At 42.2% G+C, this 71,733-nt stretch overlaps 1 protein-coding gene, 2 long non-coding RNA genes and 4 gene segments (V, D, J or C); 6 read left to right on the forward strand and 1 right to left on the reverse strand.

Moving 5' to 3' along the window:
• Positions 1–263: 263 nt before the first annotated feature.
• Positions 264–930, forward strand: LOC119778439. The segment is given in 2 exon segments: positions 264–407; positions 569–930. Coding segments are annotated over 2 exon segments (390 nt in total).
• A 3,001-nt stretch (positions 931–3,931) lies between these two features.
• LOC119778441 lies at positions 3,932–4,486 on the forward strand. Its single transcript, XR_005280061.1, has 2 exons — positions 3,932–4,334; positions 4,403–4,486. It is a non-coding gene; the product is annotated as an uncharacterized LOC119778441 (long non-coding RNA).
• A 9,989-nt stretch (positions 4,487–14,475) lies between these two features.
• Positions 14,476–14,739, forward strand: LOC119778440. Its single transcript, XR_005280060.1, has 2 exons — positions 14,476–14,587; positions 14,656–14,739. It is a non-coding gene; the product is annotated as an uncharacterized LOC119778440 (long non-coding RNA).
• Positions 14,740–28,245: 13,506 nt separating this feature from the next.
• LOC119778443 lies at positions 28,246–29,095 on the forward strand. The segment is given in 2 exon segments: positions 28,246–28,413; positions 28,698–29,095. Coding segments are annotated over 2 exon segments (441 nt in total).
• Positions 29,096–33,159: 4,064 nt separating this feature from the next.
• Positions 33,160–34,038, forward strand: LOC119778435. The segment is given in 2 exon segments: positions 33,160–33,279; positions 33,379–34,038. Coding segments are annotated over 2 exon segments (519 nt in total).
• Positions 34,039–48,413: 14,375 nt separating this feature from the next.
• Positions 48,414–50,025, forward strand: LOC119778444. The segment is given in 3 exon segments: positions 48,414–48,557; positions 48,842–49,277; positions 50,019–50,025. Coding segments are annotated over 3 exon segments (486 nt in total).
• Positions 50,026–50,490: 465 nt separating this feature from the next.
• Positions 50,491–54,813, reverse strand: LOC119778432 (E3 ubiquitin-protein ligase TRIM21-like). 2 transcript variants are annotated; one of them, XM_038277653.1, is made up of 3 exons: positions 54,717–54,813; positions 53,794–53,955; positions 50,491–52,908 (listed from the first exon to the last, which is right to left on the reverse strand). In XM_038277653.1, exon 3 carries the CDS (start codon positions 52,897–52,899, stop codon positions 51,250–51,252), a length of 1,650 nt encoding a protein of 549 aa, XP_038133581.1. In that variant the 5' UTR covers positions 52,900–52,908; positions 53,794–53,955; positions 54,717–54,813; the 3' UTR covers positions 50,491–51,249. The 2 variants fall into 2 exon arrangements, with proteins under 2 accessions (XP_038133581.1, XP_038133582.1); XM_038277654.1 differs by lacking the exon at positions 53,794–53,955 and having other exon boundaries at positions 54,717–54,808.
• Positions 54,814–71,733: the final 16,920 nt, after the last annotated feature.

A 71,733-nucleotide genomic window follows, 5' to 3' on the forward strand; every position in this document is an offset into this window, starting at 1 on the left:
TCAGAGGAATTCAAGAACCAAAGCAGACAGAACAGATGTTGTGAGGAAGATGATGTCACTGCATCTCTGTGACACGTTTCCTCTGTTTGTCATCACTCTAAAATGGAGCTGAAAGCAGGAAGAATGAAGGACTTTGAAAAATGTGTTTGATCCACTAACAAGCTGCTGGAAGCCTTTTGCTCTATTGTTCATTGACACCTTCTATCTCCACCAGAGGGCGCCATCATCCAGTGGGCGGAGCTCTCCTTGTGCTCTGTGTTCCAGCATTGTGTCAATAATAAGTGTTGCTGTGAAGAGAACAATAGTCAGACTGAATGTTGAACATCAGCTAGTTTCTCCTGCTGATTTAAACCTTGTTGGACAGATGGAACATTGGCTGTGGATTATTCTAGCTGCTCTTTTCTTTGGTAAGATAGAAAGCTCGACATGTTTCCTCTTCAAACACTTGAACAATGATCAATGAAAAATTATACCTACTTTACACTGAATAGAAATCTTTATTTTGTTTCATTTAATCAATCATCTTTATTGATTCATCTCTTCCTCTGCATGTTCTGTTCTTCCTCAGAGTGTAAAGGAGACTCAGTGACGCAGACAGAAGGACATGTTGCTGCTGCTGAAGGAGAATCTGTGACACTGGGATGTATTTTTGAAACCAGTGGTACTCAAAGATTATTCTGGTATAAACAAGAAGAAAACAGCTTCCCAAAGTTCATGCTGAAACAAATTGCATCAACAAAAGAAAAAGCTCCAGAGTTTAACAAGGAGAGATTTGAAGCTGACATCAACGGTGACAAGAAATCTTTTAATCTGACGATCCAGGATCTCCGTCTGTCAGACTCTGCTGTGTACTACTGTGCTCTGAGGCCCACAGTGACAGGAAACACCAGAACTCTGTACAAGAACCTGAAATAATTCAACACATCCTCCAGATGGCGCTTGTAAAGTTATTTTCTGTAAAAGTTAGTCATGTTACGAAAAATATATAATTATAATTAAAGACTCTGAAGTCAAATATGTACAATTTTGAAGACAGATTTAATGTTCACTATTATACATTTCATGCTTATTCTATAGCAACCTGGTTAATTGCTTTTCCCGAACTGCCTGCCAATAAGTTGAACCTATTGGCAGTGCATGGGCTTTCCTCTGTCATTATTTCATAGACACGATTTTGAGATGCAGCAAAGGGCTTGAGGGGCTCAGGTTAGGGGACCAGCAGGTTTTGTCTCTGCTTCTGCAGATCATGTGGTCTTCTGCTGGCTCCCTCCTGCCTTGCCATCAGCATGCAGTGGGTTAATGTACCCAGGATGGCAAAGCAGTTGGAATGAATATCAGCTTTCTTGGCCGGCCTGGGAGCACCTTGGGATTCCCCCAGAGGACCTGGCCCAAGTGGCTGGAGAGAGGGACATCCCAGCCTCCCTACTGAAGCTGCTAACCCAGTGACCCGAACCCAGATAAGCAGAAGAAGATGGATGGATGGATGGATGGATGGATGGATGGATGGATGGATGGATGGATGGATGGATGGATGGATGGATGGATGGATGGATGGATGGATGGATGGATGGATGGATGGATGGATGGATGGATGGAGTTTTGTCTTAAATCCTGCTGAAAACCGGTTATTTTTCCTGCTGAGAACTCTGCTCTCCATCACTCTGGGTCATGATTCCATTTGATTAATAAACACGTTGCTTATCATTTTAATAATTAATTAATCCATCTAATGGTTTCAGTCAAATGTATCTTCATTAGAACAAGCAGCAGTCATGGATGAATGAATGAGAGGTTTTCCTCAAAAAGGTTTTCTGTTTGGGCTGCAATGAATTCTAAGAAACTAAACATCTCATTTCTGTTAGAAAGACAGTTAGCAGTGCACAGCTGGAAAGGTCTGTGTTCTCTCACTAAAAGGAGTGAAACTGTGAAGACGGAATCAACACACCTTTAGTGACACTAAACTGCGTTTCCATTAAAGTTGGAGAGTATTTACCAATTGGCCCCATCATGGCCCAGGTTCCTACAGGCCCCTGGATGTTTGAACCCCTCTACATGGAGCTGGTGTCATTGTTCCCACAGGGCTCTCTTCCTTTTACTGTTCTAGAGTTTTATGTGTGGATAATCCTTTATCATCAGACTCTGACTCTCATCCCATGAGCAGACGGTCCCTCTTGTTCTCTGAAGGCTCCTGCTTTATTTCATTTTCGGGGGCCTGGAGTGCTGCTTCCCTGTCCATCATCTCACACAGTTTTTCCGCAGAGGATCAAACAGCAACATTTTCTCTTTACGAATCAGGAGAGAAAAACTCTGAGCTGAGAGCTGTGAAATCAGCATGGTCCTGTCTAAGTCCAAAGCTATAGCCAGTTTCCTCTAGGAACCAAATTACAGAGAGAAACCCATCCAGAGTCCAGTTCTGCTTCATTTGCTCATAGCAGCCATGATATGGTTCCATCTTCAGGAACCTTCACGTCAGCAGCAGTACCAGATTAAAGACTCAGTAATGTCTGGACCACCAAAACATCAGAACCATTCTGACAAACATGTGACCAAAATGTTCTGGATCAAGAGGAAGTTCTTCCATCAGAAGCAGAGAAGCTGTGAGTCTGTTCAGCAGGAGGAAGAGGAGCTGAGAGCTTCAGGGAGGAGCTGAGCTGTTACTGAACTATAGAAGAGACACAAACTTCCACATTCAACACAGTTCAAACATTAACTCTGATCATCATGGACTATTATGGACTTTCTCTGCTGGTCGCCTCACTGCTAACAGGTCAGATTCTAGATGTTTCAAATGTTTTTGTTCTGAAATGTCAGAAATGTTTCTGAATCAAAAACTAAAACTCCTTTTTCTTCAGGAATCCGCTGTGAAGGACTGACTGCGGTTAAAACAGAGATCTCCAGCTTAGAGGGCAGCTCTGTCACTCTGTCCTATAATTATCCCAACCTGCAAACTGGAGATTATTTCTTCTGGTACCGTCAGTATCCAGGAGAACCTCCAGAGCTTCTGATCTCTCATGGTCATAAAGGATCAGTTCTAGCAAAGGTGATTTCCAAACTCCAGATTCACATAGAAAACAAACGCCTGGACCTGCTGATCTCCTCTGCTGCAGTGACTGACTCTGCTGTGTACTACTGTGCTGTGCAGCCCATATTCCACTAGAGGTCCTCAAACACTGATGACTGATGACAGAAACAACCAGAGAAACAATGGCTCTCTTCGAATTCAAAGGGCTGCGTCCTCCAAGGATGCGGTCTACATCGACTGGATCTTTGGAAGTCCGTGAAAATAAGAAGACCGGAAGAGTTTTACCGCCATAGGCAATGTTGCTTAGCAACCGTGAAAGTTGACACACAAAGCAAGAAAAGAATAAAAACCAAAGTTTTCAAAACTGTTTGTTTATTTATTTATTTTTTACTGTAAAGTGAAAAAAGACTCACAAGAATCCAGAGTGGAATAAAGGTTCCAACCACCGGGAGCAGGAACAAATAAAATCAAATGTAATGATAGAAACCTTAGTCAGTTAAATAACCTGCTGCTGTCATTCTGCACATCTCTGATGTTGCTGCTATTTTCAAATTACGTTAAAAATGTCCATAGATGCATATTGGTTATCAATTCTCCAGTTTTATATTGTTAAAACACTTTACAGTATTTTATTGTTTATATTTTAACTCTTCCCTATTATGTTATTCTTATACATTTTTCTAAGGTCCACATTTGTGTGACCATTTTCAATAATCTTTCTGCTGCTGTAAATTTGCCCATTGTGGAACAATAAAGAGATTTTCTATTCTATAAAAGGGTTAGAAAGATATAAGTAAATCTAAACAATGTATTTATAAAAAATGTTGGGAGCTGGAGAAGTTCCACCTTCCTCCAGCAGAGTTCGCCGTGGATCCTCCTGAGCTGAGCTGCCTGCACACCTGTGACTGATCATCTCATCAGGAGGACCACAGTACTTAAGCTGTCTTCAGACCTTGCCTCGACGCCGCAGTGTTTAATCAGTTTGGTTAGCACCTAAGCCTAGAACCTCCTGAGAACTTTGCTATCTCTGAGTCCAGTTTGGATTCTAACCTTTTTGTCTCTGCTTCCAGGTTACCTGTTTTTCTCCTGTGAATCTCTGGAAGAGCTTAACCTGCCGAGCCTGCCCTCTGAGCCAAACCTGAAGACTATCTTCTGGATTTCCAAGCAGCTCTGGATTTAGAGCTGGGAACTCAAACCTAGGTCAACACCCTCACTAGAAGTAAGACGCTGAAACAGTTATCGGACTCTGCTGAACCAAACCATCTCCGGACCCAACAGTTCCTCTCCCAAAGTCTCTTCTACGCATCTCAAGGTACAAACCAGAATCTCTCAAGATCAATTCCAACCAAGCCAACGCTAACTGAACTGTCTCCCTCACAGACTCCAGTGAACCAGTCCCCAGGCCTGAACCAGCAAACTGTACATTTACTACGTGCTTGTGTAACAATAAACTTGTTAACTTTTCCCCTGAGTCTGTTGTGTTCTGCATCTTGGGCCTCTCAGTAAACCCATCATGACAGAACACTGCGGCCAAACACAAGGCCCAGCAGATCACCTCCGCCGTCGTTTGGAGGAGCAATATGCCCAAATCCAGGGACAAACTCAAACCCTCCGTGAGTTGTATCGTTTGGTTGATACTCATAATCATATGCTCCAGAGTTACGCTAACTATATGAACAGTGCTAACGCCACGCCAGCAGCTCAACCATTTCCGGGTCCAGTTCCACCTCCGAGGTCACCGGCAGTGACGTCATCCGAGTTCCGTCCAAGTCTACCTGAGAAATTCTCCGGTAATGTAAAAGACTGCAAGGGATTTTTATTTCAATGCCGTCTAATTTTTCAGAACTCTCCTGGCAGTTTTCCCACGGACTACAAGAAAATAACTTTCATTTTATCTCAATTGACAGGAAGAGCCCTGGCATGGGCTCAAGCCAGGTTTGCCTCTGATGAAAGCCTAAATTGTCGTTACTCGGACTTTATCTTTGAGTTTTCTCAAGTTTTCAACCAGGAGACCGATCAAACCCTTGACTCTCGTGCTCTTTTTCATCTCAAACAGGGGAATTCTTCAGTGGCGGAGTTCTCTATTAACTTCCGGGTTAAGGCTGCAGCTTCCGGATGGAACCAAAGTGCTCTAAAGGGCGCCTATTTTGAGGCATTAAATGAAAATATAAAGGATGAACTGGCTACCCTCGATGAACCTGCTACTCTCAAGGAACTTATCCATTTGACAATTAAGCTGGATAACCGGATCCGAGCTAGAAACAGCCTCAAATACAGGAATCAGGGGTTGTCTTCCTATGCCCCCGCCTCAAATAATGTGACTGTTGTTTCTGCTCCTACAGAACAGTTATCCAGACCGAAGCCTAAGATCCAGCCTCTCCCTTTGCCTGTTCAGGCTACACATATTGGAGAAACGGAGATCGAACCCATGCAGGTTGGACACACTAGGCTGACCCCTGAAGAAAGGCAAAGACGATTTTTGGGCAAACTTTGCATCTATTGCGGTGATAGTGGTCATTTCATCGCTTCATGCCCAGCGAAATCAAAAGCCGGGGCCCGTCAGAGGTTCTGAGGAGTTTGGCGGGCCATGATAACTCTGAGAAATCTCCTCGCCTTATGCTTCCAGCCACTTTATTTTTCTCGGACCAGAGCCTCTCATTCTCTGCTTTCATTGATTCTGGTTGTGAGCGAAATTTAATTGATTCCAATCTTGTCCAACAGCTGCAAATTGAAACAGTTCCTTTAACCCAGCCTCTTAGTGTCTCAGCAATCGATGGGAAGAGACTTCACCAAGTAACCCATCAAACCCAACCCCTTGAGCTTCTGATCTCAGGTAATCATCGAGAAACCATAACTTTCTTTGTTTTTCCCTCCGCATGTTCCCCTCTGGTGCTGGGTTTCGAATGGCTGAAGAAACATAATCCCCATATTAACTGGACTGATCGTCATGTGGAGTCCTGGTCCACTCGATGTCATGAAACATGCCTCCGTTCGGCAGCTCCCGCTGTGGGGTCCCCTAGAGGTGGGGGGGAGATGGACGTCCCTGACCTTTCTTCAGTACCTCCCGACTACCATGATCTGGCTCCTGTTTTTAGTAAGGTCAGTGCTACGTCCCTTCCACCACACAGACCATGCGACTTTGCTATCGAGCTATTACCCGGAGCCCCGCTGCCCAGCAGTAGACTTTACAACATCTCCAAACCAGAAAGAGAAACCATGGAGAAATACATAAATGAGTCCTTAGCTGCTGGAATAATTCGCACCTCTTCGTCTCCTTTGGGCGCGGGTTTCTTTTTCGTTGGAAAGAAGGATGGTACACTAAGACCCTGTATCGATTATAGAGGCTTGAACCCGATAACAATCAAAAATAAGTACCCTCTCCCATTGCTCGCTTCTGCTTTTGAACCTGTCCAAGAGGCAACTGTTTTCACCAAGCTAGATCTGAGGAATGCCTATCACCTCCTCAGAATACGAGAGGGGGATGAGTGGAAAACAGCATTTAAGACTCCCTTGGGCCAGTTTGAATACTTGATGATGCCCTTTGGACTAACTAATGCCCCTGCATGCTTTCAGGCCTTAGTGAATGATGTTCTCAGAGACTTCCTAAATGTGTTTGTGTTTGTCTACGTAGATGACATTCTAATCTATTCCAAGGATCTTTCAGAGCATAAGAGACATGTCCGCCTGGTTCTTCAGAGACTGCTGGAAAACAAACTGTTCGTCAAAGCCGAGAAATGTGAGTTTCATCAGTCTTCAGTAATTTTTTGGGGGTTTGTGCTCGAGGGCGGGCAGGTTAAGCCTTCAGAAGAGAAAATAAAAGCAGTTTTGGAGTGGCCGGTTCCAGAGAACCGTAAACAATTCAATTTCAATTCAGTTTATTTATATAGCGCCAAATTCACAACACATGTCATCTCAAGGCACTTTACAGTTCAACCAGATCATACAGTCAAATTGATACAAAGTTTTCTATCTAAGGAAAACCAGTTGATTGCATTGACTCATTGACTCAAATACAATCCCCCACACTAAGCATGCTTGTAGCGACAGTGGAGAGGAAAAACTCCCTTTTAACAGGAAGAAACCTCCAGCAGAACCAGGCTCAGTGTGAGCGGCCATCTGCCGAGGCCGACTGGGGTTCAAGGAGACAGAAGCAGAGATACAAAAAGCAGCTGTAAAAGGCGGCCCCGTCCAGGAAACACACAGCCAGGCAGACGAGCTCCAAGGCAGCTCCCATGCCAGAGGACGAAGAGAGCACATCCACTCAGTCACGGTCAGAGAAACAGGACCACACTGGAAAACCGGCCGATCTCCAACATCTATTAACAAGGGTGTTGATAGAAGCAGCACAGCTGATGTTTTTTTCCAGGATGACGTCACAGCCAAACAGGAACAGACGAGGCAAAGCTACTCTGAGGAAAAGCAGAGAGAGCAGAAGGTTAGAGATTGAACTAACAGATTCTGCAGAATAGGAGAACAGAGAGAGAATGAAGCAGAATGATGAAATGGGGGTCCCTATGTCCTCCAAAAGTCTAAGCCTATAGCAGCATAACTATAGAGATAGCTCAGGATAACCTGAGCCACCCTAACTATAAGCTTTATCAAAAATGAAAGTTTTAAGCCTAGCCTTAAAAGTAGACAGGGTGTCTGCCTCACGGACTAAAACTGGTAGTTGGTTCCACAGGAGAGGAGCCTGATAACTAAAAGATCTGCCTCCCATTCTACTTTTAGAAATTCTAGGAACCACTAGTAAACCTGCAGATTGAGAGCGAAGTGCTCTGTTAGGAACATAAGGAACAATCAGATCTCTGATATAAGATGGAGCTTGGCCATTTAAGGCTTTATATGTGAGAAGGAGGATTTTAAATTCTATTCTTGATTTAACAGGAAGCCAATGAAGAGAAGCAAGGATAGGAGAGATATGATCTCTCTTTTTCATTTTCATTAGAACTCTGGCTGCAGCATTTTGGATCAGCTGAAGGCTTTTAACTACAGTTTGTGGACTTCCTGATAGTAAAGAATTACAATAGTCCAGCCTTGAAGTAACAAATGCATGGACTAGTTTCTCAGCATCACCCCTGGACAGGATATTTCTAATTTTTGCAATGTTCCTCAGATGAAAAAAGGGAAAATTTTCTGGGAAACCCTTTTTAAATATGGGATTTAAATGACAGGTCTGATCAAAAATTTAACACCAAGATTTTTTCTTTATTATCTGAAAAGTTTACCCCACCCAAAATTTAAGTAAACGGGGAAAATTCGTTTTTTTTTCCCCGGAGACTTGGTCCGGGGGACTATAATTTCTTTTTTGTTGCATTCAGAAGCAAAAAATTTAAAGGGTCATCCAGTTTTTATGTCTTAAAAAAAATTTGCCTGTAATCTTTTGAAAAGGGGGTTGTTTTTTTGGGGAAATTTTTTAGCAGATATGGAGGGGAAATCTTTCGCATACAGTGGTTTTTTAATTTCCCTGCTTTTAAATTTAATTTTTCCAATTGGGAGAATGTATAAAGAAAAGGGGGAAAATTTGGGTTTCCTTTGCATGATCCCGTGGTACTCCCAGGTAACCTTTGAGGTGTTAAAGAAATCTTTTTTTTTAACTTAAACAAAATGAATTGATCAGATAGATAAGTTTTAAAACCCAGCCCTAGTGCTGTTTTTTTTAAATTTCCAAAAAAAAAAAAAAAAAAAAAAAAATATTCAATTTTTTTTTCAAAAAGGAATTTTAAAGGGTAAAACGGGTACCCAAATCCCGGCACTAAAAATTCCAACAGGACGAGCACAAAATACAAGTCCATTATTGGGGCCCATGAAAAATATATTAGTGATTTTCCCCCCCAGAGTTTGTTTATTTGCTTTGATGAGCTCTAAAGCCAGACTGAAACTCTTTAAAAAAATTCATTATGGGGGAAGGGGATCGAAAACTTTTTTTGGCAACTACTTTCTAAGAAATTTTTGGGTAAGAAAGGGAAAATTGGATATAGGTTTAATTGCCATGTATCTGGGCAAGAGCGGTTTTTTTAAGGAGGTTTAATTACAGCAAATTTTAAAGCTTTAAAATACAAAACCCTTTTAAAGAATAAGTTAAACCATCTAAAAATGGGGGAGGAGTTTAAAGGGGGGTTTTTTCTTAAAACCCGGTTGGGCGGGATTAAATTCAAAGGGTTTTAAGGGTTAGATGAAGCCCAAAAATTTTGCTAATTTAAGAAATTCAACTGGTTTAAAGCGTCTAAACCCGGGGTTCGATTCCTGAAATTCCCCAGGTTCAACGGGTTTTGGGAGTGTTATGATCTTTTTTTAATAAGTCATTTTATTTTAAAAAAGAAACCCATAAAATTTAAATTTCTGCTAAGGGGGCAGGTGGAAGGGCCCGGGTTTACGGCTTGGGTTGGGTGAGTTTGGCCTGGGGTTTTTTAAAAAAATTCCTGGTTAATTTTATTTCCCTTTTAGGGAATTGTTCTCTTGCTTTTTAAAAAAAGGGGCCTTTTACAGCATAAACCCATTTTTCCAAGAATTTGGAAGGGCTTACGCTGTTGGAAGCGAATTTTTTTCCCAGTTTCCAATTTTGGGCCCAAATTTTGCAGCTTTGCTTTTTTAAAAAAAGGGGCGTTTATATTTTTAACGGTTTTCATTTTTAAAGGGCTGGGTTGTCAAGGAAATTTACGCAGAGGGCTTGAAAAAAAAATCATTTTTTCCGTGAAGGGGTTTTTTCTTTTGCTTTTGCCCAAAATTTCAGCACTGCTCGTGGCAACAGAGAGAAAAGAAAGTTTTTGGGTTAAAGGCCCCATGTTGGTTTTGAGGTTCCGTTAAAAATATATATTGTCCGCCTTTTTTTTGTAACCCCTTTGGAAGGGGGGAGTTTTATTGGGTTTTTAATATATAATCCTGATTGGAGTTATTTAGGGTTTTAGTGGTCCCAAAAACCAGGAAGGTTTTTTGTTAAGGGAAAAGTTAATTTTTTAACCCTTTCAAAAGCCCCCTTTTTGAAAATACCTTGTTCTTGATGGGGAAAATTTTGAGAACCCCTCCCAAAATTTGTTTGGGTAATCCCCCCCTTCCAAGCAACATGTTTTTTTATGTTAAAAGCCCCTTAAATTATGAGAGAGAGTTTTAACCCCACAGATAAGCCGAAGTTGGCCCCCGTGAATTGGTTCCCCCCGGGGTAAAAATCCCCCCCTTCCCCCCCAACTAGGGGTCCCCCCCCGGGGCCCATTACCCTTTTTTTTCCTTTTCCGGCCCCAAAAAGGAAATCCCCCCGTTTTTTTTACCCCATCATTTAAATGTTTAAACCCTTTTGGTCAAATGGGGGGTGGTGTTAAAAATTACATTTTTTGGGGATTTTTTTGGTTGTTTTTAAAAAAGGGGGGGGGGAATGGGGCGGTTTGGGGGTTTTTCGGTTTGGTAAGGGGGAAAAAAGGGGTTTTTTAAAAGTTCGGGGGGGTAGGTTAATTGGGGTTTTTGGGGGGTTCACGTAAGTCGAAAGAAGGATTGGGCAATCCCCTCCCCGCAACCGTTTCGGGGGGGTGTGAAAAAATTTTTTTTTGCTTGAAAAAGGGTTGCCTCTTTATGCCCACAAAAATCCCCTTGTGCAGCCAGGTTTCTGTTAAAGGGAAAACAAGTTTAATGTGGGTTATTTTAAAAATTTAAAATCATTAACAGTTTGAAATTTTAGAGGAAAGCGAATTTTTATGGTTTTAAAAACCCCCCCCCATTTTAAATTTTTTTAATTTTTTCCCCAAAATTTGGGGGTTTTTTTGATTTTTAAATTTGATTATCATGATTTACTCCTTTGGGAATCCCTTTGCTAATTTTTTAGGGTTTTGGTCGGGGGCAAGGGCACTGTCATGGAAGGTTTGAGTGGGTAACCCGTAGAGAAACTGCGAAAATTTTGTGGTTTAAATTTCAAAATCTTTTCTTCCCGGTTGCACCCCGGGGGGTCGGGTTTTTGGGGGGGACTAAAAAAATGTGGCCAGGGTTTCCCAGAAAGAAAAACTGCACCCTCCAAAAAGGGGAAAGGATGCCGTCTCTCGAAACGACCAGGCTTTCCCCCAAAAAAGGGGTTGAAAAATTAAAGTATTTGCCCCCCGTTGTTTTTTGGGCACCCCCTAGACAACCCCGCGATTGGGGGGAAGCATGGGCTTAAAAAATGTCATCCCCTGGTAGTCAGGGGGGGGACCAAGGGAAAAATTTCGGGGGTCCGACATTTTTTTTGGCCCAAACCCTTTCCCCACCGGGGAAGCCCAAAATAAATTTTTTGTGCCTCCCATCCCCGTAACGGGTTGTTTATTACCACCAGCGTGAAATAACAATCTTCCCGTATTTTTCCTTTTCCTTAGCCCGTAGTTTCAGGTAGGATTTGAGTTTGCCCGTTCTGGGCCCCCGGGAAACATTTTTTACTTTGGGCCCTGGTTTTCTCTAATGCCACGTTTTGACTATGGAGCTGCCCAAACACCCGGGGGCCCCTTTTAGGGGGGTGTGTCACTGGGGTGGGGAAAAAACCCCGGGTTGAAACGGGGGAAGGGTTGGTGGTTTACCCCGTGGGCCGAGATCCCCCGATTACGCTTTTGCGTACCAGGGGACCCAATCGCCTGGCTGTCAGGCACTTTTGGGGACGCTACGTGGGGGGCCTACTTCAACAGCCTGAAGCCTGGATTCTAACTCTGACACCCTCGCCTCCAAAGCTACAAAAATACTACACTTATTACACATCCCATTATCACTAAAGGAGGCAGAGGAATAACTGAACATCTGACACAGAGAGCAGGAGAGAGGAGAGGAAGAAGGAAGAGTTGGAAAAGAGTCAAGGGAGGGAGAGAGAGAAGCCATAGCAATGCTAAGCTAGCGCTAGCCTAGGCTAGCTACTTCTTGCTGTCAGAAATAAAACCGTGTGAAACTGACAAGTGCTCAGTAGAAAAGTGCAGCAGAAGGTGCTATGTTTTAAAGTAGTCAGTTAGAGTTACTTAGATACAGAGATATCACAGAGAAAATAACTTAACTTCAGATGGAGATCCTCTGAACAGCTGCACACTCAGTTGCACACAACTGCAGAGATTTTTGGGTTTTGCTAATTTCTACCGACGATTCATCAGAAACTACAGCCAAACCGCTCTCCCACTAACCTCCTTAACATCATCCAAGAGAACCTTCCAATGGACCCCCGAGGCTCAATCTGCATTTGATAAACTTAAAACTTTGTTTTCCAGAGCTCCAGTGCTGATCCAACCCGATCCGTCCAAACAATTCATCCTGGAGGTTGACGCTTCAGATTCAGGCGTGGGGGCAGTCCTATCCCAAAGACTCGACACGGATCAACGAATTCATCCATGTGCATTCTTCTCCCGTAGACTTTCTCCCGCAGAGCAGAACTACGACGTTGGAGACCGAGAGCTCTTGGCCATCAAATTAGCCTTGGACGAATGGAGACACTGGCTGGAGGGAGCAAAGCACCCAGTTCTTGTATGGAAAGATCACAACAATCTCGCCTACATCCAGTCCGCAAAACAAGCCAATCCTCGTCAGTCAAGGTGGTCCATATTCTTCTCTCGATTCAACCTCATTATCTCTTACAGACCTGGATCAAAGAACGTCAAGCCCGATTCTCTCTCTCGTCTATACGCCGTGGATCAATCCGAGTCACCTCAACCTGTCCTCCCTGCTTCTTGTACTGTAGGAGTTGTCACCTGGGAAATCACCGATTTAATCAACTCTGCCCTGGCCTCGGAACCTGACCCAGGTAATGGTCCTCCTAACCGAACCTATGTCCCCTCGTCTGTCAGATCTCGCCTGATACAATGGATGCATTCTGCCAAATTTTCCGCTCATCCGGGGGTGAGCAGGACCGTCTCTCTGATTTCAAGACGTTTTTGGTGGCCTACTCTTCACAGGGATGTTAAAGAGTATGTGTTGGCTTGCTCTACTTGTGCCAGAAATAAGGCTTCACACCAACCACCCTCAGGTTTGCTACAGCCTCTCCCAGTGCCCACGCGCCCATGGTCCCACATCGCAATCGATTTTGTCACTGGTCTCCCAATCTCTCAAGGTATGTCTACAATATTCACCATAGTTGATCGATTTTCCAAGTCCTGTCACCTGATCCCTCTCAGAAAACTTCCTACGGCCTTTCAAACTGCTCAGCTTTTGATCAAACACGTTTTTCGTCTCCATGGAATCCCACAGGAAATTCTCTCTGATCGTGGACCCCAATTCATTTCCCAGGTTTGGAAGGCATTCTGTTCCGCATTAAACTGTAAGTCATCACTAACCTCTGGCTATCACCCGCAGTCCAACGGCCAAACCGAGAGGATGAACCAACACCTCGAGTTAACCCTCAGATGCCTAACTTCCAATAACCCCACCGATTGGAGTCAGTACATCACCTGGATCGAATACGCCCATAACTTTCTTAAGTCAGCTTCCACCGGTCAATCGCCTTTTCAGGTCAGTCTGGGCTATCAACCTGCTCTTTTCCCCGCAGACGAGAGAGAGATATCGGTCCAATCCGTCAATCAGCACATCCGCCGTTGCCAGCGCATCTGGAGGGATACCATCACCTCTCTCAATTGTTCCTCTGAGACGACCAAACGATTCGCCGACACCAAGAGACGTCCTGCCCCTGAGTACTCGGTCGGACAGGAGGTATGGCTGTCCACACGGGACATTCCCCTCAAGGGGATGTCTCGTAAACTCTCGCCCAAGTTCATCGGTCCATACAAGATTGTCCAGGTAATCAATCCATCTGCCATACGTTTACAACTTCCTCCAACCCTACGCATCCATCCCACGTTCCACGTCTCCCAAGTAAAACCTGTCATCTCGAGTCCTCTTTGCCCTTCATCCGACTCCCCTCCACCCGCCCTGGAAGTCGATGGACATCCTGCCTTCACCGTCCGCCGGATCGTGGACTCCCGTCGGCGAGGTCGCGGATGGCAGTACCTCGTCGATTGGGAGGGCTACGGTCCGGAGGACCGCCAGTGGGTTCCTGGTTCCTACATCCTCGACCCTTCCTTGATCGAGGAGTACGAGCGCTCCCTCCCGTCTACCTCTTCCGCACCGCCAAGAGGCGGTCGTTGAGGGGGGGGTACTGTTGGGAGCTGGAGAAGTTCCACCTTCCTCCAGCAGAGTCCGCCGTGGATCCTCCTGAGCTGAGCTGCCTGCACACCTGTGACTGATCATCTCATCAGGAGGACCACAGTACTTAAGCTGTCTTCAGACCTTGCCTCGACGCCGCAGTGTTTAATCAGTTTGGTTAGCACCTAAGCCTAGAACCTCCTGAGAACTTTGCTATCTCTGAGTCCAGTTTGGATTCTAACCTTTTTGTCTCTGCTTCCAGGTTACCTGTTTTTCTCCTGTGAATCTCTGGAAGAGCTTAACCTGCCGAGCCTTCCCTCTGAGCCAAACCTGAAGACTATCTTCTGGATTTCCAAGCAGCTCTGGATTTAGAGCTGGGAACTCAAACCTAGGTCAACACCCTCACTAGAAGTAAGACATTGAAACAGTTATCGGACTCTGCTGAACCAAACCATCTCCGGACCCAACAGTTCCTCTCCCAAAGTCTCTTCTACGCATCTCAAGGTACAAACCAGAATCTCTCAAGATCAATTCCAACCAAGCCAACGCTAACTGAACTGTCTCCCTCACAGACTCCAGTGAACCAGTCCCCAGGCCTGAACCAGCAAACTGTACATTTACTACGTGCTTGTGTAACAATAAACTTGTTAACTTTTCCCCTGAGTCCGTTGTGTTCTGCATCTTGGGCCTCTCAGTAAACCCATCATGACAAAAAATATATCTGCAAAATCTCTAATATTCAACAACAAAAAATACTTAGTTAAGCATATTGTGCAAAACAGCAATAAGAAAATTAAACTCCTATCAGATTTATAGTCCACACACTGCAGATATATTAGAATCTGTCCTTAAATTACAGCCAAACCCATTTACACAGTAACAGATAAAAACCTTTAGATAAATCAAACATTACCGCCACATATCTGACTCTATAACCATTAAAACAACTATTTTTTTTTTTTTATCTCAGACGGAACTATTCACTGGCTTGTATTATATTAAACTTGTGGTGGTTTTCAATGATAGAAAATCAAAAATCAGGACACCTTCAGTTGATCATCTGATTGCCCCAGGACGGGAGAAGAAGCGTTTATTTCAAAGATCAAATTGACATGCTGTCCTCAGTACACGTAACACAGCGCTGAACATTTCAACAGAACACATCTGGCTTTTTCTCAACTCCCATTCAAATCTGGGCGTTTATATAGTTTCAACATTGCACTGTGTGGATGTATGTGCACAACTGGACGCCCTGATAACATTTCCTGGAAGTTCTTTGCTCGTGACCGGATTGCGTGCGAGTGGGCCTAATGATTTTGTTTTTCAAGGCTTGTACTCGGCTTATCGCCTGCGAACACATGTTTCCTGCCATTGTTATTGCCAAAATGTGTACCTGGCTCCAAAACTGCTTGCTCTGTGTTCTCTATTATTGTGAGCTTAAGGTCACGATGACCTGAGGCAACACAATTCGCTTCTACATTCCCTCCTGTAGTTCATTGAAAATGAAGTACTAATGAGAATTTGCATAGTGATGGTAATATTACGCAGCTAAGTGCACTTACGTGCATGTGAATTTCAAATGAAACGGTATCTAAGTGTTACCGACGCAGCCCAGTATGGATGCAAGTTGAGAAAAACAAATTAAATGTCATGATTAATAACAAAACTAAAGTAAATAACAAAACAAAGTGAATACTATTGAACCTTCAAAGAAAGATCATCATTTTCCACATGGCCATGATTCGATTAGTATGGGATCGAAAACCCCTTTTTCGTCCTGTGGGCATCTTACTCTTTCATTTCAAACTCATGTAAGAGGAAACTATCCCATCGACCCATGCTTCCCCCAAACATCTATCCTTCCTCCGGCGTCGGCCGTAGCACAAATCGCATCCTGACCATGCTACTCATGATGATCTGTGAAACTAACACTGTTTGAACCATTCAACCCAATCTTGATATTACTTAATATGTGAAGGATAACTATTCAAAACATTTCAAATAACTCGAACTTAGTTATAGTGTATTGTAGTATATAAGGCTAGGTAAATGAAAGAAAAAGAAAAATTAAGTAGGTCAGTCGGTCAGTAGTCTGAGTCCCCAGTCCTCTAAACAGCCGCCCATGTATATCTCACCATGTAAAATAATAAGACAGTAATACAGATTGTAATGCAGAATAATAAGGCATAATACAGAGTATAATGCAGGATAATGGAACGTTACATCATCAAGATTATTTTACTGAATACAAAATGTTTAATGCTGGTAATTTCTTCTTATCTGTGAAAAATCAAAAATATAGTTCTTTCACTGCAGGGACTTGTCCCTGGCCTTCAAAGAATGAACACAGGAGCATGCGTTCACGCCTTCAGCATTCTTGCAGCGGCTGTTAGTTGGTTCATAGTTGGGCAGTCCCTGGTCCCGGGTCGGTCGTCATCCATTTGTAAACCGTCATCGTTATCCATCTCCTCATAACAGGCAAGATGCAACACACAAGCAGAAAAAACACAATCAGTGTAATTGTCACAATTACCCCAGTCTTAACTGCAAATGTTCCCCATTCTCCTAAAATTTGCTCCAGGCTCTTTAAGGACAAACCACTATGGCCAGCATTTTGTTGCATTTCTATTTTTAGCTTGTTTAGTTTAGTCAATACAGTGTGAAAGGTTCCTGTTGGTGCAGTATTCAAAGGTATGTAAGTACAGCATTCGGTACCAATAAGATGACAAACTCCTCCCATTTTGGCCAAAATATAATCTAAAGCTTGTCTATTTGGAATTGCCATTCTACTGGTCTCATGTAATTGGTCACCTATTGCCATAAATCCTTCCACTGTGAAGTTAACCATTCTTTGTTGATTATAGTAAACATAGTTTATCCATTCAACGTTTTTATTAATTGCAACCCAAGGCACAATGGATTCCAGTCCTGCAATGACCTCATGTCGCGCTTTAAATTCATTTGGGATACCTCTAGGCTGTCCAATTAAATCCAAATAAACCTCTTCATTAAGTCCGTAATTCTGTATGCTTCTGCGAGATCTTGTTTTGTTGCTTTCTAACCCAATTAAGTCTCTAACTCCTTCATACACTAGGGTAATGGGTACCTTCATTCTAACTAAGGCACAGAGTCCAACCCACTTAAGGGGTAAGGTGTTTACCAAAATATCTTCACCGCACATCCAGTAACTGTCTGCTACTGGGTATGTCTGATCTCCTAAGAAAAACAAAGTTGGGATCGTCATAGTTATGTTTTCACATTGTTGTTCCGCAAAGTCAAAATTTTCATACCATATGGGTTTTTCTACAAAAACAGGAGTTACATTTGCATGTTTAAACCATGACACCACCCATGTTGTATTGCATTTCACTGTAGTATTACCTACATTGATTCCTCCATTGTCTGCAAAACCTCCACTGGCGAAACATTCGTATTCTGCACTATAATCAATTTCATAATTAGTAGGTGGGGCACTTTGTGTGGTGCTGAGGTTAAATTCAGCACATAAAGACTCAAATCTGTGTCCCTCCCAGTTTTCCAAGTATTGATGAGAATTTCGTGAACCATACAATAGTCTAAAATTTTTATCCCGCACAAGAAAATTTAAAGAATGACAAACATCATTTCCGGGAGTAAACTACCTTTTTGACATTTATTCTTTGCACCTCTGCACATTTACAGAATTTTTTTTTTCTGGAATAACTTTGGGGGCTCCCCGGACACCGGAACAGATTAAACAATCTTTTTGGCTGTTAATTCTTTAGCCGTATACCAAAACCCAATTATACCACGTGTTCTGAATGCTCTTTGCCATAGAGACGCCTTTTGGGGAAAACCCATACCACTAATTCAGTTTATTCAAGATCTTGGGTGCAACATTTGTAGGCGTCATTAAAAAATGTATCAAGGCTCCCCGATAATCGCGACAGCCCTATTTCAGAACAACCAAACTTGTTAAACCCCCCAAACCCTTTTTGGGTTTGTTTCTTCCCTTCTACAGGTGGCAGTGTCAAATTTTTAATGGTAATTGGTCATCTCATTTTTTGGTTGGTTAATTTTGGGGATTTTTTTTGGCATGCCTCCTTCCGTTTACATCATCGCTGAAAATGCGTGTTGATTGATGATCTACTTTGTTGTTTATCTATTTTATCATTAGCACCTTTCTACCTTATTTGGGGAAGCGTTGTTTTAAAGGTTGTGTGGTCGCGCTAGTTGGGGTAGTGTCTCTCGTGTGGGTGGAGGGTCATCTATTTTAGTGGAATTCGGGGTGAGGGGGGCCTTTATATGCATTTCACAGAAATCGGACTGTTCTAAATTTGGAAGGTGGGGCATTTAACGTTTACTTATCTCCTGTCCTGGTTTTGGCCCATAGAAATGTCGCCTCGGGGGGGAAATTTTGGGAAAAACATGCATCTCCTTCGGAAAGAGTTCATTTTCCCGGGGGTTTTCCCCAAGAAGACTGGACTCTATTCTCTCACCACTGTTGATTTTTCTCTTAACTAAATTTTTCCCCCCCCCTAAAGGAAACTATTGCATTGCTTCAACAAAAAACCCACAATTCGTCTTTTCTAACCCTAGGTTAAAATTTTATGCCTTTTTTTTTCCATCCTGTACTTTTCACCGGGGGAATGCAAATGAACCACAATTTGGCGTCTGTTAAACGCCAGGCAACAAGCTGAAAATTATAAGCTTCTTTTTGATAGGTCTTAGTTGCACTTTACTGCAACCTTTACCTTATTCTTCCTGCTCCCCTTATTTACTACCCCGCTAAATCAGTTATCCTTATGCGAGTTAGCTCACCTTTCCTTGACCTTTTGCGTTTGTATTAGGTTATCATTAACATTTTTATAAGTTAAGTGTCGTCATATGAAAACTAGGTTCAATTTTTACTACTTACAAATCCAATGCCCGTTATATAAAACGTGATTTTAAAAGGGACCTCCATAGAAGTAAGGACCACTGTCCTCCCCTCTATGTCTTTCCCTGCGTCTTCCACACAATACTCTCACCATGTTTAACTTTGCTGCAAAAAAGTGTTGAGTCGAGGACAGCCTCAGTATAAACCACCCCATTTTCCATACCCTTTTTTTAAAAATTCTGCTTTTTAATCATGCATTTTTTATGGATAAGTTTGGACTGTTTGACCTTTGCAAAACAGTATTTTTCTATTTTGGCTGGCGAATAGTGCATTGCTTGTCGGGATTGTCATTGCTGTGTTGTACTTATCTAATTTTTTGGGAATGGATCCCTCCTGTGATTGTCATCCCCCGTGTCTGGCGAGTCCCTCTTGGTCTTTGGCCCCTTTGTCGGGTCTCGGGATCGGGATTTCTTGTCGTTCAGTCGAGAGGGGCGGGTTCCCCGTGGGTGTCTGTTGCACCCTGGACGCCCCCTCGGCTCCCTGTCACCGGGTTTCAGCATTTCTCCCAACCCCATAGTTGAACAAGTGTCAGTAACATCCTCATCGTCACCACCTGTTTTTTTCCACAAAACTTCACTTTCATTTTTCTTCCTTTTTCTTTTCGTATAAACTTTAGTCAGGTGACTGAGGGGGTCCAAACGTTACTCCCCTTATTTGAAATTGCGGTTGGGTTTTCTGCGTGACCACATTTTGGGACCGTCCCATCTCACGCACTCCCTTGCGCCGGAACCCGCTTAAACAAAGACCTGGTCCCCGGGTCCACGGGTTTTTTACCACAGTCTCTGGAGTGGATTGTTGGCCTTCTCCTGCAAATAGATAGTCTATGGATGGCGTTATTTTGTTCAACATAACTTTTCTCTCGTTTGCATTTGTTAAAGGGCAAGCCCTCAAACGCAGCCTGCATTGGGCACAGGCATTGGTCTCCAGTAAGATTTCATGGGGGGTTAAATGTGTAGTTCTATAAACTTCTGCGGTAGCTATGTGCTAGTGGCAAAGCATAAACCCAGTTAAGTTAGTGGAAGCCAAATTTTCATTAATTTGCTTAAAATTGCGTTATCGTTCCACAATCCCCTTGGCTTTGGGGTGGTAAACCGCACCCGTCGCTGCTTGATCTGAAACTTTTTCAAAACCCTTTTTAAATGTTTTCTGAAATAAAACCGGACCGTTGTCAAACTTATTTCAGGGGGTTCCCCCAAAACCTTGGAATCCCCTATTTCCCAAAAAACTTTGATTGTGTCTCTGTCCCTTGTTTTGATGGAACAGCCTCAACCCAAACGGCTGAATCGATAAATAACAAAAGCATGTACCCCTTTTCCATTGACCGATTTTATCATTCAACATGCCCATCCCCAGGTTTTTAAAAGGGTCCTTCGGGAAAACTGGTATTGACCTTTTTGTATTTAATGTTTTTTTTCGAACATTATGTTTTGGCACAAAATTTCAAATTGGCTCAAAGTTTCGTCAACCCAAATGCTCCATGTATGGGCCCAAAAACCTTTTCTTCAACTTGTTCAACACCTTTCCTTATCACAATGATCGGCCCATGTGTTCTGAGTTTAAAACACTGAAAAAGTGCCACGGGGTGCCACCAAATGGCCAGTCTGTGCCTCCACAAACCTTTGTCACTTTCGTAAAACCCTTTTTTTCGCCCAAAGAGCCCGTTAGCTGACTCGCTTCCTGTTGCATCAGAATTAAGTTTCAGGGGCCCACAAAGGTTCTAAAGATGTGACTGATGCTATAACAGCAGTCGGCCCCTGGATGCCTTTTTAAAAGCCCCTCGTCTGCTGCATTTTTTCCCCTTCACTGTCAACTCATGCCCTCATATCGCCTTACACTTCACTATTCCCAGTTTAGAAGGAAGCATCATTGCAGGATCAGTTCTGTCAGTTGTGTTTTATGGTGTACGGAGTACCGCTGCTCCCCGAAACCTCTCGTTTTCCCCATACAGCACGAACAGGTAACAGAAACTGTGTAAGCTAAAATCTGTATAAATGTTTGTATTTTTTCCTTTTTGCTAACTTACATGCTTCGTCAGAGCTTTAAGCTCTCCCAAAAGACTGAGCAAGGTTGCTCGCACATTTCAGCTTTAACTGTCACAAAGTCATTACCTTTCTGTTCAACCACTGCAAATCCTGCATGGTTCCCCAAAGTGTCCCGAAACAGGAACCATAAAAAAGTAGTAACTTCACATTCATTAGCGGGCTCGACCCCAAAGTCTGGTTTTTAGTCTGGTATACTTCATTTTTTTCTGCTACACATCATGAGGTTCCCCCTCAATGGGAGAGGGATATGTTGGCAGGGTTTGTAGTGGACTTTTTTGGAGGGTTTTTATTCGGGATATGTCAGAATGGATATACTGTAACACTTGCTTGTGTTTTAAAACTTACCATGGTTTATCAATTCAGCGATTTGTGGTGTGTCAAGATCGTCACGGGGATAACCCTAGTGAGGGTTGGCAGCTTTCCTAACATGATAGACTGCTGCTATCCCGAACATGGGGCCATCCTTGTGCCACTTGCCCAGTTTATGCTATGTGGCAATAGCCTGTTTTCGACGCCCTCACAGTTTTCCCTGCTTAGTACTCTGAAAATACATGTTTTGTCTGTTACCACATACAGGTAAAATGGTTTTTCTAGTTGGCATTGCCAGTTTTTTGGTGCAGTCTGCATGTCTTTTTTCAGGATTCAAAAGCTAATTTTTGCTTCTGTGTCCATTTCAGTAGGTTTTTTAGTGACTGGGCCTGACTCCTTATGAGTTCTCAAAGTGGCGCTGTTTTTTTTCCGAAATTCCATCTATCCATCTGCATTGAAACCTTCATTCCCAAACGTCATCATTTCCCCGACTGTTCTTGGGCAGGGGGCTTTACTCACACCTTCCAGCTGAGAAGGCGAGATAGCAATACCCCTTGCGAAATTTTCACCAAGTATCAATTTGGGGTTTGACTTTTATTTTTGTTTGTGAAACCTTGTCCCTCCTTCAGCCAATCGCTGAAGTATTTTTAAGGAGTTTTGGGGTGACAGTCCCCCAAATGTTGGTGCACATTTTAAATAAGTTTTCTACAACTGTAAAAAGGGTGTTTTTTTATTTCAAGCCCTTCTAAGTCTTGTTTTAGGTTTTGGGTTAAACACATGGGACTTGTTTAAAACCCTTGGGGTAAGCGCTTGAAAACTGTATTTTTTTCCTCTGTAGGTAAATGCGAACAAAAACCTTGATTTCTTACCAAGGGGATGCTAAAGAAGGCTGAGCACGGGGCAATTTACAGTGAAAAATTTAGTTCGGGTGGCACCGCGCTTAACAACGGGTGGGGGTTTTGGGTCCCTCTGAGGTGATCTGTCACTATTTGGTTAATGGAGCGCAGGTCATGAAAAAGCCGGTATCTGATTTATCTGCTTTTGGACTGGAAAGTTGGGTATTACACTGACTTGTTTTTTTCCATCAAACTCCAGCTTTTAACCCCCTTCAAGGGTTTTTCCCTGATCCCTTCCTCCGCCTCTCTTTTTTAATGGGTACTGTGGACGGAATGGAAGGTCACATAGGTTTTGTTAAAACCTAAAAACGGAGTGGCAGATTTTAAAGCCCCCCAAAAACCGTTTGCTTGGACCAAAATGATTGGTATTTTTGTTAACTTTTCATTTAACTTGATTTCCACTAAAGGTTTGTCTTTTGTTTTTGATTGGTGGTTCTTTTCGACAGGCCCTTTTTATTACCTGTGGTTTCGCTGTCATCGTTTTGTCGCAAAGGATCTTTATTTGAGAAAGCGTTTGAAAATTAGTGGGTTTTTGTTCTTCCCCTTTTTTTTTTTTCCCTTTTGCCTCTTTTTTTTGGTTTTTTTTTAAAAGGGGTGTTTTTGGCTACCCCAATTTTTTAAAAAAATTTGGGGGGAGTTTTTCCCTTGGTACCCATTTGGTGGTTTTTGGTCCATTTTTAAAAAATACCCTTTTTGTAAAATTAAAAAATCCGTTTTTTTTTTGTTTTCAAAATGGTTTTTCCCCCCCCTTTTGGCCTTTTGGGTGTTTTGGGTTTTTTTCCCTTTTTTTAAAATTCAAATGTTTTAAATTTTAAAATTTTTTATTTTTTGATTTTTTTTTTGGGGTTTTTTTTAAAGGGGGTTTTAAAATTTTTTGGCCCAAAGGGTTTTGGGGGTTTTTTTGGGAAAATTTTTGGCCCTTTTTTTTCATTTTTTATTGTTCCCCCAATGGTTGGGAAAAGGGGGTTTCCCCCTAAAGGTTTTGGGGGGGGCCCAAGCCAAACTTGGTTTTTGGGGGGGATGTCTTTGGGGGTTTTTGGGGGGGGGGGGCCCCCGGTTCATAATTAACCTTAGGGGGGCACAGTTCTTTTTTTTTTCAAATGGTCTTTCCCCCGACTTTTTTTGGGGGTTTTTTTAAAAGTTTTTTTTTTTGGGGCTTTTTTTTTTTTTTGGGGGGGGGAATTGGGGGGGTTAAAAAATTTTTTTTTTTTTTTTTCCCCCCGGGGGAATTTTTTTGGGGGGGTTTTTTGGGGGGCTGGGTTAAAGAAGGAGTTTTAAATTTTTTTGGGACCGTTTTAAAAAAAAGTGATCCCTTTTATCGAAACCCCCGGGCGGGTTTTTTTGTTTTTTCCAAAAATTTTTAATTTTGCAAATTTTTTTTTCATTTTTTTTCCCCATTTTTTTTTCCCTTTTCCCCCTGGGCTTTCCCATTTTCCCCCAATTTTTGGTTTCTTGGGGGACCCCCTAAAAACCCCCCCAATTTTGGTTTTATGGTTTTGGGAAGGACCCCCCCCCCCCCCCCCCCCCCCCCCCCCCTGGAAAAAAGGGGGGGGGGGGGGCCCCCCCCCCCCCCAAAGGGAACCCCCCCCCGGGCCCCCCCCCCCCCGGAAATTTTTGGGGGGGGGCCCCCCCCCCTTTAAAAAAAATTTATCCCCCCCCTTTTCCCCCCCTTTTTGGGGGGCCCCCCCCCGAAACCCCGGCGTTTTGTTTTTTTTCCAGGTTCCCATTTTTTTTATGTCCGCCAAAAGGGGACCTATTTCCCCCCTGTTTAAAACCCCCCCCCGTTTTCTCGATTTTTCCCCTGGGGGTATTTCCTGGTTTGAGGGTAAATTTTAATATTTCCTTGGGGGGGGGGGGGGGGGTTATTTGAAAAGGCTTTGGGGGCCAATGGCTGCGGAACTTCCCCTTTGGACAGTCCCTTTTTTTTTCTTTTTCTTTGGGGTTCCCAATTTAAATTGGGGCCTTCCCCGGGGCCTTTTTTTTCCTTAGTTTCTATTTCTGTATTTTTCCCCTGAAAACAACCGAACCCCTGTTCTTTTTTATCCCAAACTCCCCGAGTTTTATTTTTATCTTTAACAATGGATTCAAAAGGGGGGGGGTTTTGGGGTTATTTTTCTGCCTTGACCCCTTTTTTTTTGTTTTAAAAATTTGAGGGTTTTTCCTTTTTCACGTCCCCTTTTTTAAATTTTTTAATTTTTTTATCTGTCTTTAACTTCCAAGGGTTAAAAGGTTTTAAATTTTAAAGTATTGTATCACTTAAGCTAGCTGTTTTCAAAAATTTTTTTAGTGGCCCCGGGCCCAAAAGGTTTAAGTTCCCTAAAAATTTTTTGGGTTTTTTTTTAAATGATCCCCTTTTTCCCCATTAAGCACAACGCTGAAGCCCCAGGGACCAAAAAAAAAAGGAAAAAAAGTGGGCCCCTTTTTAATTTTTAAAAAGGGCATCAAATTTTAAACACATCTTTAAGTAGGGGGAAAAAAACCCCCTCCCCCTTTAAAAGGAGGGATGAGGGGAGGTGGGACGTCCCCCCTGGGGGGAGTTAAAAAGGTTTTGGGGGAAAGGGGGTTTTTTTTTTTTTTTAAAGGAAAGTTTTTTCCTACCCAAAATTAAAAAATTTTAAAGCCCTTTTTTTTTTCCCCCTAGAAAAAATTTTTAATCCTTTTTGGCTTCCCCAAACCCTTTTAAGGGGGGAAGCTTTTTGACCTCGGGGTTATTTTTAAATTTTGGGGGTTAAATTTTGGGGAAAAAGGGTTTTGGAAAACCCCCTGACTTTTCCGCGCACACATGGTTAAATTCCCCCCTTTGGGGGGGATTTTTAAAAAAACGTGAACCCTTTAAAAAAATTTTTTTTTTTTTTCTTTGTTAACTAACCAATTTTAATTTTGAAAAAACCTTTTGCCCCCTTTTTGGGGGAATTAAAATTTTTTTTTAAGCCCTCCAAATTTTTTCCCCCGTAGCTATTACCCGAAAATTTTAGCTTTTTTTTGCCCATTCTTTTTACCATATTTTTCCAATTACCCCTTTTTGTTTTTCCTATTCCCGAAGGAAATTTAAATCTTGGCCAATTCTTTTTTCTTTTTTTCCCCGATTTACTTTTTCCTTTTCAAACTTTTTCCATTTCTCCAAAAAATCAAAAGCAGTTTTGGCCGGGGGGGAAATTTTTCGAATTCCACTTCAAAAAACTTTTTTTTTGACCAATTTTTTCCCAAAACCGTAATTTTACATTTGTTTTTTTTAAATATTTTTTTTTCTTCTATTTTTTTTTAAAAAGGGGAAATTATAAATTTTAATTTTTATTTAAAACTAGCCTTTTTTAAATCTAGGGTTTGGGCATTTTAGGTTTCTAACCCTTTTGAAAAAAAACCGATTTTTTTTTTAAATAATTTTAAATTCAATAAAAAAAATCCAAAAATCTGAACCCAAAACCCGGGCCGAAAAAGTTTCTTAAATCCAAAAAAAAATGATCTTTTCGCACTTTTAATTAACCAGGGGTTTTTCAAAAAAATTTTTCCCAAAATACTTATGGTTAAAAAAAAAAAAAAAGCGAAAAGCCCCCCTTTAGAAAGGGGGGGTTTTTCGGGCCAAATAGGGGGGGGGTCAATGTTTAATGGAAAAAAAAGGATGGTGAAAGGGGGGGGAAAAAAGGGGGGAAAGAGGGATTAAAAAAAAAATTGGGAGGGGGGGAAAGGGAAAAGGTGGAAAACAACGGGAAAAAGGGGGGGGTTAACCAACGGGGTTGATTTAAAAAAAAAAAAAGGAAAAATTTTAATTTTTTGCCGAAATTAAAAAACCCTTTTTTATACCCATTTTGAAAAATTCCTTTTTTTTTTTGAAAATTTTCCCCCGGCTAAAATTGTTTAAGGCTTTGTTGGAAAGGCAAAAAATTTTTTTCCGCATCGGAATGCAAAAAAACGCGCAAAATGGTGGCGGTTTTTTTTGAAATTTAACTGATCACCCTTTTTTTTTTACAAATTTTTTTTTTTTTTTTTTTTCCAATCTTTCTCTGAACTTTATTTTTTTTTTTGGCTCGAATAAAATTTTCCCCGGGAACGTTTTTGCCGAAAATTACATTGGGAAACCCCTTAAGAGAAGAGGTTTAAAAAAAAATTTTTATCGCCCCTTAGTTCTTTCCCCCAAACCCTTTAAAAGCACCTCAAAATTTTCCCCTTACCTCGGCTCTTTTTACCATTAACCCCCTTAATTTGGGGGGAAAAATTCTTTAACCTGACCCCAAAAACCCCCAATTTTTTTAAAAATTTCCCCTTTTTCCCCTTTTTAAAAAATTTTTAAAAAAATCCCCGAGAGAACTCCCCGAAAACTTTTTTCCCAAAAAAAAAATTTTTCCCTAAAACTAAACCTCTTTCCCCCGGGCCCCCTCAAAAAAAAAACCCTTTCCCGGCTCTGAACTAAGGCAATGTTTGGAATTTCCTCCCAGAAGAAATCATTTAATTCCCTTCAAAAATCTCCCTTTTTGTACCCCTTTTAAAATTTTTAAAATTCAAAATTGCCCGCTATTTTTATTTCACCAAAAACAAAATCCAGCCTTCTGCCTATAAAATTAAATGAAATTTTTCTAAAAACATAAAAAACCTCGCCTATATGTTAATTGGGGGTTAAAACTTTAAAATTTTTTTCCCCTTAAAAAAAAGCAAGGTTTGGAAACCTCAATTCTCCAATTTCAGTTCCCCAAACACTACCCCCCAAACCCCCGGGGTTTATGGTTTGGGCCCCGCTCGGCCAAAAAAAAGGGGGGGTTTTTTTTTGAAAAAAAAAAAATCAGGCAAACCCCATTTTTAACCCGATTCCCCCCAAAAAACTTTTATTTAAAAAAAATTTTCATCGTCCCAAAAAGAACACAGGGGTGAAACAAAGAAAAAGCTTTTTTCACTCCCCCCAAAAATTGGGGGTTTTTTTTAAAAACAACAATTTAAGTGGGGATGATGTCCACTGCCTCTTAAAATTTCCTGGAAATTTTTTCCCCTGACCGGATTTTGGGGGAGGGGTAAGATTTTTTTTTTAAGGCACCGCTTACGCCTTTCCTTTTTTCCCGCCTTTTATTCCAAAAAGTGCCTGTCCAAAACGCTTCCTGTGTTTTTAAAATTTTTTTAAAGTGCCTGAGGAACAAATCGTTCTAAAATGAACTTTCCAATTTTTCCCCTGCCGGGAAAACCTTTTTGAAATTTTGGGAAAAGGTTGGTTTTCCCCTTTTTGGGTAAAGGGGAAGGCTAAAAATGGGCCCTCCTTAAATGGAAAAAAAGGGGGCCCTTTTTTGGCCCAAAACAGGCTCTTGGGAAAACCCATAGTTCCAGTCTTTTCTCAAGTCTTTACATCATTTGACTTTATAACATCAGTGAAGATGATTTATTCATATTTTAACAAAAAATATATTTCTGCTTTTACTATTGTGACATTTCAGGGTGGGATGTGAAATAAAAAAAATACTTTTTTTATTTTTTTCCCGCTTCAAAAAAAGGTAGGCAGCAGCCTGACAAAACCATGATGGCATTTATTTTACATCCAAGTATTATATAGTTCTTCATATATACACATACACATCAATTTCAAACAGATGGTATCGATATTAGCAAATACTGCACAGCCGGGTCTCGGGGCCGAGAAATGGCATCGGCGCAACACTAATATTTAACAAACTGGATATTGTCATTTTCAAAAAAATCTTTCTTGAATGATAAGAATGTTTCCTCACAGATCTAAGAGGAAAAACAGTCTGAGATCAGAGCAGAGAAAGACTCTCACTGACAGGGAATTTGCAATAACCAAAGCAGACAGAACAGATGAAGTGAGGAAGATGATGTCACTGCATCTCTGTGACACGTTTCCTCTGTTTGTCATCACTCTAAAATGGAGCTGAAAGCAGGAAGAATGAAGGACTTTGAAAAATGGGTTTGATCCACTAACAAGCTGCTGGAAGCCTTTTGCTCTATTGTTCATTGACACCTTCTATCTCCACCAGAGGGCGCCATCATCCAGTAGGCGGAGCTCTCCTTGTGCTCTGTGTTCCAGCATTGTGTCAATAATAAGTGTTGCTGTGAAGAGAACAATAGTCAGACTGAATGTTGAACATCAGCTAGTTTCTCCTGCTGATTTAAACCTTGTTGGACAGATGGAACATTGGCTGTGGATTATTCTAGCTGCTCTTTTCTTTGGTAAGATAGAAAGCTCAACATGTTTCCTCTTCAAACACTTGAACACATTACTGAGCTCTACATGAAGAGCTTTAATGTTCATTCTACAGAAAATCAGAGCAGATCATTTCTGCTGCCATTTGTTACCTTGTAGAAACACCTGATATGGTTCAAAGTGACAATGATCAGAGAAAATGACATCTATTCTACATGGAATAGAAGTCTTTAAAGCTGCTGATTGTTCTCCTTTAATCAATCATCTTTATTGATTCATCTCTTCCTCTGCATGTTCTGTTCTTCCTCAGAGTGTAAAGGAGACTCGGTGACGCAGACAGAAGGACATGTTGCTGCTGCTCAAGGAGAATCTGTGACTCTGGGATGTATTTATCAGACCAGTACTACAACACCTACCCTGTTCTGGTATAAACAAGAAGAAAACAGTTTCCCAAAGTACATGCTGAATCAATACTATCAAACAAAAGATAAAGCTCCTGATTTCAACTACAACCGATTTGATGCTGACATCAACAATGAGGGGAAATCCTTTAATTTGACGATCCAGGATCTCCGTCTGTCAGACTCTGCTGTGTACTACTGTGCTCTGAGGCCCACAGTGACAGGAAACACCAGAACTCTGTACAAGAACCTGCAGAGAAATAATGACAATACTCCACATCATCGACCAGAGGGGCTTCGTACATGAACTTCAAATAAAGCTCAGCTCTCAGGGAGATTTTACAGACTTATGTTCATTTTTCAATATTTCTTCTTCATTTCACATTGTGGAAATCCTTGTGATACCAATGTTTACACAATCCACAGTAGTAAAAATATTTATTAGAATATAAAAAAAATTATATGCACCAAAAATGGATCATTTATGTTTATATAAAGACAGATTTATATAAAAAAGATTAATAATTATAGGTATGCCTAAAATGAATAACAATACAGTGAACCCTCGTTTATCGCGGGGGTTATGTCCCAAAAAGAATGTTCACTGTACTGCAGGTGTAATCTGGCTATCTACTCAGAGTCACTTACTTTTATATTGCAGTGAACCAGAAAGCCTTGTATAATTCATTGAGCATGTTTGTTAAAGAGTCTGATTGCAGAGGGAAACAAGGTGCTTTGAAAAATGTTCAGGCCTATAATGTGGGAGTTACAGCCTGCTGCTAAGGAGCTTTTCAGAGCTCCAGCAGTCTTATGGAATGGATGACCGAACCAAGGGATGGTTTGTTCCTATGATTCTCCCTAAAGGATGTCAACTTTACCAACATCCTCTTCAATGAGGTCCAGAGGATGGTCCAGAACAGAGCTTGCTGTCCTTATCAGCTTATTAAGCCTCTGTCTGTTGTTAAAACCCAGAACGTTGGACCAAGATCCATCCATCCATCCATCCATCCATCCATCCATCCATCCATCCATCCATCCATCCATTCATCCATCCATCCATCCATCATCTAACACGCTTAATCCTAAGTGGGGTCTCGAGAGGTGCTGGTGCCTATATTCAGCTGTCCCTTGGACCAAGATTTCAGGTATATTTATAAAAAAGTGTTAATTAACTGCTCAAGCATCTCTGGCTCGTCAGCTTGGACTAAATGACTGGAATCTCTGTAGCTGTAGAAACACGGGTTAGTGACCACGTAACTCTGACAGGGGACAATAGCTAGCATGTGAGTCACTAACCTGGTTATTCAGTCCGAGCCCAGAGGAAGGAATGGAATCTAGCCTTATGATTTTATCACAGTATGCGGCTGAAGCTGCCTAGAGAGTTCCAGGTCTTGAAACCAAAGGTGCTGCAGAGAAGGCCAATGAGCAGAATCCAAAGCTGTGTCAATGAAGAAGCAGAAGTCCAGGCCAGAAGGTCAGAGATCTGATGAGGTACCATGGGGAAATCCGAGCCGGGGCAAGGATATGGATCCAAGGTCGTTAGCAGGCAGAATCCAATGGAAGTCCGAAAACTGGTCAGGCAAACAGATCTGAACAGGGGCAGGCAAACTCAGAGGTTCAAGGGCAGAAACTAGGAAGGATCAGGTAATCAGAATAACACACTGAGTACTGTTTTTGTCCTCTCTGCTTCTAGGAAGAACCTGTTTGAAACCTGAAACTTTGGAAGAGTTCCTCTGTCTGAAACCAGTCTGCCTGATTACTGAAGGACCCTGGAGATCAGAAACTCAGGAAGAGTTTCTCTGTTTCAAACCAGTCTGTCTGATCAGAGGCGATTCTAGAGTCTGTGGGGGCCCCAAGCAAAAAATCCTAGGGGGCCCTACTGACCAGTGTTCATCACCATTATGTTAGGCTATAAATAATCTGACACCAAAGAAAAATGTATTAAATAAAACTTTTTTTATTCCAAATTTTCTAAACATGAACAACCTTGTTATTTTGGAAAATATAAAAGAATAAAAGTAAAGAATAAACTAATAAATTAAAATAAATGTATAATAAAATAAAATAAACAGTAAATTACTTTAAAAACCCAATATAAACTTTGTACAAAATATAAAGTATAGTAAGTGTAGTGAAATTATTGGGGTCCTATACTGCTTCCAGAATTGCTGCTTACGGGCCTTGGCTTGTGCAAATGCAGACACTGAGGCCCCGTCCACACGAAGCCAAACCCTGGCCTAAACGCACAAATTTTTCACCAAACCAGCCTCTCATCCACATGAAGCCGGCGTTTCGGGGGTCTGTAAACGATCTTTTTTTTATTCAGCCTTCAGAGTGGGAAGATTTTGAAACGGCGTTTTCGCGTTTCCATCTTTAAGCTCTAACTGCATTTTTTTTTTACACGCATGCGTCATAGCGTCGCCTCTAAACAAGCATGCGCGACACAGTATCACAGCAACAATGGCGCCGTATTGTGTTGAATGCTTGCTGCTAATGCTACTCACCCTGCTGTCGGGCTTACAACAGAATCTTCTTCTTCTGGAATATCTCCAGGAAGAACAGAGCAATATCGACCACATAGTTCAGCACCTGAATTTGACTGAACCACGAAAATGGACCCGCAGGGCAACCATGCATAAATATTACTGTACTGCGCATGCCCAACATTTCGTCACCTATTTTTGCTTTGGCACCACAGCGCCACTTACAGGCCTGGCATACATTTTGCAGCGTTTTCATGCATTCGTGTGGACGATCACATTTATTTTACGTCTCCGCCTTTACGACAAACGTTCTGGAAAATATTAGCGTTTTGTGTTTGTTTTGACTTCGTGTGGACGGGGCCTAAGTCCTCCAGATCCAAAGACCTTCGCACACTATACTCTATAGAAATAAGCGCCAGTCCTGAAAGTCTCTCTTGAGACATGGAAAATGAATCATTTTCCTTCAGCTTAGTTACATTATTGCTTTCCAATTTACTGAACGATAGGCCTACAACGTCACCCATTTGCTAGGCTACGTTCATTTTCATTAAGGGATGTCATCCACCTGGGCTGGGCTGGGCTGGATTTTGACTGGGCAAAGCCAATGTCAATCAACATTCCATCCAATCGGAATTTTTAAATGCAGTTGTGCATCTCCTCAGTCACTATAGCGTTGCCACTTCATGCTTGCCTGTTGCTGTTTATCTACCGGGTGTACAGTAGCTGGCTCTCGGGGGCCCCCCAGCGGCTCGGGGCTCCAAGCAGTTGCTTGGTTTGCCTGTTGACAAGGTGCGCCTCTGTGTCTGATCACGGAGGAACCCTGGAGAATCAAACCTGTCAGCCTTCAGCCTGCCGTCAGCCTCCGGACCCTCCAGGTTTCCCCCTCTGCTCAAATCTCTGAACAGGTACAAACCTGCGCTCAATCTACCAGCAAGATTACCCGGCTTCTGCTAACCATTCTGTCCCCCTTTGCAGTGAGCATCAGTCGTGACAAGTCCTGGACCAGATAATCCCCTGAACCAGTTCTGTATTCAAACCTGTGTTTCTAAATAAACCTTTGAACTTTTTCTCCAGTCTCAGAGTGTGTTCTGCATGTGGGCTAGTAACCTGATACCCATCATGACAGGATTACTATTTTTTCTGTTTCCTTTCAAGTGAAAATGAAATCTGGTTTTGCTTAGTCTTCTCACAAACCTCTTTATGGTTTGGCATCCCTGTGGAAAAAAATGTAGGTGGGTTTATTCATTCAGATCTATTGATAAACAGCAAATCATTGACCATTAAAAACTGAAATCAAAGTGAAACATAGGCAAAAAGAATATTACATTTATCTACTTGTTTTTACATAAGCAGAGGCGGTCATAGGTTCAGGAAAGAAACCTCCACCCAGAAACACTGCAGTTCATCCTCTAACAGTGGAGCAGATCTTTAAACTCACATGGAAACTGAGAGGCATCATTGAGCTTTAGTCTGCATGAAGACAATCATTTCTGTTGTTTATATGGACTCAGCATATGATAATCAACACACTTTGATCAATGACAGGTTAAAACTGAAACATTTCAAATCCAGGCTTTGAAAATTGAAAAGAAGTCCAGCAGGAAATCGATATTCCAGAAAAAAAAGCTACAACTAAAATATCTGGTTGTTCTTCTCACAGACCTGTTAGGAGATGAAAGGTATATCAAATTAAGACATCAATTCCTTTGATATATTTTCATAGGACAATTTCTTTGATCAGGATTTCATCAAGGGATTCAGTAAGAAGCTGAATCAGATGAGACTGAAATGATTTTAGAGTCAATAAAATCCTTCAGATCTTCTCTTCAACCAGAGAAGCTGTGTGTCTTAAGCAGTAGGAGGAGGAGCTTGTTTTTGTTCAGAGCTTCAGGGAGAAGCTGAGTTGTTGAAGAGACACAAACTTCCACATTCAACACAGTTCAAACATTAACTCTGATCATCATGGACTATTGTGGACTTTCTCTACTTGTTGTCTCACTTCTAACAGGTCAGAATGAATCTAGATGTTTGCTATGTTTTATCCAAAGTGCTGTTAAACATGGTCCACTCTAAAACATTTGTTGATAACAGATTTGTCCTCCAACAGGCGTCCAATCTGATCTTCTGGTCCCAGTAAAGAATGAAGAGTTCAGCCTAGAAAGCAGCTCTGTAACTCTGTCCTATAATTTATCTAGAGAAGTTCTCAGCAATGATTATTTCTTCTGGTACCGTCAGTATCCAGGAGAACCTCCAGAGATTCTGGTCTCTCACTCTCCTTCAGGGGTTGAAGGAATTAAAAATGTTCCTGAACTGAAGATTGAAGTGAGCAAAACCCAGATGGACCTGCTGATCTCCTCTGCTGCAGTGACTGACTCTGCTGTGTACTACTGTGCTGTGAAGCCCACAGTGACAGGAAACACCAGAACTCTGCACAAGAACCTGCAATACTCCACAGCATCCACTAGAGGGCCTCACACACTGTTCCTCCTCTATGGTTTGTTAGGATTCAGTCTGATTGTTTGTGCAGCTGAGAATAAAGCAGACATCAGAGTGTTTGCTGCATCATTGAACTCTTTATGATGAGAAGGTTTGGATCATAAAGGAGGGATGATGGAGGCTCCAGGATGGAGGTGCAGCCTCTGCAGGACATCAGCACCATGGACAGAGTGCTGTTCCACCATCTAGATGTGTTTCAATCAAGTTTTGTCCTGCTGTCAGACCACTGATCTTCTACACAGAGATTTATGTCCACAGGCTAAAACCTTGTGATGCATTGAAGTACACTAATTGATGCATTCAGGTACATATTATCCCCAAAGAATGATACAGTGGGACACTTCTATTAATGTTTTAGAAACATATTTTCACTGTTATGGATTCTTATAGCTTTTCTATTTCTTTTTATGTTGTTAAATAATCAAATAGACCATACTGTTACAAAAACACTTTAAACGAATACGTCTAAATTGTTGTTTTTTTAATAAAAGTAATAACTAATTCACACTTAACTGAGAATATTTTTCTGCACCATCTTTGAATAATTAATAATTCAGCTTATAATGGCCCAAACTGACTGACCAGCACCATGGAGAGCAGCAACAGAGAGTCCAGGTGGATATAAGAGTGGAAAGCTGCTGATGTTCAATGTTCAGCAAGACTGTAGATGGGTGATTCTCTGAATACGGTGCACTTTGTGTCCCCAAAGGTTTACCTCAAAGATTTTCATATAAGGTAAACAACAAAGAGAATTTAAAAAGAACAAATGGAAAGATCCATGTGTCTCTGCTTTATAACACACATCTATATCCTAAAATTTACATTTTTAAAGATTTTATGGGCTGCAGAAGATCAGATGTAAGTGAGATGAGCATGTCCCCTCGCACCTAAAGTACTTTTTCACTGAATGTAAAAGAAATAAAATAGCTAGAAAAATCTAATTTTTTTTCTGCTAAAATTATTATTTGCATGTTTACTCAAAGCTGAATGAAAGAAATATGAGAAAAATAAACAAATTATTGACAAAATAGCACTATTTGATCATGTCCCTCAGTTTTTGTTCAACCCCGTAACGGCATACCAATGTCCCCTTTTTTAAAATATTGATTCAGTCCAACTTCAATTACACACAGGAAGTGACATCACTCAACTCTTTTCCCTCTCAAACTGTGAAGAGAGGTAAGTGTAAGCTTACTTTCTCACCTACATTTCATCGTTTTTATCAATAAATTAGCATCGTCAACCTCAACCTTTCAACACTGTTACATGTATAAATGATATTTAATATTGTTTGGGAGAAATAAAACAATTATCTTTGAAAAATACTTGAATTTCTTGTTTTCCACATGCCATAAGCTACACCATACTGCTAGCTAATGTGGACTTATAACTACTTTTAGCTTTAATCTTCAACCCTGTAACATTCAACCCCATAACAAAAAACACTGTTACGGGGTTGAATTATTGTTACGGGGTTAAAGTTTGTTCTGTTGTTAAGCAAGTCAGTCCCTTTTCTCTAAATGTTATTTCATACATTATTTTCAGATATCTGATGGCTCAATCAAATGCAGAGAGGCAAAGAGAATACAGGGTGAGAAGAAATGCAGATTCACAGAGAAGAGAAGAATACCTCAGGAAAGAGCGTGAGCAATGGAAAAAAGATAGAGAAGCATGGGAAAAGAAATCAATCAGTGACCTGAGTAAGAGAGCTTGAAGACGTAAGCAGAGGGAGTGGCGGAAAGCTAAAGAGCGACAGAAAAGGAAGGCTGAGATTGAAAATGTTGGGTCTGCCTCTCTAACCCCTCCACATACTCATGAATGTGACATTCAAAATTAAGTCCAAGCCAGACCAGGGTCCTCACGGTGAGGGAAATATAGTTTGAATTATAGTTGACTTTAATGATGATAGTTTTAGAAACACTACTTTTTACTCTGCTTTATACATGACTAATATGTTTGTTGTAGTAGTTCCTAAGAAATGAACATTTGTAACATGGAAGCTATGGTTTATTGCTTTTAGAACACACGCACACCCTCACACACACATATACATATATATATATATATATATATATATATATATATATATATATATATATATATATATATATATATATATATATATATATATATATATATATATATATATATATATATAAATAAACACACACATATATAGTAAGCCTTGTGGTCAGTCATTGCACCATAATTGCTATGTCTCTAGTCATCAGGCTTCAGACATAATTGAGGTGTCCGCTCCGGAATCAATTTTAAATGACACTGGCGTATCTGCTACATCTAGAGTGGTGCGCCATGGTGGCTCATCCTCTGCTAGTGGTGCATCCGTTTGTTTTAGCTCCACTGAGCCCAGGAACACTGTCTCATCATCACCAGCTTCGGTAACCTCTTGTACAGTTTTTGAGTAACACGCAGCTGCAAAGTGCCCAATTTTATTACACTTCATGCACTTTTTGCCTTTTGCACTGCACTGCTTGGCCTCCATATGATAACGCCCGCATCTCGTGCATGCTCCTCGCTTTGTCTTTTTGTTTCCCTTCGGCATGTTGTGGAATTTCTTATATTCGGTTTTCCTCACTGATTTTACATTGTCCACGTGCTCTGCGCCGTGCCCCCTGTCTGTATTCTGTAACTTAATCAACTCACAATGCCTGGCTGTTTCAATGGCAGTCTTCAGTGTTAAATCACTTTTCATTTGCAGTCTTTGTGACACTTGTTTATCCCGAATTCCAATCACAATGCGGTCCCGCATTTGTTCCTCTTTTAGTGCTCCAAAGTCACAGTTTTCAGCTAGCTCATACAGTTGCCTTACGAATGCTTCCACGCTCTCGCCTGGTTGTTGAGCTCTTGAGTGGAACTTGGCGCGTTCATAAATCACGTTTCGTTTCGGGATGAAATGTTCTTCGAATTTAGCCATTACAACGTCGTAAACTTCGGCATCTGCTGCATTAGTAAACGTGAAAGCCTTGAATATGTGCTCTGCCTCCGCTCCCATGGAATAGATCAATGCATTTACCTGCACATTTTCCTCCTCCTCCGCGAGCAGTGAAGCTATGCGGTACCTGCTGAATCGTAGCTTCCAGTCAGGCCACGCTTCGGGCTTAGAGAAGTCGAACTGCTCCGGTGGGTTAAACTTTGCCATGGCGATACACACTTCGTTTTTTTTTTTTTTCTTTTTCACGTCCGACGTTACACAGCTCCAATCCAGTTCTCTTCTGACACCATGTGGCGTTTACGTCTCAAGTAACGCTCGCTGGACGACAGTATTTCTAGCGAAAATAGTTTATTGAACACAGACACGACCGACTGATGACGTAGCACGTACAGACTGCTTCAGTGACTGACGTACATCACGCGCTGCGTGCATAGAACTCAAAGCTGCGTCACATATGCGCAGTATGCAATATTGTGCACTTAAACTTAGACTCTACATGACAGCCTCTAACTGTTTTTACCGTTTCCTGGACAGTTTAAGGGAAACCTAAATCCCTTTTCTTTTTTTAAATTCAGATTATAAAAATAAAAATAAGAGTTTTATTGTCATTCCACAATTACATAAATAAGTTCCATTCATGTTATGCAGCATAAAAAAAATTCCTTGAATAACTAATTGTGAACATTTATTTAATTGTTATATTCCGTTTTCCAACACGCTTCTCTCTGCTAGGCTCGCGGGGGGTGCTGATGCCTATCTACACCCTGAACAGATCCTCAGACCTCTTGTGAGACCATATGCTGGAGTTTATCCAGCATCCCTGGAAGATGAAGGCATTGAAGCTATGGAATGGCCAACCGTTTCTCCAGACCTGAATCTAATTGAGCACATTTGGGACTTCATGTCTTGATCCATCCACCAAGGTCATGTTGCACCACAGATTGTCCAGGAGTTGGAGGATGTTTTAGTCCAGGTCATGGAGGAGAACATCTGCCACCTCATCAGGAGTCATATAGGCACATAGAGGCCACAAACAATAATTAACCTAATTTTGACCTGTTTTAAAAACATTATATTAAACTTAAATCAGCCTGTAGTGTTTTTCCACCTTTATTTTGTGTGTGACATCAAATACAGGCCTCCATCACTTAAGAAAATAGATGACCATTGATGATTTTTGGTTAACTGTATTATCAGCCTGCTAAACTTTGTAAAAAACAAAATATTCAATGATAATATTTCATTCTTACAAATCCATGATTTTTTCGAGCGTTCCCTTTGATTTTTTTAAAACAGTTTTTCTAACAATCTAGATATTGTCATTTACCAAAAGTCTTGTTATGAGTAAATAGAATTATTCCTCACAGATCTGAGAGGAGAAACAGTCTGAGTTCAGAGCAGAGAAAGACCCCCACTGTCAGAGGAATTCAAGAACCAAAGCAGACAGAACAGATGAAGTGATGAAGATGATGTCACTACATCTCTGTGACACGTTTCCTCTGTTTGTCATCACTCTAAAATGGAGCTGAAAGCAGGAAGAAGGAAGGACTTTGAAAAATATGTTTGATCCACTAACAAGCTGCTGGAAGCCTTTTGCTCTATTGTTCATTGATACCTTCTAGCTCCACTAGAGGGCGCCATCATCCAGTAGGCGGAGCTCTCCTTGTGCTCTGTGTTCCAGCATTGTGTCAATAATAAGTGTTGCTGTGAAGAGAACAATAGTCAGACTGAATGTTGAACATCAGCTAGTTTCTCCTGCTGATTTAAACCTTGTTGGACAGATGGAACATTGGCTGTGGATTATTCTAGCTGCTCTTTTCTTTGGTAAGATAGAAAGCTCAACATGTTTCCTCTTCAAACACTTGAACACATTACTGAGCTCTACATGAAGAGCTTTAATGTTCATTCTACAGAAAATCAGAGCAGATCATTTCTGCTGCCATTTGTTACCTTGTAGAAACACCTGATATGGTTCAAAGTGACAATGATCAGAGAAAATGACATCTATTCTACATGGAATAGAAGTCTTTAAAGCTGCTGATTGTTCTCCTTTAATCAATCATCTTTATTGATTCATCTCTTCCTCTGCATGTTCTGTTCTTCCTCAGAGTGTAAAGGAGACTCAGTGATGCAGACAGAAGGACATGTTGCTGCTGCTCAAGGAGAATCTGTGACTCTGGGATGTATTTTTGAAACAAGTTCTACCTATTCATATCTTTTCTGGTACCAGCAAAAGGAAGGCAGTTCTCCAACCTACATGCTAAAACGTTACCATGGAACTGCAGAGAACGATCCAAAGTTCAGCATAGACAGATTTAATGCTGATCTTAACACAGAGACACAAAAGAAATCAGTAAATCTGACGATCCAGGATCTCCATCTGTCAGACTCTGCTGTGTACTACTGTGCTCTGCAGCCCACAGTGACAGGAAACACCAGAACTCTGTACAAAAACATGTAATACTCCCAAACATCCACTAGAGAGCCTCACACACTGTTCTGCCTCTGTGGTCCATCATCAAGATGTGTCTCAGTTGAGTTCTCTCTAGAAATCTCTGTCTACACAGAGATTTATGTCAATTCAATTCAGTTTATTTATATAGCGCCAATTCACAATATATCTTAAGGTCATTTACACTTCAACAGATCATCCAGTCAAATTGATTCAAAGTTTTCTATCTAAGGAAAACCAGCTGATTGCATCGACTCATTGACTCAAATACAATCCCTCACACTAAGCATGCTTGTAGCGACAGTGGAGAGGAAAAACTCCCTTTAAACAGGAAGAAACCTCCAGCAGAACCAGGCTCAGTGTGAGCGGCCATCTGCTGAGGCCCACTGGGATTCAAGGAGACAGAAGCAGACAGAGATACAAAAAGCAGCTGTAAAAGGCGGCCCCGTCCAGGAAACACACAGCCAGGCAGACGAGCTCCATGTCAGAGGATGAAGAGAGCACATCCAGTTAGTCACAGTCAGAGAAACAGGACTACACTGGAAAACAGGCCAAGCTCCAACATCTAGAAACAAAAGGTGTTGATGGCAGCAGCACAGCTGATATTTCTCTCCAGGATGGAGTCACAGCCAAACAGGAACAGACCAGATGAAGCTACTATGAGAAAAAGCAGAGAGAGCAGAATGTTAGAGATTGAACTAACAGATTCTGCAGAGTGGGAGAATAGAGATAGAATGAAGCAGAGTGATGAAATGGGGTCCCTATGTCCTCCAGAAGTCTAAGCCTATAGCAGCATAACTTTAGAGATAGCTCAGGATAACCTGAGTGTTAGAGTAATTGTACATAAATGCATCTGTATAATGTTATAATGCATAGAGCTGTGTGCTGTGTGTATGCAGTTATAATCACCTTTTATCTGTAAGCTTACTTTTAAGGAAGTTGTCGATGACTTACTGGCAGCATTGAACCTTCTGACCTCTGATGTCCAACACAGCAGCTGCTACAGCTTAACCTTGACTAAAGTCTGATGTCTAACAGAAATGAATTGTTACTTTTATATTATCTGAGAGCTGTAGCCTTCTTTCTCCCTCCCTTAGTGCAGCTCTGAGATATGTAACTACGGAATGCCTGATTCTAATAAATTCTGAGTAGAGTTTTGAGGCTGGCAGAGTGGTTTACAAGATTGTAACTGTACAGTCTCTTACTACTCCCCTTGGGAGTAAAAATAATTCTTACTCTGTGCCTTTCTTTCCTTGTCTTACAGTGTTAAAGGTGTTTTAACCTGAAACTTAGCCAATTATTAGCTTTATCAAAAAGGAAAGTTTTAAGCCTACCCTTAACACTAGGAGTCCCAGATTTCTGATCCTACTAAAACTCCCAGTGGCCATCAATTTGACGCTGACATTTTTCCCGATGGAATGCATGAATAATGATGATGTCATCAACTGAAATGGTTCTAGTGTGTGATATAAACTAATTGTGGATATGTAGACCTTATATCAGGTCTAAAATATATATTTTAAAGGCTGTATTGTATGCTATTATTATCTGTGGTCTAAATTTTTATAAAAAATAAATCAGTGAAATAAATGTCTTTTTTTTACAACACAGGTTCAAAGTTTAAAATTACAATTTTATTTACAGAAATATATATTATATCATGTTTGGTTTAAGGTTTCTAAGCCACATGCAGAACACACGGACACAAGGGAAAAAGTTCAAAGGTTTATTGAAACAACACTATGAATAAAGAACTGATCCAAGGGGTTATCAGATCCAGGACTGGTCACGACTGGGTTCACTGCAGAGGGGGACAGAGTGGTTAGCTGAAGTCCAGGTAATTTGCAGAGTTAGAGAGTGCAGGTCTGTCCCTGATCTGGAGTTTGAGCAGAGAGGGGGAACCAGGAGGGTCCAGAGGCTGTCGGCAGGCTGAGGGCTTGGCGGAGGCAGAGCTTGGTTTGAGAGTTTTCAGGCAACAGGTTTGAGTTTCCCTTTCAGATTCTTCAGAGAGTGGGCAGGCAGGTCTTTGACAGGTTTGATTCTCCAGGGTTCTTCAGCGATCAGACTGACAGATCTCCAGCAGAGAAACTCTTCCAGGTTTCAGGCAGGTTCAACCTGGGAAGCAGAGAGGACAAAACAGATTAGGTTCAGGTTCAGGTTTTCTGGGAGTCAGAGATTCAGACAGGCAGGTTGGCTCAGGCTTGCTAACCATAACTGGCAAAAACTCTGGCGCTGGAGTGATGTCCTCTGCCTCCTTATATACTGGTCTCCTGATGAGCAAACGAGCCACAGGTGGTGAAGTCAGCTCCAGCTCCAGGAGACCTAGAACGCCCTCTGGTGGAGAAAAATGGACAGACCTCCAGATCCCAACAGTACCCCCATGCATTTTCCCCTGACGACCTTGTCACATTTGTAACAAACATCATATGATACAATTTTTTGTGGAGCGCTGATGCACCTTGCGCTGTTTTCTTTGCCTCTCCAAAGCTGCTCTTCAGCGGTTGAGGGGCTGGTAACCTGCGGAGCTCATACGGTCGGCATGCCAACCTCTGTGTGATTATAGTAGACCACAGTCTCTGGTTTGGCTTTTGGGTTGCTGAGTGCACCAGCTGAGGTGTGGGCAGTGCTATCCAAAACTTGAACAAAAGTTTCACTATTGTCTGATAGGTCACTAATATGTCTGTGTTGATTATCCTCGGACTCCCTGTCAGAATCTGAGTCGCTTCCTACTCAGTCCTCCTCATCGGTCTCTCCCTCTCCACCTGAATATCCATCCATGCATTATCTGACACACTTGTCCCAAGTGGGGTCGTGAGGGGTGCTGGTGCCTATCTCCAGCAGTCAATGGGCGAGAGGCAGGGTACACTCTGGACAGGTCGCAGTGCAACACAGAGACAAACAGGACAAACAATCATTCTTTTTTCAAATACTTTGTCACCTTTTCTTTTTAGGACTTTCAGCACAAAAGCCTTTGATACATTTCCCTGTAACAGATAGATTAATCACATATAAAATGGAGGAGGAGATCAAAGGTAATACCTCCTTCAATAACCTGGTTGGAACTGGTTCTAACATACAAGTTGAAGGCTTAGACAATAATTTTGCTAACTCTGAAAGTTTAACTGGGTCAAATCAGTCTAAACCCGGTTAGGATTCCATGACAACCTAAGATGCTGCCCCACCCTCCAGAGACAAACCAATCGTGGACAGAGAAGTGCTAATTATCTTATTCTTAATAAGATCAATCTTATTAATAAAGAATACCATTAAAATATTACTGCTAAGAGCAGGTGGAATGGACGGTTCAACTAAGCTATGGCTCTGGGTGAGTTTGGCAACTGGATTTTTCTTATTCTCCTCTATTAATGAGGAGAATTTTGCTGCTCTTGCTTTACAAAGGGTCCTCTTATACAGCAGTAAACTATTTTTCCAGACCAGGTAGGATTCCCGCAGGCCTATGAAGAGATATTTTCTCTCCAGATTTCTAGCATTTTGCTTCAAAGTGCGCAGCTCTGCATTAAACCAAGGATCCAGCTTTCTATTTGTAACGGTTTTCATTTTCAAAGGAGCTGCATTGTCTAAGGCAGTACGTAGAGAACTAGCAACCCCATCAACAAAATCATCAACCTGTGACGGGGAATAAACTAAGCTTTTGCACTCTGCAGCACTGCTCAGCGACACAGAGGAGAGAGAAAGTGAAGCAGATTCTTTAAATTGTATAACTGCACTATCTGATAAAGATCTGCTAAAATGTAACCTTCTTTTGGGGGAGGAGAACTCTGTTAAAGTAATCCTGAAGGTTATTAGAAAGTGGTCAGAGAGGACAGGGTTGTGAGGACTGTTATTTCTTCACATTCTATGCCGTATGTCAGCTCAAGATCCAAAGTATGAAGATGAGAATGTGTGGGACTATTCACATTTTGAACAAAGCCAATAGTGTCTAAGATAGCATTAAAGGCTGCTCTTAAGCTATCGCCTTCAATGTCAGCATGGATGTTAAAATCTCCCACTATGATGACCCTGTCAGTATTTAATACCAAATCAGAAAGGAACTCTGAAATTTCATCCGAAAATTTAGAGTAAGGACCTGGTGGAAGATACAAAGTTACAAAAAGAAGAGGTTTTTTCTTGCTTTGCAATTTGGATCAGGGAAAATAAGGATTAAATGTTCAAAAGAGTTGTAAGTTTTAAACTGCCTTTGGATTATTCAGTAAGTCAGACTGAAAGATCTACTCCTCCTCGCCCAGAACTTCTGGGTATGTGAAATATGAAATAACTTGAAGGAGTTGCCTCATTTATGCTCACATAATCCTCTTGCTGCAGCCAGGTTTCTGTAAGGCAAAACAAGTCAATGTGATTATCACAAATCAAGTCATTAACTAGCAGACTTTAGAGGAAACAGATCCTATGTTAAACAGACCACATTTAATCGTTTTAACTTTTTCCCCATTTGAGGTTATTTTAATTTAAATTAGATTATCATGATAAGTCCTTTGGGAATCTTTGCTAATTTATTAGATTTTGGTCGTGGGCAAGACACTGTCTGGATGGAGTAAAGAGTGGGTAACAGTAGAGAAGCTGCAGAGATGTGTGTTAAACTACAACTCTGCTTCCTGGTCTGCACCCTGGGTGGTCAGGGTTTTGGAGGACTAATAAATGTGGCCAGATTCCTAGAAGAGATGCCCCATCCAACGTGGGATGGATGCCGTCTCTCCGGATCAGACCAGGCTTTCTCCAAAAGGATTGCCAAATATTAATGTAGCCCACATTGTTTTCAGGACACCACCTAGACAACCAGCGGTTGAATGACGACATGCGGCTAAACATGTCATTACTGGTCAGATAAGGGAGGGGACCAGAGAAAATTACGGAGTCCGACATTTTTTTGGCAAACTTACACACCGAAGCAATACTAATTTTAGTGACCTCCGATCGGCGTAACCGGGTGTCATTACCACCAGCGTGAATAACAATCTTACTGTATTTAACCTTATCCTTAGCCAGTAGTTTCAGGTAGGATTTGATGTCGCCAGTTCTGGCCCCCGGCAAACATTTGACTATGGTCCCTGGTGTCTCTAATGCCACGTTTCTGACTATGGAGCTGCCAATCACCAGAGTGGGCTTCTCAGTGGGTGTGTCACTGAGTGGGGAAAACCGGTTAGAAACGTGAACGGGTTGGTGGTGACCAGTGGGCAGAGATCCACGACTACGCTTTCTGCGTACAGTTACCCAATCGCCTGGCTGCTCAGACACTGCTGGAGGACAGCTACGTGGGGGGCCTACTTTAACTCCTGGATGTTCAACAGCCTAAAGCCTGGATTCTAACTCTGACACCCTCGCCTCCAAAGCTACAAAAATACTACACTTATTACACATCCCATTATCACTAAAGGAGGCAGAGGAATAACTGAACATTTGACACAGAGAGCAGGAGAGAGGAGAGGAAGAAGGAAGAGTTGGAAAAGAGTCAAGGGAGGGAGAGGGAGAAGCCATAGTGATGCTAAGCTAGTGCTAGCCTAGGCTAGCTACTCCTTGCTACCAAAAATAAAACCGTGGGAAACTGACAAGTGCTCAGTAGAAAAGTGCATTCAGGTACACTGAATGATGCATTTAGGTACATCAGGTACAGAGAATTATATTTTGGGACACTTCTAAGATCATGTCATCATCATTATACTTTCACCTTTCCTGATTCTCATAGGTTACCTGTTTATTATTGATTTTTTTTAATTTAATAATTAAATCTGATCAAATCTTCAGTCATTTCCTCTGTTGGGAGTATTACTTGTATTAAGCAGTTGTAGCTTTAAATACAACAGTGAATCAGTCTTCAAATATCAACCTTTAGTAATAATAGAACAGTGATATACTTCTTGTTGTTGTTTATATTCTGTTTTTAATTTTTTTTCATATGTCTTGTTAGCTGTCTAAAAATGACATACATTAAAAATGATCACTTACCATGCTGTATCTAAAGAAGACCCCAAGCTTCCATAAGGCAGGTGGACCTGATGAGATTTTCAAACAAAAACAAAAGGTGCAGCAATGGACCAACCCTATAGAGCTCAGGGAAGCAGGTTTAACAAACTCTAAATCCTAAATTCTAAATTGATTTAGCCTACAATCGGGAATTCTGATTTTTCGGTACGGGCCTCGAGGGGTTCAGGGGGAATTGTTAAGATAATTATCAGTGATGTTGTGTGAAGTTTATTAAACCTCACTCTAAAAATCATCTTCTGTTCAGATGATCATGGTCAATTACCTGTGTTTCTCCCTAAACCAGTGTGCCAGTGATTGGGCTGTCAAATTGCATGAGCTTAAGCAGAAAGGGGAAATGCAGGTGGAGATTGGAAAAGGGCATGTCCCACATAAACAATGATGTGCGAAATAGGAGATTTAATTGAGAAATAAGACTGTTGTTAGTGTACCTCAACTTGGATCATGAAAAACACCTCACCTATACAAAAATCCTTTATTTTAATGCGATTTGAGCAGTAGCAGCAGACAGTTTACATGCAAAGTCTATGACGCATATCAAAGTGCATCCAAGTTCCTGCAGTGCATCTTGAGCAGCAGGAGCAGCGCATCTTGAAGAATCTGATCAACAGGAGCAGCACCTCATGAGCATTTAAGCATTTGGGGCAAAATCGCGCAATCTGTAGCAGTAATGTGAACTTGCTCAATGTGCCTCATCAACAAATCAGGGAAACTGGCAGGGAAACAGACACAACTCATTCACAGCTGTCAGCATAAAACCATCGAAAATTAACAAAAATAAGTATATAAATGGGGTAAAACTTACCAACTTATTTTGTGTAGTTAGAAAACATCTATATTTTTCCCCTGATGAGCATTTTCACACCAAACATATTTACAAGGTTCTCCAGTGAATTTTTCAGTACCAGCTACATGTGAAAGCAGAGAAGTCTGAGTTTCAGTCTCTTTTCTTTGCTTCGTTTTGGATTTGTGAGAGATTGGAATGGATCTGTCCAAGGTAGAGGCCATCACAGACTGGACAGTTTTAACTCCAAGAAAACAAAGGTTTTTGGGTTTTGCAAACAGAAAATTTAAAAGAGTCTTTAATACCATCGCTTCACCTTTGCATGCCTTAACATCTCTAACTTCTAAGTTTCTGTGGTCTTCCCAAGCTAACACTGCCTTCCAAGAGCTCAAGAAATGTTTCATCTTCTACTTGGATTCTCACCATTCCGGATCCTCTGCTTCAGGTTTAGGTGGAAGTGAATGCTTCAGATTCTGGAGTGGGGCCAGTCCTTTCACAACCCTCACTACAGGATAATAATTTCCATCCCAGTGTCTTCTGCAGACAGGAACTACAATATTGGGGATTGAGAGTTGTTGGCCATTAAGGTGGTCTTGGAAAGATGCCGTCCCTGGCTTGAAAGGGCAGAACGGCCATTCATTGTCTGGACAGACACAAAATCTTGGAACACTTTCGGAGGGTCAAGATACTGAACCCCGTCAAGCCAGGTGGGCCTTTTTTTGCGCGTTTCAATATCACCTTGTCTTATAGACGTGGTTCTAAAACAGCAAAGGAAGATGTTCATCTCGTTTGCATGTCCCTGCCTCTTCCACTGAGGTTCAAGACCACATCATTCCATCCTCATGCAACATGGGGGCAATGACTTGTGGAGGAGCAAGATAGACAAGCTTCACGGTTTGTCATATAGCAACCGTTCTGTTTGCTTTCCATGAAAAAAGCTATTTCTGAATGTGCCCAGCCTGAATCAGTTCTTCTGTACTTCTTTAGCCTCTTTCAGTTCCAGCTCGACCCTCATCTCATATTTCTCTGGATTTGTCACGGGTAACACCAGAAGGTAACACCACCATTCTCGCAGTTGTGACAGATTCTGTAAAATGGGGTAATTTCATTCCTCTTGTCAAATTGCCCTCTGCAAAAGAGACAACAGAGATCTTAATGGCTTATGTATTCAGAATCCATGGTTTCAAAACTAATGTTGTTACTGACAGGAGCCACAGTTTGTCCCTCAGTTTTTGAAAGCCTTTTGTACCTTGTTGGGTGCTTCTATCAGTCTCTCATCAAGTTATCATCCTCAGACCAATGGACAGTCAAAACAAATTTATCAGGAGTTGGATGATAGTCTACATACCTGCGCATCCCGATGTCTCTTCTCCTGGAGTAAACAGCTGATTTAGTTGAATTTTGCTCACAACACACCACCTTGCTTATCCACTGGCTCCCCCCATTCCAATGTATCCCTGCCCATAAACCTTCTTTGTTTCTAGCCCCTGAGAAGGTCAGCGTTCCATCTGCTCTGGCCCTTGCCAGTCACTGCCACCAGTCCTAGGTTAAAGCATGCAGCGTCTTTCAGAAACAGTCTTTGGCCTACAAGATGGCTGTTGATAGAAATAGGTCTCTACCACCACTTTACTTTTTATCTGCCACCTCTGAACTGAATCACGTAGGCTATTCCTGAGATTAATTTGACTATTTCCTGTGTCAAAGATAATCATGTAATTGTGAGACTAAAGCTTCCCAGGACCATGAGATGTCATCCCACCTTTCATGTAAGCAGAGTTAAACGTAAAGAGAGTGTGCCTACCTCCATCACCATCAGCAGCTTTTTTTAGCAAGGTCATTTTCATATCTTGTTCAAACATTCCAGTATTTATTCTAAACTGCTTCTTGATATTTTTGCTCAGCTTGTTTTTGATCTACCTCTGTTTTGTGGATATTTTACATGATATTTCTCCAACTCAGTTTGCTGACTCTGGTCTGTATTATAGGATCATTGATTTTATTTTCCCCAGTTGAGTCTTGCATTTGGGTCCTCTTTTGGTTGCCTCACAACAAAACCATTATAATATAAGTAGGAATAGCTATTTATAATTCATGGACAAGTACCCTAAAGTTAATAATTCAAATATTTTGACAAAACTCTACTTAAATGACAAGAATTATCCCTCCCAGGTCTTAGAGGAGAAACAGTCTGAGATCAGAGCAGAGAAAGATCCCAACTGTCAGAGGAATTCAAGAACCAAAGCAGACAGAACAGATAAAGTGAGGAAGATGATGTCACTGCATCTCTGTGACATGTTTCCTCTGTTTGTCATCACTCTAAAATGGAGCTGAAAGCATTTTTTTTGTCCCACTTACTAGTTGCTAGAAGGCTATATTCTCTATTCTTTAACGTAAACTTATAGCTCCGCTAGAGGGCGCCATCATCCAGTAGGCGGAGCTCTCCTTGTGCTCTGTGTTCCAGCATTGTGTCAATAATAAGTGTTGCTGTGAAGAGAACAATAGTCAGACTGAATGTTGAACATCAGCTAGTTTCTCCTGCTGATTTAAACCTTGTTGGACAGATGGAACATTGGCTGTGGATTATTCTAGCTGCTCTTTTCTTTGGTAAGATAGAAAGCTCAACGTGTTTCCTCTTCAAACACTTGAACACATTCCTGAGCTCTACATGAAGAGCTTTAATGTTCATTCTACAGAAAATCAGAGCAGATCATTTCTGCTGCCATTTGTTACCTTGTAGAAACACCTGATATGGTTCAAAGTGACAATGATCAGAGAAAATGACATCTATTCTACATGGAATAGAAGTCTTTAAAGCTGCTGATTGTTCTCCTTTAATCAATCATCTTTATTGATTCATCTCTTCCTCTGCATGTTCTGTTCTTCCTCAGAGTGTAAAGGAGACTCAGTGACGCAGACAGAAGGACATGTTGCTGCTGCTGAAGGAGAATCAGTGACTCTGGGATGTTCTTATAAAAGCAGTGTAACATCAACATTGTTCTGGTATAAACAAAAAGAAAACAGCTTCCCACAGTACATGCTGAAACGAGTTTCATCAGAGGGAGATAACGCTCCTGAATTCAGCAAAAACAAATTTCAAGCAGAGGTCAAGAACTCAGCGTTTAATCTGACGATCCAGGATCTCCGTCTGTCAGACTCTGCTGTGTACTACTGTGCTCTGAGGCCCACAGTGACAGGAAACACCAGAACTCTGTACAAGAACCTGAACTACTCCAGAACCTCCACTAGAGGGCCTCACACACCGTTCTACCTCTTTGTCTTGTTCAAATTCCATCTCAAACCAGATCACAATATTGATGTCTTTCTGTATCAATGCAGTTTAGTTTTTTTAAAACATCTAAGAAAATAGATCACCCTGTAACAGAGAAGCAAAAAGATGTGGTCATTTCTCTGTGAATTACCTTAAAATCATACTGATTTTTTTTTTACTATATTAGAAATTGAAAGCTTTTAAATAATTCACAATTAAATGTGAGATTATTTTATTTCAGCATATTTCAATACTCATTCATTCCGTTCAAAATGAGGTGAAACAGACTGATCAGCACCATGGACAGCAGGAGCAGAGATTCCAGGTTGACAACAGATTGACAATCAATCATTCAATTAATAAATAAATAAATCATCAATCAATCAACCAATCAATTAAATCAAACAATCAATCAACATCATTCATGCCAAATTCAGTTTGCACCTCTTTGGTAAATAGGAAACAATCAAGGAAAAATTATACAATCTCATTCAACCACCTTCCAGAAGCATCGTTAGTGCCACTGATAAAAAAAAATAAAGATTAAATAAGTTTATTAAAACAATAGCAACATCTTTGGTTATTGGTCTAACGTTTGAAAGCCGCATGTCTGAGAGACTAAAGGAGTTTGAGTTTTCTGTTTGGGAACAACATAGTGCTGTTGTGAGGGAGATGACATAAACTAAACTCTGAGAACATGGTTAGGCTGGTTTAGGATGGATTTATTTTTCTGAAGGACTCTCTTCTCCCAGTCAGAGCTCAGGTCTGACATCTGGACTCCTGCTCTCTTATTACAGACTGTAACTATGCTGTTGAGATGATTTGTGTCTTTGAGGGATAATCTGTTAAACCAACAGATAAAATAAAAGGAATAAAAGAATGATTACCAAAAAAAAAAGAAAAACATTTAAAATACTGTAAAATGTGCAGACCTCTGCAAAGTGTCTGGGAACATTTAGGGCTGATTGGAGCTGTTCTGTGGGAGAGATGAGGTCCAATTCAGGAGGTTCAGGAAATGATTCCTTCTGTAGAAATCAGTGAAGTGCAGATATGTGTCAGAGAAGAGGAAAGGCTCATTTTGATCCATGGAGAGACGAGATGCTGAACTTTAACCCAACTTAAAGATAAAACATGTTTCATAAAAACATCTCCTGCAGTTTTTCCAGATCAATGAGGTCTTTTTACATCCAGTTGGTCCATTTTTCAGACCATGATGCAGCTTCATGACCAGTTTTCTTCTAAGCAAAAACAAAGCAGAACAGAACAGAGTTTTCTGAATGATTTTAATCGTTCCCAACCAAACATAGATGCCATTATTAGGTTTTACAGTTTCTCCAGTTAAACAGTTTTAATCTGAGCATCAAATGAAAACAAATCAAACCCCAACTTCAATAAAATTGAACCAATAAACTGAAACATGAAAACATCAAGAGGAAAACAATCAATCAATCCCAGATGAGTCTCCTTTTATTCCCTTCTGGTCAATGATCCGACCAACAGTTGAGTTCAGCTCCAGTAAAGAGGAGAAAACTATAAAATGATGCAGGAGAACCATGGTTCTGGTCAAGAACCTGGAACCAAAGCCCACTTTTAATGGTCCCAGTTTGAAAAATGACAGCTGGGCCTCTTTACCACATCATGTTGCAGCCGTTGCTGTTTATCTGCTGTCATTATCTATCTGGGTTTTTCCTTCAGTCTTTTTCTCTGTTAGTTTTAAACAGTTTGTTTCTAGTTTTCAGTTTTAAAGCCAAACCACAGACTGGGCCTGTAAACTAGAGGAGCTGTGGACAGGAAGCTGCTGCTACTTCCTGAATCTGACTTTGTTTAATGTCTCTGATCAGAAACACCTGAAATAAATGAAGCATGAAGGAAGTGATGGATGGATGGAAGATCTGAGGGTCTGGAGCTGAGCTTGGAGATGATGCATGAATAGCAGAGAGGAATCAGACACATTAGGATTTTACTACAGAGTCACTCAGGTTGGAGGTTCTTCACCAACAGATTTATTCTTCATGGAGCTTCATCAGATCAACCATCAGCCTGATTAACAGGACAGATGATCAGAGGAGCAGAGTTTTTACCTTCATCATTCTTACAGGGACCGAAGAATGGGTAGAGTTTCTGAGTGAAGCAGCAGCCAGTAAAGGAGTAGATCAGAGCTGCAGCATCTACATCATAGAAGGAGACCAGACCCTCCTCATAATCCACAAACACCCCCACCTTCTCAGGACCAGGATGGAGATGGAGACGGACTGGAGGACCAGCAAGAGCTTTGTACTCATTGCTATTCCTCAACCAAATAGTCCAGTAACCATTCTGAGGTCTCAGTTTGATCTTCCCCTTCCTGTTGATGGACTCTCTGGCCACTCCTAAATCCCAGTCAGTCTTTCCTTTAACCTGAACCTCAAAGTAAAATCTGCCTGAAGAGAAACTCTGACGTCCTAAAACATTAGCACACCAAGAAAATCTCTCTGGATTGTCTGGTAGATCTTTCTCTACATCTCCAGCTTTCACCTGTTTTCCATCATCAGACAGGATGAGGTCAGGATGAGCTGTATCAGGATCCAGAGTCACATCCACTGCAGACTGCTGGACCCTCTTCATCTCAGCCTTCATCATCTTCTTCATCTTCTCCCTGATCTTCTCCTCCAGCTGAGTCACAGCTCTCACCACAGTCCCCTCATATGATGGTGGACGGACTCTGACCTCTGTCCAGTTCTTGGTGGGTGGAGCAGCTTTCAGGGAGGAGAAGCTTTGGAGGAGGTGGAGGTGGTCTTCAGACTGGGAGAGCTGCTTCACCTCAGAGCTCCTCTTCATCAGCTCAGAGATTTCCTGTTCCAGATCTTTGATGAAGTCTTCAGCCTGTTTCTCTGCAGTTTTCTGTTTGTCTTCGATCTCCTTGATGAGCTCCTTCAGGCCTCTCTCAGCAGACTCCTTCAGAGCAGTGAAGACCTCAACACCTTCTGCTTTCTCTCTGTCTGCAGCATCTTTACTGATCTTCACCGACTCTTTGATCTCCTGAATCTTCACTCGTCTGTTCTGGATCATCTTCTGAACTTCATCCTCTGTCTTCCTCAGCTCTGCCTTCTTTCCTTCAGTTTCTTCTCTCAGAGGAACAAACTCGTGGTTCTTATGGTCCAAAACAGGACAGAGCGAACAGACACATGTCTGGTCGGTTCTACAGAACAGCTCCAGAGGTTTATCGTGCTGCAGACACATCCTGTCCTCCAGGTTCTCCACAGGCTCCATCAGCTGATGTTTCTTCAGACGTGGAGCTGTCAGATGAGGCTCCAGGTGAGTCTGACAGTAGGAGAGGAGACACACCAGGCAGGACTTCAGGGCCTTCAGTTTGGTTCCAGTGCAGACGTCACAGGGAACTTCTCCTGGTTTGGCAGCTTGTTGCTCTGAGCTGCTGCTGCTGATGGCTTCCTGCTGAGCTTCACGTCTGAACTGAGAAACCATCTCTTTGATGAAGGTGTTGACCTTCAGCTGAGGTCTAGAGGTGAAATGTTCTTTGCACAGAGGACAATTGTAGAGAACATTTCCATCCCAGTGCTGAGTGATGCAGGCTTTGCAGAAGTTGTGTCCACATGGTGTGCTGACTGGATCAGTGAAGACATCCAGACAGATGGAGCACAGGAACTGATCCTCAGACCGCAGGTTGCTGCTAGAAGACATGTCTGAACTCTGAGGACAGAATAAACAGTTTAAACTCTTTAGTTAAAGTTGCTAAATGTTCCAGTTCCTTATAATCATTTAATCTTATAGTCAATCCATCCATCCATTATCTGACATGCTTTATCCTGAGTGGGGTCACGAGGGGTGCTGGTGCCTATCTCCAGCTATCCACGGGCGAGAGGCGGGGAACACCCTGGACAGGTCGCCAGTCCATCGCAGTAATCTTATAGTCATTTCCTCCAATTTACTACAGATTTATTCTGAGTCCTGAAGAAATTTCTCCAGCTTCCTGTTTGTCCTTAAAGGGGCCATAGAATGCAAAACCGAGTTTCCATCGTCATAGATAAATAACGATAGTTCAGTGGGTGAAATGGACGTACAGAGAAGTTCAAAACCCATCAACACCTCCTTTCTCTGCAAATCTCACAATTCTGAACTTCCAACATAAAACGGGGGAATCGAATCAAAGCCCCGAGTTCATATAAACTCAGGTTGAAATTCCCCCTGGATATTTTTTTAGGTATGAAAAGTAGGATATGTCCAGGAAAACGTCTGGTCACCCTACCCTATCAACAATTTGATGTTTCAGTGAGTGCTTGTTGCTATGATGCGTCTTTGCTCAGAAGCTTTGCTCGTTGTAAACCAACCAATCAGCGCACAGCTCATCTACATATTCATGAGCATACCATAAAAGGAGGAAAACCTTTTCATTCCAGTGATTTTATCAGGCTTGTATTAGGGCTCAAAGCACAGCAACTATGTCATTTTCAGCCCAACCAATGTTACACACCCTATTCAGAGACCTTAAGGACCAGATACCCTATAGAATCATTCTATGACCCCTTTAAAAGCTGTTAGTAGAAACTCATTTAAACTGTTTTCTGCTTCACTCACCAGAATCAGAGTCTGTTGTTGGAAAGGAAAAGATGAACTTAGTTCGTCTTCAGGAGGAACAGGGACGTGTTTTTCTATGGCAGCTCAGGCTTTATTCTGACAAACTTTCACTTTCATTTCTGCAAAGTGACGTTTTAAACTCAGTGCTGCTCCTCCCATTACCTTTGAAACACACAGATTCATGCAGGAGACATAAAACATGTTTCTTTAACTCATCAGAACTGAGCTCACTATAAAACTGGAACAACTGATGATCAACTAAACAAATGATCAGATTCAGCTTCATTTTATTCTAATTTGTTAAAAAAAAAGTTCCCTGTTCATCCAGGAGGGGGCTCTATAGACCAGCTCACCTGGTGAAATGAAGTCAGCAGGTAAGTTTCTGTTTCTAAAAACAGAATCTGTGGTTCAGCCCAGAATCCCAAAACCAGCACATCTATCACTGATGAGATCAAAGTTACTGTTAAAACAGTTGATGGTTGTGGTGAAATTTATTTATCATTATTATTTATGCCTTTGTTCATATCAGTGAGATTTATTGTCTGCATTTAACCCGTCCCTCAGGGAGCCGTGGGCTGCCTCTCCACAGAACCAGCAGCTTTCTGGGGTTAAAGGCCCGTCTGGGATTCAAACCAGAGACTTTGCAGCCTTCTGAGGAAGCTAGCACCCTGCTTTACACTCATCCATTTTAATATAATCTTAATCAAAGATTTTGTTTTGTGTTAGCAGGGTAAGACGTAAATCAAATGTGTTGCAGTAACTAAATAGGATTAAGTAAATTCCAAAAGCGGTTGGATTAAAGTGAAATCTGTATATTTCTGAAAGCAATCATTATTTTTCCCAGTTTTCTGCTGATTAACATCTTCCAGTTTGCTGTTGATGCTGCTGGTAGAAACACAGTGAATATTATCAGCTGTATTCACCGCTGTTTGAGTTGGTTGATGAGGAAGACAGAAGAAACTCTGACAGAGACGGAGAAACTAGTCTGGACTGAAGCTCTGCTTTTATTCTCAGCCTTTATGTTTCATTTCTGTAAAGTGACTAAAACTGTTTTTTCCAGCGCTGCTCCTCCTCTAACTGCTCCTATTTTTCATCCTGTCATTCATGAATCATTCATTCATGGTCATGTCATTCATGAATCTTCTGATGAATTTCCTAATCTGTTTAGGAAGTCCCATGTTTTCTTTTGACTTTTACTTAAATTATAGAACTAAAGTGAGTTTGTGTCACTTCCGCATTTTTTGTGCTGTCGACTCCCATTTGAATTTTTTGTAGTATTTCAAGCAGTAAGAAATAAAACCTGATTTCCTTTTTCAAATGCTGTTTTCATTTTATGATGTGGAGATCGAATTGAAATGTTAGTCTGAGTTTTTTGCTCAGTAGGTAAAGATATTTATCATGTAACTGTTATAATTTTTGGGAATAGGTGAAAGAGAAAAACTGAGTTTTTCAGATATTAAGTAGTGTTGTGCAAAATGATATCCAGATCTGAATGCCCTGTTAAAAAACTTCACATCGCATTCCCCCCTGACGTCATTTACGTTGAGTTGCAATAAATGCTAAACTCTCTGCAGGTTCTTGTCGTTGTCGTCCGCTCTATTCAGCTGGCTTTTAAAACACACTGCGAGAAGGTGGGGGCTGGGTGGTGAGGGTTACGGGGGCGAGAAACGCAAAAGTAACGCAATAGTTACTTTTACTAGTAACTAGTTACTTTTATTGTGGAGTAACTCAGTTAGTAACTCAGTTACTTTTTGGGAGAAGTAACTAGTAACTATAACTAATTACTTTTTCAAAGTAACGTGCCCAACACTGTTTGTGACAGGTATACTTTGTGCAGTGCACACAACGCTCAGTGCTGTGGTTCCTGTTGCAGAGATTGCACACCTGGCCTGCTTGTAATAATGATGAAAAAATCTCAAAAAATAGAGTTTAGCACATTTTCCCAAAGTAAGAGTTGCAGTGTGAACTAGTTGAGGTTATCTATGTATCTTACATTGTAGTTTGGAGACACTGCAATGATCTATAGTGAAGACATTCCTCATTTTATACTCTTCTATTCTAATAATAAAATAGAGGTGCCATTTGTAATTCAGGCTTTGGGAAATTCCTCAAAAAAGTATTATTTTCGAATCCAATAAATAGGGGATGAAATACATGAGATCAGATACACATAAAATTAATTTGATAATAATCCACCTCTCCTTGGTGATACTTCTGAATATTTCTCTCTGATTATTTTTAAGTTCAGTTCATTTGTATAGTGCCAATTCACAACACATGTCATCTCAAGGCACTTTCCAGTTCACCAGATCATACTGTCAGATTGATTCAAAGTTTTCTACTGTATCTAGGGAAAACCAGTTAATTGCATAAACTCATTGACTCTTCAGCAATCCCTCAAACTAAGCATGCTTGTAGCGACAGTGGAGAGGAAAAACTCCCTTTGAACAGGAAGAAACCTCCAGCAGAAACAGGCAGTCATCTGCTGAGGCCCACTGGGGTTCAAGGGGACAGAAGCAGACAGAGATACAAAAGCAGCTGTAAAAGGCGGCCCAGTCCAGGAAACAGACAGCCAGGCAGACGAGCTCTGAGCCAGCTCCCATGTCTTCTGTTTTCTCTCCTACCCTCCGACAGGCGTTTCAGGTGCCTTCGGTCCAGAACCAGCAGACTAAAGAACAGCTTTTTCCCGAGAGCTGTCCCTTTACTGAACTCTAACCCTCACTGATGGACTCTACTCTCCTTCCTCACACCTACCACAATTTTGCTATTCTGTTGTTTTATAAGACGGTAATGTTCACCTTTTACTATTGTAACAACTGTTTACACGCATCTTGCACTACTCACTTTGACCGAATATTGATTTGCACTGCCGACTGCCTATATTTGCACTTCCAACTGTTTATTCACAGCACCAATTGTTTACATTTACATCTGCAATAACGTACTTTAACTCTAATATGCAATTACCTTCCACTGCACTTTAATTTAGATAGCTTCTGTCCAAACTGTATTAATTAATTTTATAGTGAAACTGTCATGATGGGTGTCACAGAGAGTAAGCCCAAGATGCAGAACACACACGGAGTTTGGGTCTTGGGTTGGCTCACCAGGGCAGATTAGCTGGTTAGCTCTCCTAGAGCTTTAGGCTTGAAACTGGTTCCCTGTGATGCAACTCTCCCAGAGCTGCAGGCCATAGACAGGTTACCAGAGAGACAGTTCTTCCTGGGCTTCACGAGGAGACAGGAGGTTAAGCTCATCCAGAGCTTTCACGAGGAGACAGGAGGTTAAGCTCATCCACAGCTTTCACGAAGAGACAGGATTCCAACTAAGATCAACACTGCGGCGTGGGATCAAGGTCAGGCAGTGGCTTATAAAGGAGAGGTCTTCTAATGAGAGGATTAGGAACAGGTGTGCAGGAAGGTTCCAGCTCCAGAAGACCCACAGCGCATCCTGCTGGAGACAGAGGGTAATCTCCAGATCCCCACAGTAACTCCAAACCTAAGGGAAAAACAAAGAGAGCAGAAGAGGATCCTCTGCGCCCTCTGGTGGGCAAGCCTGAGGATCCCAACAGAGCCCCCCCCTCAAGGGCGGATTCCAGACGCCCCCTGAAAAAAAAGTCCAAAAAACAACCCACTCAGGGTGGGCGGAGGGGGCACTAGGGCGAGGAGGGCCAGAACCAACAGAAAAGGAGGTCCAACAAACAAAAAACAACCCACCCAGGGTGGGCGAAGGTGGAAACAGGCCAGGAGGGCAGAAAACAAAACCAGAGTCCAGAACAAAAAGCGATCCACTTATGGTGGACGAAAACAAAAGAAGACCCAAAAACTTTCTTGGGCAAAGTCTCAGGTGGCAGGCCGAGGGACCGGCAGCAGGACACAGTCCCAGGAGGGCTGCCATGGGGCCGGTAGCAGGACACAGTCTCAGGTAGCCTGCCGAGAGGCCGGCAGCGGAGGCGTAGAAGCTGCTCAGGAGGCCGACCACGGGGCTGGGAACGAAACAGCGTCTTAGGAGGACCACCGCCAGGCCGGAGGCATGGCAGAGGTTCAGGAGGCCGGCCTATGATCCGGCAACGGAGCAGAGTCTTAGGTAGCCAGCAGCGGGCTCGAAGGCGACGCTGACACTCTGGGGGTCTGCCACGGGGTCTGCGATGAAGATGATGATCCGGGGTTCTGCCGCGGGACCGGAGGCGAAGCTGACGCTCAGGAGATCCACCAAGGGGCCGGAGGTGAAGCTGACGCTCTGGAGGTCTGCCGCGGGGCCGAAGGCGAAGAACCTTCTCAGGAGGAAGACACCCAAACTTCAGCAGGTACCCCCTCGGGGTACCCCGTCCCCTCCTCGGCCGCTCAGGCTCTGTAGCGACCGCCAACTGCGGTTCAGGAGGAGGCTCTGAGGAGACTGCCGAGTGCGGCTCTGGAGGAGGCTCTGGAGAGGCCGCTGACTGCGGCTCTGAAGGAGGCTCTGGAGAGGCCGCCGACTGCGGCTCTGAAGGAGGCTCTGGAGAGGCCGCCGACTGCGGCTCTGGAACAGGGTCTGGAACCGAGGAGCCCGCCAATTGCGGCTCCGGGTCAGGAACTGGAGAGCCCACCGATTGCGGCTCTGGAGCAGGTGAGCCCGCCAATTGCGGCTCTGGAGCAGGGGAGCCCGCCGATTGCGGCTCTGGAGCAGGAACAGGGGAGCTCGCCGATTGCGGCTCCCGATCAGGAACAGGGGAGCCCGCCGATTGCGGCTCCCGATCAGGAACAGGGGAGCCCGCCGATTGCGGCTCCCTATCAGGAACAGGGGAGCCCGCCGATTGCGGCTCCCGATCAGGAACAGGGGAGCCCGCCGATTGCGGCTCCTGGACCGGAACAGAGGAGCCCGCCGATTGCGGCTCCGGGTCTGGAACAGGGGAGCTCGCCGATTGCGGCTCCGGGTCTGGAACAGGGGACACCACCGACTGTGGTTCAGCCTCAGGGGCAGGTGACACCACCGACTGTGGTTCACCCTCAGGAGCAGGAGGGACCACTGATTGCGGTTCAGCCTCAGGAGCAGGTGACACCACCGACTGTGATTCACCCTCAGGAGCAGGTGGGACCACCGACTGAGATTCCACCTCTGGAACTGGAGGGAACATCCATGAAGGCTCAAGTTCAGTCTCTGAGGTGGCTTGAGGCGTCTGTAGAGAGCTCTTGATGATTAGTGGCCTCTGCTGAGGGACTCTTGGAGGCATGTTTTCTCTAACTCCACTTTCTGAAGACATTCTAACCCTTAGCTCAGGGGTCTCAAGACAGCACAGGATAGGCTCAGGGGTCTCTGGACGGCACAGGGCAGGGTCAGGAGTCTCTGGATGACACAGAGCTGACTCAGGGGTCTCAAGACGGCACAGAGCTGACCCAGAGGTCTCTAGACGGCACAGAGCTGATTTAGGGCGACGCCGTTTCCTACGCCGAGGGGTTTTAGGAGCTAGGCTAACCGGTTTATTGATTGAATCTGGTGATAAATTAACCAGTTGAAAAATATGAATACCGGAAAGAATTACTGGATCTTAGGCTAAAGAGTCAGGCATGGGATCTGGCTTAAAACTAACTGGTTCAGGCTGGCGTGGAGCTGAATGTGGTGGCTCGAAAGGGTAGATATCCTCTCTATCCCCATAGAAATAATTCCATAGATCTGACTCATGGATGTGGGGGGCTAGATTTTCGGATGAGGGAACAGGTCTAGTGACAACGGTGACGGGTGCAGGTGTCGGATCAAGCTGACGGGGAACTCTAGTAGTTTGAACCTTAACTTGTGGGTCAAATTTTAATCCTCTGACAGAAGGAGCTAAGTGAGGGTCGAGTATATGTGAGGAGAAACTAACCTGGCGCGGAAAGGAACTGGAATCCTTAAACTGAGGCTGTAAGGTTCTGGGTCTAGTTTGAAGTTCTATATCTAGCCCGACTGCAAGCTCTATAAGGTCCACAAGGTTATCTGGCTCAACATAAAAGGTTAATTCGTTTCTGATAGGTTCATTTAATGCTTGGAGAAACGCAGTCTTAAGTGCAGACTCGTTCCACCCGGAAACGTCTGCTTTTTCCTGGAACTCAGAAGAAAACTTGGCTACTGATCTATTTCCCTGTTTGGATTCCCAAAGTCCCCTTGAAAACCAGGATTTATTTGTGACCTGATTAAAAGTCCTTTCAAACTCCTGGATGAACGTATCAAAATAATAGTGAGAACTAGATCTGGTCTCCGCCCATTCAAGGGCTTCACCGGACAGAAAAGAAATAACAAAAGCTATCCTATCCCTATCGTACAGGAAATCAGACTCAAAGAATTGAAAAAATAACCGACACTGAAAAAGAAATGTTTTTAGCTTACGTGGATTGCCTGAAAATCTCTCAAGCAGAGAAGGACCGGGTGACAAAAACGACGGGCTGTACTCTGACCAGAAAGGAGGGTTATCATCTTGACTGGGAAGTGACGGACCCGGAACCGGAAGTTGAACAGGCGCCATCTTACGATTCCCACGAAGCCTGTGGGATCTTGAAACGATTGTTTTCTTAGAGTCAAACCGGGATTTTAACTCACGGAGGGACTGAGTGTGATCAGGAGTAGGAGCGTCCTGTTTCTCAGAGCTACGACGGGGGTGATCTGCTGGGCTTTGTGTTTGGCCGCAGTGTTCTGTCATGATGGGTGTCACAGAGAGTAAGCCCAAGATGCAGAACACACACGGAGAACGCTGGTAAAAAGTCCAAAGAGTTTATTTTAACACAAGCACGTAGTAAGTATACAGAAACAGTTCAGTCTGGGGGCTGGTTCACTGGGGTAAGTGCAGGGAACGGAGGATGGCTGGTACTCTGAGATCCTGAGGGGGCTAAGCTTCTAGCTGTGTGCTTAGCAAGGCTAAGTGGGATCTGAGCTTCCAGCTCAACACAGAGAACAACTGGGGGTAACCCACACGGGAACCTCTGGGGAAACTCCTCAAGGAAGTCTTCAGGTTTCATCCATGTAGGATTCTTGGGGTGGCTCACCAGGGCAGATTAGCTGGTTAGCTCTCCTAGAGCTTTAGGCTTGAAACTGGTTCCCTGTGATGCAACTCACCCAGAGCTGCAGGCCAGAGACAGGTTACCAGAGAGACAGTTCTTCCTGGGCTTCACAAGGAGACAGGAGGTTAAGCTCATCCAGAGCTTCACGAGGAGACAGGAGGTTAAGCTCATCCAGAGCTTCACGAGGTGACAGGAGGTTAAGCTCATCCAGAGCTTTCACGAGGAGACAGGAGGTTAAGCTCGTCCACAGCTTTCACGAAGAGACAGGATTCCAACTAAGATCAACACTGCGGCGTGGGATCAAGGTCAGGCAGTGGCTTATAAAGGAGAGGTCTTCTAATGAGAGGATTAGGAACAGGTGTGCAGGAAGGTTCCAGCTCCAGAAGACCCACAGCGCATCCTGCTGGAGACAGATGGTAATCTCCAGATCCCCACAGTAACTCCAAACCTAAGGGAAAAACAAAGAGAGCAGAAGAGGATCCTCGGCGCCCTCTGGTGGGCAAGCCTGAGGATCCCAACAGAAACTGTATATCTGCTATAACATCTGTATATATGCTATTGTACATAACTGTAAAAACCCTTTTTATAGTAATATCCACCTGTACATTATATTCGGTACATATCCAGCTGTAAATTTAGTTTAGAACTCTAGTTATCTATATATTATATTCATCTACTAGTAAGATTCAGTTTAAATGGTATTCATCTCTATACTTAATCAGTAGAACCCATGTCCTGTATTTATAGAACCATTATTTATCCTGCACTTGCTGCTATTGCACTTCTGGTTAGACCTAAACTGCATTTCGTTGTCTTGTACCTGTACTTGTGTAATGACAATAAAGTTGAATCTAATCTAATCACTGCATGAAAAGTGAGATTTTCGTCCCCGTAAACCCCCGTAAACTCCCGCAGATCTGCCTGATTTTCGTCAGTTTCCGACAATTTGCAACCCGTGCTTGTCCGCGTTTGTCGTGCCACAAATTGTCGGAAACGTACCGTGACGTATGTGGAGAGCGATCAGCTGTACTAATGGCCCTAATTAGCATATGAATGCAGCAAACCCGCGCGGCTGGCCAGGTCTGGCTTGAATAAACTTCTCAGTATTGGCTGAAACCACTATTCTCAAACAAGTGAAATCGCTCGTGATTGGCAGCAAAACCACACGTGGCCACGCCAGGCTTTAATTTTCTTACTGAGTATTGGACGGAACCACTTCCTTTTAAACAAGTAAAGTCGCTCGTGATTGGTTGGCATATATATATATATATTTACATATATATATTTATTCATTCATATATATATATATATATATATATATTCATATATTTATTCATTCATATATTTGTTCATTCATATGCTGTGTATTTATGTTATCCTACACTACTACACAATTATTATGCTACCATCAAGGACATGAATGAATTTATACAGGAAATGAAGATTTGCCAGGAAGCTGTTTATGCAAAGAAAGAGCTTTATTAAAACACACACAACTATATACAACGCGTATCCAAACACATGCGTTTCTAAAAATTAAAAGTCCGTGAACTTCCTCGGGGTTGGAGGTAACTGGCAGCATTCCCTCCGAGGCAGGTCCGATGTGCAGACGCATACTGTGCGTGGCCCTGTACTTCGGCATCGCTTCTAACCGGGACTGCAGCTTAACACAGAGTTCAGTGAGATCCGGCCTACGAAATGGCGGCGACTGTACAATCCATCCAGAGACAACGCCGACGACGCCATCTTCTTCGTCGGACATGAGGTCGACGGTGGCGGACTTCCAGAGTTCCACTTCCTCATCTGCCAGCACACTCTGCCTCACCTTCAGCAGCTGAAAAAAAAACAATGAATCAGCGCACTGCATATGGACACAACACATCTATCAATGCACCTGAAAAATAGTCACCAAATAAAGTCTTACCCTCTTTCTTCTGGCCCGACTCCGAGCAGATAGCCTGGCAGCCTCCGCACACAGCGTGCTGGCTAGCAGCGTGTATCTGAAGCTCCTGCATACCGTCTCATAATACGTCTTACAGGCAGCTGGAAAACAATTAAATGAGAGTGGTATGAATAAAAAAAAAATCAAACGCAAGTCACAGTAACAAGGAAGGAGAAAACATTAAAACAAGTCACTTACACACAATGTCGTCTTTATCAACATCGTGCAAATCCGAGCAAATAGGAGGTCACCGCCTCATTGTGAGGCGACTGTAGTCTGTGAAAAAAAAAAAGTACAGCTATGGTCGGTATTTATCCGTATCCATGTCCTTTTACCGCAGAATGAAAGCATATTCTTTAAACCTTACCCCTGCTCCGGTTCATAGCGCCTGCAATTAGTCTCCGAGTTGTTAAGACGGCATATTGCTTCCTGTGAATCACAAAAAATACACTTTAATAAAGCTTTAGGCTAGGCTGCTTTTAGCTTACCTAGCTAGGCTAGGTTGTCTTTAGCTTGCCTAGCTAAGCTAGGCTGCTTTTAGCATAGCTACCAGTAATCGAACATATATTTACCGCTAGCGTGGCGTTGTGCACCCGTCTTCTCTTCCTCGAGTTCGTAGCATCGAACTTGCCCAACATACTGCCGACATGAATGAGGCGCTCATTCATGTCGGCAGTATGTTGGGCAAGCTGACGAGACAGTCCGCTGATAGCAATCAGCAGTTTCTTCTCGTCATTCTGCGGGCTGGCCGAAAGTTGTGGACTAAGAGCAGTTGGAGGCGAGTTGAACGCGAGACGTCGTGCAGCCATTGTTCACGTAACAACAAAATACAAACACGGTAAATGGAGATGAAGTTCACAACACAAACATGTCTGCTAATAAGCTGGTCTCGCGAGAAGTCGTAGTGCACAAAAGCTCACACGTGATTGGACGATGGGGCCGAAGGCTCATCAGGCTCCTCCAATCACATACGACGTCATTGTTATACGGAAGGACTCGCGAGAAGAGCTCGCGTCGCTCCATTCTGGAAGGTGGCGGTAATGCACCTATAAATTGTTTGCAATTGCAATTGTTTGTCTCCATAAGATTGAATTTGAGCAGGTGGACATTAGAGATAATAAATGCAACAACAAGTTTTTGAATCAATATTCTATAAATAATATGTACCCAGGAAGAACAAAAAGCACAGCTCTCTTACAAAATTTTAAGAAATCTATGATAGTCAAAATTAGGACAAATTATTTGAAATTCCCAATTCCTCCTAAATATAAAGAATTACAGTTTAAAATAATAAATAACATATATCCTTCAAATGAGTTTTTAAGAGAGAGATTTAAGTTTAATGTTGAGAATTGTGGCTTTTGTACAACTCAATTGGAAACAACTAAACATCTTTTTTATGAATGTAAAGAAGTATTAAACTGGGGATCAACTTCGAACCTTTCTGTCTTCTAAAACAATAAATTTAGATTTTATTTCCTGGCAAAACATTCAATTCGGTTTATCCATTAAAGAAAAAAAAATTGGAATTTTTAATCAATATTCTAATAATTGTAACAAAGTATTATATCCATAAATGTCGCTATGCAAAATGCTCCCTCTCAATCTCTGCTCTCAAAAATGAACTTTCCCTTTTCAAAAGATGTCTGAGAAAGATGCAGAATTTAAATGCAATTAAATTGTTTGAGTTAATTGAAGAATTTCAGTTGGTAGTCCCCACTGATTAATTTACTTTAACTACTATTATTATTTTATTTATTTTTATTTATTTTATTTTATTTTATACTTTGTTCCAGCCTGTGCATTTAATTTTATTTTTCAGAAGCAGGAGTTGTGATATTTCTTCTTGTATTGAAATATTTGTTATTGACTTGTTATTTGAGATTGTTATTGTTTTCTTATATATTCAATAACAAAAAAAAAAAAAAAAGTGGAAATCTAAAAAAAAAATTAACCATTACAGCCAACTGATTCTGATTAAAACTAATTTTTGAAGTAAATTATTTTGTGTATTTTTTTTACATAACATTTGCATACACAGTAATCTAGCGTACTTTAATTAAATAAATCAATTCAAGCTAAAATGTAAGAGTCTATAATTAGGCTATACTGAGCCTGATCTATTTCTACCATCTATTTGGGGGATATTTATTGCCACACTTTGGGCCACTTAAAACCAATTTAGCATGCTGACCTATGTCCTTATTACCACAGTGTACCAATCTTCTGATGGCTACTTCCAACAGGATAATGCGCCATGTTATAAAGTGAATCATCTCAGAATCATTTCTTGAAACTTTTCCACTTAAGTAATTGTGAATTGAGCATATTGACAGACAACATTTTATTTTTTATCTTAAATGCAAATTTAAAAAAAAAATAATTACTGCTCTAAATGTATTGCTCTGTCAGCTAAAGATCTGTTTTGGTCTCTATACTTTAATTAAATAAATCAATTCAAGCTAAAATGTAAGAGGCTATATCTGATCTCTTTGTATCAGAGATTTTCTTACCCAGGGTTGCAGGGGGGATAAAACCCCCCCTGCAACCCTGGTTTGCATTTGTATAGCTCACAGCATGTTCATTTACATGTTAAAGCCTCCCCTAGAATTCCATGGGGGGGAGGCATGGGGGGAACACAGCCTAAGAAATTCCACGTCAATTTCTGACAATTTACGGGAGTTTTCGGCAAAGCCTGCAAATTGCCGTATACTGCCGCTAACCTGAAGTTCCACGACAATCTACAGTGCCGTATATTGACGAAAATCCCACTTTTCATGCAGTGAATCTCATCTAATCTAATGTCAGAGGATGAAGAGAGCTCATCCAGTTAGTCACAGTCATAGAAACAGGACTACACTGGAAAACAGGCTGGTCTCCAAAATCTATGAACAAGATGTTGTTGGCAGCAGCACAGCTGATATTTCTCTCCAGGATGGAGTCACAGTCAAACAGGAACAGACGAGGCAAAGCTAGAATGAGAAAAAGTAGAGAGAGCAGAACGTAGATTCTGCAGAGAGAAGAATAGAGATAGAATGAAGCTGTTGTGGTTCCAGTTTGTGGGGGTAGTTTTGTGTTCTTCTTCAGATTCACTGTTCACTAACCAGATGGTGCCAAAGGTTCACTTCTGTCCTGGAGGGGTTCCTTTCTCGTCTCAATTACCCACACCTGCAGCTAATTGGTCATCACCTCTGAGGAGTATTTAAGCAGCTGACTGTCACCACCTTGTTGCCAGAGTGTTTGCCAGTTTAGGGAAATCTACATATCCTCTGAGATTAATCTGGTCCTCCTGGAAGGATTCCTCTCATGGTGCTGAGAGTCTCACTGCTCACCTTATCAGAAGGCCTACCTGTTCCAGAAACCCAGTTGACAGCCTGCTCCGCTGCTCCTCTGTTCCTCAATAAGTCTGCCTGTCCACCCTCCAACGACACCTCCACCATGAACCAGCTTAGGCCTCCACAAACAGGAACCCCAGACCTTCCTCCAACTCAAACTGTGAGTCCAAGCAAAATCTGAGTTTCAGTCATCAGCCTTTTTTCCCACAGACCTTGAACTCACCAAGTCACTCTCTCCTTTGTGCAGTCGCTCCAGGTTTCCTGGTCGCTGGAACCCCCCAAGCTGAGATACCTGTTTTCTGTCAGCTTGTTTTTGTATCTGAAAAAATAAACTGTTTAACTCTGATCCTCTCTCTGAGCGTTTTTGTATGTGGGCAAAAAATGTAAGACCCATCATGACAGAACACTCTGGCCAAACCGAAGACCCAGCAGATCAATCCAGAGAGCTCTTCATCTTCAACAAACTGCAATACAGAAGCATGACAACACTCTTTTAGAACTGGGTAACCAACAAGCAGAGACGAACAGGCGCTTAGCAGATTTAGCTGATTTATTCCTTATTTGCTTTCAAAAGACCTCTGGTCCTGTCGTTGAAGCTGCACCGCTCCCAGCTTCCCAAGCTCCAGTCCACTCCACGTTTTCCAAGTGCCATCTGCCCAATCCACCCAGGTTTAATGGGGATCCTAAGAAATGCCGGGGTTTTCTTATGCAATGCACCATCCAGTTTAAAGACAGAAAGGTTCCAATCATATTAATCTTAAATTTGCTAAATTAATTGACATGTTGATTCTGTTTCAGTGTGCAGTCAGTTTACTTACAGAAAACAGCAGGTATTATATTCATCTTCAGCAGAAACCTGATGCTCTCACAAAACTCTTTGTTCTTGCACCTTTCTACTATACACCCCTTCCTGATTCTCTCTTATCTCTCTCAATTCTGTCTTTTGCATTTCATCATTACATTGTTTTTTTTAAAAGAAAGTTTAAAATCATATTTAATGAATAGAAAAATGTAAAAGTCTGAACAGTCCTTTCATTACCTGATTATCAGGGTTACGCTCCATAGAAGATTTAATTTTAAGTTATATAACTCTAATCATCATTAAAGCAATAGCATTCAAAAGTTAAAAGTGAATTTTCCAAATTTTTACGTCCAATTGTTTTTTATTTGTTTTTATGCCTTTAAATGGCTTTGGCCATCTCTGAACATTTACAGCACATTGGTTTCTGTATGTAAAGGTGCTTTATAAATGGATAGGATTGGATCAGACTGGAAGGCTGCTGATTTTCCATGTTCTGCACATCTGTAGACATTAAGGACATTTAGTGCCTCGTCTTCAAAAGGTTAGCAATTACAAAAAGATGTCCAAAATGTTTTCACACGTGAAGCTGATATTCATAATAGGTACAAAAAGATTTTCTGCAGCAATTCAGTGGGCAGAGGGTACAAGCATTTCTGTGTATGTGCCGCTATCAATATGCAGATCATGATAATCAAACTGCAGAAATTTATAGGTGAATGGTATACAAATGTAATACTTGGCATCAGAAAAGTTTAGTTTGTTAAAGTTTGTATAGAAGTCAAATTTAAACCAGCCTCCAAAAATGTCTGCTGACACTGTGGCCTTAAAGGAAGCATCAGTGTAATCATAAAGGATGGAAAGAGAATCTGTAGGAATTTTTTGGGACTTTCAGGAATAACAACAGTATTCGATAATAATGCGGGAAAATATGTGAACTTATCTTTACGCAAATATACCAGGATATCTATTTCATGTGTATTCTTTTACAGAACAAGAACAATTATGCATAATAAAAATTACAAAAGCTTTATAGGCCTACCTTTGTTAACAATATAGTGAATCAAATATTAGTTCTTAGAGGTTGGTGGATATAAACACAGCTGTTTAGGGCGTGATTTTAAAGACAAGTTTCCCAGGTTTTATGATTGACATCAAAATTGGATTTAATTTGTAAAGTCTACTATGAATAACATGTGTTATTATTATTAACATTATTTATAATTACCTCGATTTCAGTGGCTTAGATTTTTCTTTCTTTTATGGCCACTCTTAAACTGCATGTAGAACATGTGATGTCCTCATTTCAATGGTGCAGAAATGGTTTGCATGTCTATGTATAACATTTGCAAACTTTGTGATCAACCATAACACAAAAACTTTTTGAATGAGCAACGAGTTTTAGCCATGCACTTAGTCTTTATTTAGATTCTTGATGAACAGGCCTTTAGTCCTTTTCACCGTTTTAACAACATTTGAAATCCCTTCTACAGAGAAATGATATCATGTTAGACAACAAAGCAAAGCAGCAGATCTAATAACACAGAGAAAAACTGACTGCTTATTCTCTGGTGAAAACATAATTTTCCAATTCATCTTCAATGACAGCAACATCTAGATCCACTAAGCTGACCATCAGAGAGCTAACCCTGGCAGACACAGCTCTCTACTAATGTGCTCTGCAAACACAGTGATACAAAGTGTAGAAGAGGCTGTACAAAAAGCTGAACACTGATATCTGACTCCTCTTCAAAGAGGAGGGAAGTGGTATTCAAAGCTCAGCTTCATATCAGATGGATTCTGCTAATTCCTGTTTGATCAGAGTCACTGTGGTTACAGCTGCTAATCAGACACTGTGGGAGGAGCCACAGGAGCAGAGTCTCAGCAAATCTACTGACAGAGGAGAGAAATCTAACATGAAAAGACCCTAAATATCTTTTTCCCATTTGTTAAGACTTCATCTGTTTTACTCTCATCAGATCTGCTTATCAGTCAGAGATGTTGTACAGAGCTGCAATACAAATGTGGCGGGAGGATGACTCGTCCTCAACACATGCAAAAAGCTGTGGCCCCAATACTATCCTTTACCATATTGTCATGACCTGCTGTTTAGGAATTTTGTTTTTGGTAAAGTTTTCACTTTGGATTTCAGTTATGCAGTTCTTTGTTTGCTGTTAAGATTAATCTGATTTTGAATTACATCCTGGTCTAACTCTGTTTTGTTAGTTATATCTTTTTCAGCATTTTGGTGATTTATTTACTCTTTACCAGAGATGGGAAGTAATGAACTACAAATACTTCGTTACTGTACTCAAGTAGATTTTTCTGATATTTTTACTTTACTACATATTTTTATGGCGACTTTTTACTTCTACTCCTTACATTTTTACACAAATATCTGTACTTTCTACTCCTTACATTTTAAAAAATTGTCTCGTTACTTTAGTTTTGAATCATTTCAATGGAGTTACCGTTATCATTTTTCACGTCATCAATACCAAATTCAATCTAATTGGATGGGAATCTACGTTGCATTTGACGCACCACTACAAGATGAATCGACAGATTCGTCGGGATTCATTGGCGGCAAATCATTGCAGCTTGGTGGCGGCGGCGTTAGCATAGTAGCATGGACGACGAGATGATTGAAAATGAACACAACGGAGATCTAGTCCTATTGGCAGACATCCATTTAAAATGTAGGCAACGGCATGAAAAAAGTGGTTTCTACTTTTACTTTTATACTTTAAGTAAATTTACAAGCCTGTACTTTGTTACTTTTACTTGAGTAAAGAAGTTTAATCAGTACTTCCACTTTTACCAGAGTATTTTTTAACACAAGTATCTGTACTTTTACTCAAGTACGGAAAGTGAGTACTTTTGCCATCTCTGCTCTTTACTCTGGTTTTTAATCATTCATTTATTTGCTGTTACCTTAAGATGATTTCCATGGCACTATTGTCATGTTGAGATATCTTCATTTACTGTCAATTTGCAGGTCTGCTAGTGGCTCCTAGAATTTCTTTTTTTCGTCGTCGTCGTCTCGTCGTCGTCGTCGTCGTCGTCGTCTCCCGCTTTATCCGGAACCGGGTCGCGGGGGCAGCAGGCTAAGCAGAGACTCCCAGACTTCCCTCTCCGCAGACACCTCCTCCAGCTCTGTTGGGGGAAGCCCTAGGCGCTCCCAGGCCAGCCGAGAGACATAGTCTCTCCAGCGTGTCCTGGGCCGTCCCCTGGGCCTCCTCCCGGTGGGACATGCCTGGAACACCTCCCGAGGGAGGCGTCCAGGGGGCATCCGAAGAAGATGTCCGAGCCACCTCAACTGACTCCTCTCGATGTGGAGGAGAACCGGCTCTACACTGAGCCTCTCCCGAATGACCGAGCTCCTCACCCTATCTCTAAGGGAGAGCCCAGCCACCCTGCGGAGAAAGCTCATTTCAGCCGCTTGTATCCGGGATCTCGTTCTTTCGGTCATGATCCAAATTTCATGACCATAGGTGAGGGTAGGAACGTAGACCGACCGGTAAATTGAGAGCTTTGCCTTTTCGCTCAGCTCTCTCTTCACCAGGACAGACCGGTGCAGCGTCCGCATTATTGCAGCAGCCGCACCGATCCGTCTATCGATCTCCCGCTCCATTCTTCCCTCACTCGTGAACAGGACTCCAAGATACTTGAACTCCTCCACTTGAGGCAAGGACTCCCCTCCAACCCGAAGGGGACAAGCCACCTTTTTCCGGTCGAGAACCATGGCCTCGGATTTGGAGGAGCTGATTCCCATCCCGGCCGCTTCACACTCGGCTGCGAACCGCCCCAGCGCACGCTGTAGGTCTTGGCAGGAGGGAGCCAGCAGAACTACGTCATCCGCAAAAAGCAGGGACGAGATCCGCTGTTCCCCAAACCAGACCCCCTCCGGTCCTTGGCTGCACCTAGAAATCCTGTCCATAAAAGTTATGAACAGGACCGGTGACAGAGGGCAGCCCTGTCGGAGTCCAACATGCACCGGGAACAGGTCCGACTTAATGCCGGCAATGCGAACCAGACTCCTGCTCCGCTTGTACAGAGAACGGATGGCCCCTAATAAAGGGCCCCTGACTCCATACTCCTGGAGCACCCCCCACAGGGCAGCACGAGGGACACGGTCGAATGCCTTCTCCAAGTCCACAAAACACATGTGGACTGGTTGGGCAAACTCCCATGAACCCTCAAGCACCCTACAGAGGGTGTAGAGCTGGTCCACCGTTCCACGGCCAGGACGAAAACCACACTGCTCCTCCTGCAGCCGAGGTTCGACAATCAGCCGGACTCTCCTCTCCAGCACCCTGGCATAGGCCTTTCCGGGGAGGCTGAGAAGTGTGATTCCCCGATAGTTGGAACACACCCTCCGGTCCCCCTTCTTGTGGAGGGGAACCACCACCCCAGTCTGCCAATCCAGGGGAACTGTCCCCGACCTCCACGCGATGTTGAAGAGACGTGTCAACCATGACAGCCCGACAACATCCAGAGCTCTGAGATACTCAGGTCGGATCTCGTCCACCCCCGAAGCCTTGCCACCGTGGAGTTTTTTGACTACCTCGGTGACTTCAGCCTGGGTGATGGACGAACCCAGCCCCAAGCACCTCGTCTCTTCTTCCCCCACGGAAGGCATGTCTGTCGGGTTGAGGAGATCCTCAAAGTATTCCTTCCACCGCCCGACAATATCCTCCTTCAAGGTCAGCAGCTCCCCACACCCACTAAAAACAGTGTTAGTGAAGCACTGCTTTCCCCTCCGGAGGCGCCGGACGGTTTGCCAGAATCGCTTTGAGGCCAACCGATAGTCTTTTTCCATGGCCTCTCCAAACTCCTCCCAGGCCCGAGATTTTG

The sequence above is a fragment of the Cyprinodon tularosa genome, unplaced genomic scaffold (assembly GCF_016077235.1).
Source record: "Cyprinodon tularosa strain WSP-4 unplaced genomic scaffold, ASM1607723v1 ctg1330, whole genome shotgun sequence".
Taxonomy (NCBI): Eukaryota; Metazoa; Chordata; class Actinopteri; order Cyprinodontiformes; family Cyprinodontidae; genus Cyprinodon; species Cyprinodon tularosa.

What these genes read in the sequence shown, in the direction of transcription:
- LOC119778432 (XM_038277653.1), bottom strand. Translation starts at nt 52,899, where the DNA reads ATGTCTTCTAGCAGCAACCTGCGGTCTGAGGATCAGTTCCTGTGCTCC.